Source organism: Moschus berezovskii, chromosome 6, assembly GCF_049115385.1.
Source record: "Moschus berezovskii isolate FMDL1 chromosome 6, NW_MosBer_1.0, whole genome shotgun sequence".
Classification (NCBI taxonomy): domain Eukaryota; kingdom Metazoa; phylum Chordata; class Mammalia; order Artiodactyla; family Moschidae; genus Moschus; species Moschus berezovskii.
This window is the reverse complement of record NC_142465.1, coordinates 106,526,554-106,598,642: the sequence shown is the minus strand read 5'-3', so window position 1 is coordinate 106,598,642 and position 72,089 is coordinate 106,526,554. Positions and strand designations below refer to the sequence as shown.

The window sequence follows — 72,089 nt, the reverse complement described above, 5'->3', positions numbered from 1 at the left end:
TTTCACCTAATGCGTAGACATTTTGCTTCTTCTTTCTCATCCAAAACATTGGTATGAAGAGCTTATTTTAGAGTTCCCTGGTTGCCTAGTGGTTAGGATTCTGGACTTTCACTGCTGTGGCCTGAGTTCTATCTCTGGTGGGAAACTGAGATCCTGCAAGTTGTAAGGTGTGGCCAAAAAATAAAAATAAAAAAAAGCTTACTTTATGTGATCAATGTCTACTAAAGTTTAATGTTAAAGGAGGGAGAGTAGGGGATATAGCCTGGTGCAAAATGTAAATAAATGATAAATTTGACCTAATCTTAACATCCCAGCATTGTTCTCCCCCATTTTCTCTGCTCGAGGGATTTCTCTTGGTTTTTGCTTCTGTTCTTCTTGGCACTAGTGGTTAAGAACCTGCCTGCCTGCCTGCCAGTCAGTGCATGAGACATTAGACATGGGTTCGATCTCTGAGTTGGGAAGATCCCCTGGAGGAGGGCATGGCAGTCCACTCCAGTATTCTTGCCTGGCGAATCCCATGGACAAAGGAGCCTGGGGGCCTACAGTCCTGGGTGGCAAAGAGCCAGACACTACTGAAGCAACTTAGCACCCTTACTTATAACACACTCTCTTTTGTTGACTTTTCCTAATTTCTTTTTCTTACATGATTTGAAATGCTTCCCTGAAGTGTTTTTAAAATTGACCCTCCTGCCTCAGGTAAACAGAGGTACTAGGAAAGTTGACCCCAAAAGTCCTCCTTCCAACAAAGACAAAGAAGAAGAATTACATCCACTTCAGACTGTATACTTTATTCCTGGACAGGAGATCAGAGAATCAGTTTATCCTTTCAGCTGTCGCTGCCTGGCCAGCTTTTGGTTCCCTGATTCTCATATTTAAGGTATCTTTGAGCACAGTTTGATTCAACTAAACAGTATTTGCACATTCTGCCTATTTGGAGGTTAGGCCAGCTTTGTGCTTTTGTCTGGCAGGACTGTCTACCTTTCTGTAAAGGAAGCTGGCAGAATTTAATTAATAGCATAGAAACAGATTAGTTGGGAGGTACACCAAGGAACCTTGTCCACAGAACAGACTTGCTATAAGGAATGTACTTTCAATTATAGGATTTGGATATTGACACCAATGTACAAATAAATGGATAATAAAATACACACACAGAGTGTTAACTTTTACTATTACCAGGTTGAATAGTGGTAAAGAATTCACCTGCCAGTGCAGGAGGTCCAAGAGACACACATTCAATCCCTGAGTGGGAAAGATCCCCTGGAAAAGGAAATGACTACCCACTCCAGTATCCTTGCCTGGGAAATCTCATGGACAGAAGAGCCTGGCAGGCTACAGTTCCTGGGTTTGCAGAGTCGTATGCTACTGAGTTCACACACATACTTTTACCCACAACCCACCTCCTTCTCCTCAATGCAAAAGCAACTGCTGTTCTTTCTTTTGATACAGCAAACTTTCCTTCCTGTTAAATACCACTGTAGTTATAACCACAAATGGGCCTAATGATGAACAGAAAAACATCCTGCACCTTTAGTAATATCTGATTAACAGCAGTGTGAGAGGCCCTGCTGGTCTCTACTTGGCAAACATGTGTGGTGCACTCTCTGCATGTCTATCATTGCTCTGAAAGAGCTACAGTATCTACAGAATCTCCTAAACTGGCAGCCTTACCATGGATCATTTATAGAGATAAACGGGGTAATTATGATTATATAAATTTGAACTCTACACCTTACTGATCATATTCCATTTAGTTTGGCTCAAAAAAAGACACATATGTGCATTGTGTTCTCAAATATTTCTTCTTCAATGGCATCATTTTTTTTATAGGCCACAATGCCCTATTCCTGCCAAAATGTTCAACTAACAGAGGCTGCTAACTTCCAAAATCAACTCTGCTTTCCAAAATCAATTCTGGGTAAATGACAGAGACAAAAGGGAAATAAGTATCCAAAGAACTGACCACATTAGGGACTTCCCTGGTGGTCCAGTGGTTGAGAATCTACCTTCCAATCAGGGGACAGATGTTCAATCCCCTGCAGGGAACTAAGATCCCTGGAGGTAATTAAGCCTGGTGTGCTGCAACTACTGAGCCCACACTACAACAAAAACTCAGCGCAGCCAAAAAAATAAAGAATTAGGCATCCCCTGTGAATCACTGGAAAAGACTCTGGTGCTGGGAGGGATTAGGGGCAGGAGGAGAAGGAGACGACAGAGAATGAGGTGGCTGGATGGCATCACCGACTCGATGGACATGAGTTTGAGTGAACTCCGGGAGTTGGCGATGGACAGGGAGGCCTGGCGTGCTGTGATTCATGGGGTCGTGGAGAGTCGGACACGACTGAGCGACTGAACTGAACTGAACTGTGTACACTGAACTCAGACTGAACTGGTGAGTGAAGAGAGGAGGACCAGGTAGAGGCTGGTGGGTGGCTGCAGCGTGGAAAGAAAGCTGTTTATGTGGAGACCAGAGGAAAGCTCTGATCTTGCATTTCCCCCAATTCATTTTGTCACTTGTTTTATAGCCACAGAAATCTGTAGCAGAAACTGAAGCTACTCACTGTGTCCATGATGAATATCGGGCAAGCACAAAAGTGCTACTCAGCTGGGAAGTTAAAATATACAATTAAGAAATAAGTAGGATGAACCTGGATGAAGAACAAATGGGTAAGTTGGAATATCAATTTGAGTGATTTCCCAAGAAGACGAGAGAAAAAAATAAAGAAGTAGAAAATAAAACTAAAATTGTAAGTGATCCCAGAGGACAGGAGTAAAGCATCACCATATAGTTAAGGGGGGCTTCACAGTGGGCACCAGTGGTAAAGAACCTGCCTGCCAATGCAGGAGACAAAAGACATGCAGGTTCAGTCCCTGAGTGGGGAAGGTCCCCTGGAGGAGGGCATGGCAACCTACTCCAGTATTCTTTCCTAGAGAATCCCGTGAACAGAGGAGGCCTGGTGGGCTATAGTCTATGGGGCTACAGAGTCAGATGTGACTGAAGAGACAGCATACATACTTAAGAGAATCCCAGAAAATAAAAAATAAAAAACAAACATAAAACTAGAGAGAAGAAAGGAATTTGAAAAACTAATAGATATAAGTTGCACAGAATTTTGAAAAAGAGGTGAAGTCTCATTTTGAAAGGATTTGTAGATTACCAGTGAAATAAGGAAAATATTCACACCCACACTACATAGAATTTTTTTTAAGTGGCAAAGTAAAATTTCCAGAATAAAACAGCACATCATCTGCCCAGAAGTAAGAATCAGATTGACTCTGAAGTTATCGGTAACAGCATCACGTACAAGACAATAAAGCAATATCTTAAAAAGGATAAGAACACTGGATCTGAAATTGTATGCACAGCTAAAAGTATCAGTCCTAAGTGAGAGAGAAATATGTAAGTCCACAATTGTGTCAAATACATACATGTATTTGCCATTAACACAAGAAGAAACAGTGAAGCTGAATTCAATAATAAATATAATGGAACCGAAATGTTTTTCAAAGATCAGTTTTCTCAACAAAACTTACAGGCTTAGATGGTTTTACTAGTACATTTCATCAAACTCTCAAGCAATAATTATTATTTAAATCTTAAAAACAGAAGTACCAGAAAAATAGAGGGAAAAACCCAGCTCCTTTAAAAAGCCTTGAACAATATTAATTTTATTTTTTATGGAGTTAACTTATGTAAAGCAAATTTCACAAATAATAAGTATACAACTAAAGAACTGATACATAACTTTATACCTGTACATTGATTTAATAGATAAAGAATATTTTATATACCAGGGAAGACACTCTCTTGTCTACTTTCCGTGCCCACCACTATACTGACCTCTTATCATCACTGATTTGTTTTTTCTGCAGTTGAGCCATTTGAACAGTGAAAATTTCTTTTGGCCTGCCTTTTTTTGCAAGATAATATGTCTGTGAAATTCAAATGTTACTACATTTAGCAGTATTTTTTAATTGCTAATATTCTAATGCAAGTCTCTATCAGAATTTATTAGTGTTTTCAATACTGAATTATTTCTAGTTTTTGGCTATTATAAATAAATCTGATATGAGAGTTGTATAATAAGGAAGCAAAAAATGAGTTAATCTCTCTACCAAAACACATATATAAGTATATTCATATCAGCCACTATTACTCAAAATTTATGAAAGCTTTGTTTAAGAATATACTCAGAAAAGAAACTGCTGGGTTATAGGGTACAATAGGTGTATAGTTTGCAAATCTCAGCAAGTGATTTTTTTAAGTGGCTTACAAATTTCTACACCTACTGGCATGCTATTGTTTGGCCATTTATGTTCATTCTATTGGAAATATATTCTCTTGTAAGTGTTTAGCTTATCTTCGACAAGGGTACTATGAACATTCAATTAGGAAGCAATTGTCTGTCTGTTCAATAAATGGTGTTGGTGGGACTTCTCCGGTGGTCCAGTGGTTGATGCAGGGGTGCAGGTTCAATCCCTGGTCATGGAGCTAAGATCTCACATGCCTCTAGGCCAAAAAAAACAAAACAAAAAACAGAAACAGCATTGCAATAAATTCAATAAATATTTTAAAAATGGTCCACATCAAAAAAATCTTTTAAAAAATGGTGTTGGTAAAACTTGATATTCACAAACAAATGAATAGAACAATGTCCCTTTCAGTTCAGTTCAGTTCAGTCGCTCAGTCGTGTCTGACTCCGCGACCCCATTAATCACAGTACGCCAGGCCTCCTTGTCCATCACCAACTCTCGGAGTTCACTCAAGCTCATGTCCACAGAGTCGGTGATGCCATCCAGCCATCTCATTCTCTGTCGTCCCCTTCTCCTCCTGCCCCCAACCTTTCCCAGCATCAGAGTCTTTTCCAGTGAGTCAACTTGTCGCATGAGGTGGCCAAAGTATTGGAGTTTCAGCTTTAGCATCAGTCCTTCCAATGAACACCCAGGATTGATCTCCTTTAGAATGGACTGGTTGGATCTCCTTGCAGTACAAGGGACTCTCAAGAGTTTTCTCCAACACCACAGTACACTATACACTTATACTAAAATTAACTAAAAATGGATTAAAGGCTCAAATATATGATCTGAAACTGTAAAAATCCTTGAGGAGAACATATATAAAATGATCATAGATTTTGACCTTGACCTGATGCAATAAATAAATGTATTTTTTAAAAATATATATATATGTATATATGTACCAAAGCATCATTTTGTATATCTTAAACTTACACAATGACATATGTTAATTATATCTCAACAAATCTGGGGGAGATTTTTCTGAAGCAAATAAAACATGAAGATATTTTAGTGAGCCAATTTTTGGTTCTATACCATTTTCCTATACAATTTCAGCATCTTTGTTCCTATACTGTTCTCCTTTAATTACTTATATTTATATTTTGAATCATTAAATAAAATGTCAGATTTAAAACCCCCTGTTTGTAAAAAGGATAAGGCAAATGCTATATCGTTTTTTTAAAAAGCCTCTTCATTTATGACAATTTCAATTGTCTTTTTCCTGATTTTTTCCTACACAAGGGGCTATAAACAGACTTTATATGAAAAATGATGAAAAACTGTAGAGTTGTGCATAAGGAGGAAAAAGCTTTATTAGGAGGAGAAAGCTGTACTTGAGTCTATAAGTGTTATTTTAGCCTAAATCATTAATCTTTCCATGTGAAGATGTCAAGACAACACAACACAACCATGTAGACTTTATCCTAGTGTGGTTCTTAGGAATGAAGACAGTGAAAAAACATGAACAAATATTGTTTCAGATTTTAAACATAAATTCTTATCTTGATAAGTTTTTTTAAAACTTAGGTTGGAGAATTTTAATATCTGACATTCAGCCAACAATTAAACCAATAAAGGCACAAAGGCATTTTGGTTTCCTGTTTACATGCCTCAGAATCAGGAAGTCGATTTGACTTTCAATAGATAATTTTCTTTCAACTGTATTTGCTTGTTATTTTTTCTCTCTAATGTTTCGTAAAGTACTCCCTGACTATCATAGTCCATAATGACCCTTGCCTTTTCTGTCTGGGTCTAATTTCCTCAGTTGGATGAGAAGCAGATTTTAGAACTCATTTTTCTTGTCCAATCCAACACTGGCCACATATTTTATTTTTGTATTCTTAGGTGGTTGATGTCTTTTCTGTTCTGGTTGAGAAATAAAGGGTTTGTGGACCTTGAGAGAAAACATACATTCATGGCAGATGGAGGTGAGGCGTGAAGACTCCTGGAGGTTGTATATGTTACAAATAGTCTTGGGAGCTGGCAAAGACTGGAAACACATTAACATCTTGCCAGTGGGTCTGCACTGGTCGGTCACCCTAGAGAAGTCTGAGTTCAGACCAGGAATTGAGATCATTGTGTGTATGGGGGAGCAGTGGGAGGGAGCAGTGGTGGGACAATGTTCCCTGTGGCAGGGAAAACCTGTCTTTTCTTTGGTCTTTTAACTTAGACATTATTCTGCTGAATAAGACTGGCTCTAGGGCTGCGAAGTCTAAAGAAATTAGTTTCTTCATTTTGTGATTGGATATGTCTCCAATGCTGTGAGAGGCACATTCTGAATATGAGTGATGAAAATCTACCTTCTCACTGGTCTAACCTGATCATCTAGTATTTTTGATTCACTGGAGTTGTGATGGCACTGAAGCTCCCTAAGGTTGCCTGTTTCTTTCTAGTAGCTATGGGATGAGGCTTGGCCAATCCCCATCAATGTCTTCACCTCCCATTGTGCCTGAAGCTGTGACGTCATCACCTTCATCACCTAGGAGGTGAGAGAGCTGAGGCACAGGATTCCGTGTCCTCAGACCTTGATGGAGGAAGTTGTACCAGAGGCCAGTTTATCCCCAAATGGTGTTCCTTGGCTCTATGCCCTGTTTTCTATGCTCTTTGTCTTTTTTCTCTTTGTCATGTTTTCTCCCTTTTTACTTGAGATAGACCAACATGTAAAGAAATGTAAGTGCCACAGTGGGCTTTAGGGCACAGGAAAATTATAGTGAGAGAATGTGTGTATGAAGAAAGGAGAGTTATATATTATAATGTGGGGAACATGAGGGAAAATATCTACTCTTCTCTAATCTCCAAGGCCTCAATGACCCTGGGCTAAAGATCTTAGAATTACAATCTTCTATGTGATAGAAGTACTTGCAGATCATGGGTCAGGACTGGTCTAAGCAGTCCATTCCTGATGTACCCGTGAAAGATGAGGAAGTACCTGGGGCTGTGCTTGAGCTTATATAACGCCCAGGTTTAAGGATACAAGGAACCCTGTGGAACTGGGAATATATGAAGGAATTTCCAGATGATGTTGTCTGACCCAGCATGCTTTGTCTTAGTCTTGCTCAAATGCAGGTTTACTCTGCACAATATTGTCCATAAGGATAAAGAAAATGATGACATGAAGATAGACCATCTAGGAAGACCAGGTGAGCATCCTTTGCCCTTCACCTTTGGGTTCATATGGCCATAGACTGGCAGTCTAGTTACTCCCATGGTTCATGTGCTAGACAGCTGAGAATACCAAACTCAAATCTGGCCTCAGTGAGACAGCGACCTCATGTTCTACTAGCCCAAGACCTCTGAGTCCTCTCTGGGGAGAACATTTCCCAACAGACGTCCAGTTCTGAACTCTTGCTAACTTATTAACTTTGTAACAAACAGACTTTTTTTTTAAAGTTTTTTTCTGACGTGGACCATTTTTAAAGTTCTTATTGAATTTGTTACAATATTACTTCTGTTTCACCTTTTGGTTCTTTGGCTCTGAGGTATGTGAAATCTTAACTTCCAGACCAGGGATCAAACCCACACCCCCTGCCTTAGAAGGTGAAGTCTTAAACCACTGGACCACCAGGGAAGTCCCAAAATAGGCTTGTTATTTAGGAGCTTCTGAAGGTGAAAAGATTTCTCTTTTCTCATCTACATTTGGGATGTTCCTCATCTTATCAAGGTTCCCTCTCAAGTGACTCAGTGACTAAGCTACCTTTGTTTGTTTGTTTTTTATGCTAGACAATGAAAAACAAAGTGCCTCATCTCCAGGCACTTGCTATAAAGTTGTCTTTGTGGTAAGGATAGGTGATAAGATAGATCATCATACGAACACACTGGGGAGACTGAAACTTCATTTTTCTAGGAGACATTCTGACCACCTGTTGACCATAATTCCTGCAGCTTGTGTATGTCAAATGACCTGCCTCTCCAGAAAAGAGCAGTTTCTGTTTTATGGCTCCCTTGATAGTATATTAAAAATCAGAGACATTACTTTGCCAACCAAGGTCCATCTAGTCAAGGCTATGGTTTTTCCTGTGGTAATGTATGGATGTGAGAGTTGGACTGTGAAGAAGGCTGATTGCCGAAGAATTGATACTTTTGAACTGTGGTGTTGGAGAAGACTCTGGAGAGTCCCTTGGACTGCAAGGAGATCCAACCAGTCCATTCTAAAGGAGATCAATCCTGGGTGTTCATTGGAAGGACTGATGCTAAAGCTGAAACTCCAATACTTTGGCCACCTCATGCGACGAGTTGACTCACTGGAAAAGACTCTGATGCTGGGAGGGGTTGGGGGCGGGAGGAGAAGGGGATGACAGAGAATGAGATGGCTGGATTGCATCGCCGACTCTATGGACATGAGTTTGAGTGAACTCTGGGAGATGGTGATGGACATGGAGGTCTGGCGTGCTGTGATTCACGGGGTCGCAGAGAGTCAGACACGGCTGAGCGACTGAACTGAACTGAACTGAACTGTGACATCATGGAGAGATGACATCCCAGATTCTTGGGTTCCCTGAATCCACCATGTCGCTCCCTCAATATTAATGTCACATGTCCTACAGATACTCTGACCAGGTTTCCCTCACACAATATTTAAATGCCTAGTCTGTAAAAGGCTATTGAGTTGCTTTGAGGTAAAATAAAGTAGATCATGGTTTTTAATTGTCAACAAACAGAATGTCTAGCCCAGTACTGCCATTATGTAACTTAAGAATATACAATTATTGTAGTTGGGCTTCCCAGGTGGTGCAGTGGTAAAGAAGCCACCTGCCAATGCAGGAGACACAGGAGAAATGGGTTTGACCCTTGGGTTGGGAAGCTCCCCTGAAGGAGGAAATGGCAACTCACTCCAGTACTCTTGCCTGGAAAATTCCATAGACAGATGAGCCTGGCAGGCTACAGTCCATGAGGTCCCAAAGAGTTAGACATGACTGAGCCATACTGAGCACACACACAGTAAGAAAAATTTAAGCGAACTGCCCCCAAACTTCACATGAAGTCACTGTAACACAATCATCTGTACAAATGTCTCCACTTCACTAATCCATGATCCACTTCACCACTGCCACTGTCCCTGAGACCCATATCTGCCCTTAGAGTCCAAAGTCAGCACACAAAATTCCCTAAGGGTGTCGAATGAGCAACTTTGTCTGACATGGTTCCTTTTCCATCGCTGAGTGAAGGAGTGTTTCCCTCATGGAGGGGTACAGGTTTGTCAGCTAAGGCTCTCTAAGGGACTGAGGAAAGTACAGCTATCTTTTCTGATGTTAGAAAATCTGAGTGGGCTTCTATCTCTCTCTTACATCAAGTCTGACCTTTTCAAGACATTTCTGTCATTTCTGTGTCCTCATAGAGGCTGGGTAGATCTTGTGTTGTGTGGTTACACCCCCCTTCCGCCTCCATTCTCAGTAACTGATGCATGCATGCTGTGCTTTTATGACCATATTTCTCAGACTTGAATATTAGTTTTGTGGACTGTCCATCGATTTTTGCATTAATTCTGCATGGAAAATTGGTAAGATGCCATAATATGAACATTTTTGTGACATTTCTTACCTTATGATAACCGTTGCCCCTAACATACTAGGTTGACCTCCCTTACAAATATACAGTTTCTTGGATTAGATGGGGCAGAAATTAATGCAGTTTTCTTTAGAGGTTCATAGAAACTTATGAGAACTGAAGGAGCAAATATCAGCTATAATATCTTTAATTAGCAGGTTAGAAAGTTGTTGCTTTTACTGTGTGAGGTGAAAAGTTGCAAGCCTTCTGGTGAAGACTGGCATTTTTATAGCTCACATGGCAACTCCTATTATATAACAATTATTATAAAGTTTTGGATTATCTGCACCGATATTTTAGGAATTGGGACGAGTCACAGGAAAATGGTCAGTCTGTCACTGAGGAATGACAGTGACAGTTTTAGAGCTGTGCTTTCCTCTCTCCCATTTCTGGTATATTCACCTCGGGAAATTATCCTCTCTTGTGACAATTTTTCCCCAGACTCTGGGCCAAGAGTCATAAAGTCGGGTCCTGATATTAATCTCTCAGTTAAATGCTTTCTTCTCTGCAGTCACCCTCTGTGTTTTCTCAGTCTTCTAACTTTACTGAGGGTTTCAAAGGCTAAATCAAAGATTTCTCTTGGTAAATGTCACATTGCACTTAAAAATACGTGGGCTACTTTCAAATATCTTTTGATAACTGATTTCTAACATAATTCCATAGTGATAAGAGAACAGATTCTGTATGATTTCAATACCTTTAGACCATAAAATTTTTATGTCGTGTTTTCTGTCCCTGGATATGTTTTCAGTGTCTCTTAGTTTATAGTTTATGGGAACTTGGATAGAATTTATATCCTTCTGTTGTGTGAAAACTGTATAAATCTTAATAATGTTGAATTGTTCATAGTGCTTTTCGGGCCTGCTATATCTTTCTACTTCTCTGTATATTCATTGTATTAGCTTTTGAGAGTTTGATATTGAAAACTCCAACTAAAAAATCTTAATTTATCTACTTAAAGTTATGTCCTGACAGAATGGTTCTGAGTGTTTGATGATGTACAGAAATTTTTACAGTCTGCATCTCTTCCATTGTTCCTGCTCTCTAAAATGGATGCTATCATTCTTCTGGGTCACAGGCATCATCAAGCAATTTTCTTCTTGTTTCAGGCTGTCCCCTGGAGTCACCAAGGACAGAAGTTCTTGGAGAGAAGGAAGATGAGATGAGAGGAGATCCCCCACTGTTTGTGAGGATAGCAAGAGAGCCCAGGGATTCCGAGACTGAGATCTGTTCCCCTGGACCATCTGTTTGATGAGAGTGGCTAAGGCTGTAAGGAGTCCTGTGACATCATATCCCAGATGGAAGAGGTCTTCAGAGACCCTCATTGCCTGTGTTTATACTGGGGAAAAAAAGATAATAAATATTGTGAGACTCTCAGAAAAGTTCTGTGCTACCAGGAATTTCTTGTTGAACTTAATTCCTTCTTGTTCTCAACCACTTTTACTCAACTTAAATCTCAAGCAAATTTCCTGTTTCCGGGTAAAAATCCTAGGTGGATTACTTACGTTATCTTATTCTCCTAAAGTAACATATACAGTAATTCTTACAGGGGCAGAGAATCTCGTGGTCCCTGTGAGACTCAGCAGTCACTTAATCCAGGAGCACAGCTGAGACTTTGCTCTCTCTGTCTAAGATGATCACACTGCAAACTTTTCTGAACTTTATGAAATGTTCTGTCCATGTTGCATTTTTTTCTTGTGTCACTGGTATGCTCCTCACCATCTAAGCATGGAACACAGTTTCACTGAGATGCAGAGAAGGAATTTCCATAGATTTTCTTTTTCTACCGGAAGCGTTATGACCCCTAAACATTTCTTCATTATTATAAGTGAAACTGATTTTTATCTCTCCTCTCCCACATCAGGTTTTCTTTTCATGTAAGTTCCTACACATAATTTTCTTCATCTTTACATATCACGTTTACCCCTGTGATCTTAACCAAATGCAATATGTTTGTTCTAATGAGTCATTAAGGCATCCACTAGGAATCTCTAGTTGGAAAAGCATATAAGGAACTGGAGGAGGCTGGGGACAAGAGGGCTGGAGAGAGACAGAGGCAGAGACAGAGACAGAGAGACATGGAAGGAGGGAAAGGATGAGGGAGAGGTGGATAAAAGGAGGAGGAGGAGGAAGAGATGGAGGAAGGAGACAGAGAAAGAGGGAGGAGTTGAAGGAGGGGAGAGTAGAGGAGTGGAAGGGAGAAGAGGAGAGAGATATCTGAACTGAAGACATGGAAAAGGTTGTTTTGAGATGAAAGAAACAATAAGTAAAAATGTTAAAGAAAAATCTGGTGCTGCCTTTCAGAACAGTTAGGTGAGAAATTTCTACATTGAATTGAAAAGTTAATATAGTCTGGAAATGTACCTTCATTGTCTAATAATTACAATAATTTGTGATAAGGAGTTGCTGAAGTCACTATTCACTTTGGTGTTTGTAAAACTGTATGTATGTCTATTAAGATGATATTCAAAATGTCCGTGGATGTTGGTCTTTTCTGTCTGCATCTGTATTTTGGGGGTGTGTGTGTCACTTCCTATGTCTGAATATTCTTTCTCTTCATAGGTGCTTCTGCAGTTTCTGGGAACACATTTCTTCTTTTTTATTTTCCATTTTATTTTTATTGTTTTATTTTTAATAAGTTATTTATTAAATCTGATTTTTCTTGTTAGCTTGTTTTTTAAAGTTTTAAATAGTTTTTTTTTTTCTTTATCTTCAGGCCTGTGCATGTCTTTTCTAGTTCTGTTTCCAAAGTTTCTGATAATTTTTTAGTATAATTTCTTTTGGGCTTTCCTCAGGGATCAGTGGTAAAGAACCCATCTGCCAATTCAGGAGACAAGGGTTCGGTCCCTGGGTTGAGAAGATCCCCTGGAGTAGGAAATGGCAACCCACTCTAGTATTCTTGCCTGGGAAATCCCATGGACAGAAGAGCCTGGTGGGCTACAGTTCATGCAGTCACAGAAGAGTCATACATGACATATCAACTAAACATTAAGTTAATTTCTTTCTCTCTCTCTTTCTTGTTGATCTATATGCCCAACAAATTCCTTCCAAATGTTTTATTTTATTCCTTGTTGTTTTATTATTCATGTTTCAATATTTTGGAATGACAGGATACAACTCCAAAACCTGGTTGCCTGCTGCTGAAATGTAATTCTTCAAAGAGTTAAGTGAATTCAAGGAGACCTAGGGTTCTAAAATCAGACAGCCCTGTAAGTATTTAGTGCAGGAAGTGGTTTACTACAGGAAATCATGTGCTTACAAAATCCTCATCAGGAAGCTTCAAAAAACCCCCAGGAAACCACTTATAAAGGATGCTGCAACACCAAGTCTAGCAATTTTCAGGCAAATGCAAACACCCTGCAAAACTAAATCTCCCCTAAATGGGAGACTCTATCATCGGTGGAATTTCGCTCAGCTTCCTCCTGTAAGGAATTATGGGAAATGTAGTTCTCAGTCTTCCAGCCCCGGCCATTTAGAGCATCTAAGGCAATGGCAAGCCGCTCCAGTACTCTTGCCTAGAAAATCCCATGGATGGAGGAGCCTTGGTAGGCTGCAGTCCGTGGGGTCGCTAAGGGTCGGACACGACTGAGCGACTTCACTTTCACTTTTCACTTTCACACATTGGAGAAGGAAATGGCAGCCCGCTCCGGTGTTCTTGCCTGGAGAATCCCAGGGACGGGGGAGCCTGGTGGGCTGCCGTCTATGGGGTCACACAGAGTCGGCGCGACTGAAGTGACTTAGCAGGAGCAGCAAATAGGTTAAAGCGTCTGCCTCCAATGCGGGAGACCCGGGTTCGATCCCTGGGTCGGGAAGATCCCCTGGAGAAGGAAACGGTAACCCACTCCAGTATTCTTGCCTGGAGAATCCCATGGACGGAGAAGCCTGGTAGGCTACAGTCCACGGGGTCGCAAAGAGTCGGACACAACTGAGCGACATCACCTACCTACCTAAAGAGCCAGAAACAGTAAGCAATTGATAAGAGGAAATGCAGCTCTGATGCCTATATAGTGAAAAGGGAAGCTCTCTGCTTACCTTTGGCAGAAAATCTAGTCATCACAGCACAGGATTCCTCTAGCTACTTCTATTTCTTTTCTCCAAAGGGATTCTTCAGAGTGCTGGGGCAAGAGGGCTAAACACATCACATACTATGCTGAGAGTTCATCCTTTTAGAAGATAATTCCAAGAATGTAAACCAGTCTCTTATTTTTCTAAAACATACTACAATTGCAATAGTTTTCCATTTGTTTTCTCCAAATCTTGGTTACTTAAAACTTCATATCTTCATGTGTGGGGCACCAACATTCTCGACTTAATTTTATTCCCAGGAAGTTACTGCTTTTCAAAGATGCTCCCTGGCAAGGAATATGCCTGGTATATTTATTTTAAAATACACAATTTTACACAGTCTCTGGGATCTGAATTTCAGGTCCACAATCCATGCCCTAGATAGTTAAAAACATCAAACATCATGCACAAAGGTAACCCCAGTGGGACCACTTTCTCATATTATGCATGGGACTTCCCCTTCCTCTCAGCTAAGCCTGAGCCTTCTCTTTGGGAAGAACATTTATCAAGTTTATGGTTCATTCTGAGCTCTCATGAGTTCCTGTAAGTGGAAATATTTCTCCTTTTTGTCTGTTTCTGTGATGTTCCTCTTTCTATTAAAAGTGCCTTTCAACTGACTCTGATAAAATCTTCACATTACATGCTAAACAGTAAAAGGAAAGGGAACCATGAATCTTTTCCAGTTAGTGGTTATGAATTTGATTTGAAATATGAATATGGATAAAAGGACCCAAGCATTTGTAGAGATGAGATACACATTTAGTAGAAACTGTGCTTCCAATTTTGGCTTTTGATTTTTTCCTGGGCTGGTGATATGCTGTCAGTTACTCGTGTGGTGCTGGGCAGTGGCAGGAGTGAGATACATCCTCCAGTCAGTCACACCACCACAAAGGTGCACAACCATTCTGTACCCAGCCAACCACTCCAATTTTTTGTTCTCAAGTGCAACATTCAATGAATAATGTGAGATATTCAACACTATAAAATAGACTTTGTGTTAGATAATTTGACCTAACTGTAGGCTAATGTAAGTGTTCTGAGAACATTTAAAGAAAGTTAGGCTAAACCACCATGTTCAGAGGTATGGGTTTATCAAGAGGTAAAGCCATTGAAGGGCTTCCCAGGTGGCTCAGTGGTACAGAATCCACCTGCTAATGCAGGAGATGCAGGAGACAAGGGCTCGATCCCTGAGTCTGGAAGATCCCCTGGAGAAGAAAATGGCAACCCACTCCAATATTCTTGCCTGGAAAATCCTATGTACAAAAGAGCCTGGTGGGCTGCAGTCTATGGGTTCACAGAGTCAGACATTACTGATCAACTGAGCTCAGGTGCACACACATACACACACACACACTCAAGGCCATTGAAAGCTGAGGAAGATCTGCCTTTGAAATTGACAAGAGATACAAAATAAATGGAAAATGAGTCAATGTCATGATTCTACAAGATAGTTGCTTTGAAGCTCTAAGTGCTAGAAAAGGGTGCATACAGTACTCAAAATCAAATTGCATCTAACACTTGGATATTCAACAAGTTAATAGACTCTAAACAGCCTTGAATCACTATCAGTTCAGTTCAGTCACTCAGTCATGTCCAGCTCTTTGTGACCCCATGGACTGCAGCATGCCAGGCTTTCCTGTCCATCACCAACTTCTAGAGCTTGCTCAAAGTCATGTCCATCGAGTCAGTGATGCCATCCAACCATCTCATCCTCTGTCGTCCCCTTCTCTTCCTGCCTTCAATCTTTCCCAGCATCAGGGTCTTTTCCAATAAGTCAGTTATTCACATCAAGTGGCCAAAGTATTGGAGTTTCGGTTTCAGCATCAGTCCTTCCAATGAATATTCAGGACTGATTTACTTTAGGATTGATTGGTTGGATCTCCTTGCAGTCCAAGGGACTCTCAAGCGTCTTCTCCAACACCATGGTTCAAAAGCATCAATTCACTCTAAGTCTTTCTTTACATGTTATCCTTTCCTTATGTTAATATGTTACATGGGTAAGTGATTTTTAGTAAAATATAAACTTTCATTATAAGGTGTATATATATATAAGACATAATTGATGCATTCATTTCAGCTTAGTTATGCTGCCCTAAAAAATGAGATTTTGTACTCCTACCAGATTTCCTGTGCGATTTTTGTCAGTGACCAGAATTACAGTGACAGAAAGCAATGAAAGAACTCATGAGAGTCATGTGTTGTAAACATAACCAAATGTTCTTAACAAACCCTTCAATAATCATTCTCTTTCCTTTCCTTGAAATGTTTCCCAGGTGGCTCAGTGGTAAAGAATCTGCCTGCAGTGCAGGGGACACAGGAAACATGGGTTCAATCCCTGGGCCAGAAAGATCCCCCGGAGAAGGAAATGGCAACCCACTCCAGTATTCCTGCCTGGAGAATCCCATGGACAGAAAGCCTGGCGGGCTTACAGTCATAGGGTCACAAAGAGTCGGACACAACTGAAGTGATTTAGCACACAGCACAGTAAGAAGAAACTAGAAACAGATATGGAGAAGGCAATGGCACCCCACTCCAGTACTCTTGCCTGGAAAATCCCATGGACGGTGGAGCCTGGTGGGCTACAGTCTATGGGGTCACTAAGAGTCGGACACAACTGAGCGACTTCACTTTCACTTTTCACTTTCATGCATTGGAGAAGGAAATGGCAACCCACTCCAGTGTTCTTGCCTGGAGAATCCCAGGGACCGGGGAGCCTGGTGGGCTGCCGTCTATGGGGTTGCACAGAGTTGGACACGACTGAAGCAACTTAGCAGCAGCAGCAGCAGAAAAAGATATATGTAAATAAGAACACTGTCAGATGAAAAAACATCATACTGTATTTATGAAACTGTAAATGTCAGAAAGCTCATCCAGAAATTCTTAGAATCAAAAATAAGGAATTCAGACAAATTCAAATCAGCAATATTCTTTTTTACTTAATACCCTTGAAAATCTTATCTACAACATTTTAGTCATCACATTCACCAAATTCATTTTTTAAAATTCAGCAGCGGTCTTTTGAATACCAGGAGACAAAGAACTGTATTGTGATCTTCACTGTTGATCCTTGCTCACTCAGTAGTCCAGGTCTTCGTCAAGCTGGCTGAACTAAAGACACAAATAGAATAATGTGACTTTTCTCTTCAGATGCACACGCACACATGTAGAAGAACCACATTATAATTTAACATACTGTATTATATTACATCTGTCTCTCTCTCACACACACACACTCATTTGCTCACTTACTCACATATATTAAAAACCATACTGCTTTCCTAAACAGAAAACTTAAATGCAATGATCTTCAAACTTCAGTGTGCTTAAGAATTATTTCTACTCCAGAGAAGTACAGAACAGAAAGACCATTTTGAAATGCACCCTAGTGTGATTCTGAAGCAGTGACTTAGTAGTGATTACTCTTTAAGGAAAAAGTAGTTTGTTATCTATTATTTATTATTATTTATTTATGAGATAAATATCAATTATCAGAATACTCATATGTTTGACATTACTAACCAGAAGTCATCCATAGTCCTCAGTTTACAATCTGTTAGAATTTTTGTTTCTTTACTTGTACACACACTATTGTTTTATAAATGCAAACATTATGCTTAGTTGTATTCAGTAACATGAACACAAAAGCGGAATGATGTTATTAAATTTTGAGCACGATTTTTTCTGTTTTAGCTGGCTGCACCATAATTTTTCCAGCCACAACTACCCCACTGATTGGCATTCACTTTGTTTCTAGCTTTGGGTTGGTACTAAAAAGGCTGCTAAAAGGAATTCTTGTATATTTGTTCTTATATATTAATAGCTTTATCTGTATGAAAGAAATTTTTAGTGGTAGAATTGTTGGGTCAAAAGATCTGGGAAGCATGTTTTTTTTTTTTCAAATTAATAAAAGTTTCTAAGTTTCTCTCTCATAAGGCTACTACACCTCTTGTTTCCAACAGCAACATTTGAAATTACATTTTTCTCTGTATTCCCACCAACAAGAAACGCTGGTGCTGCTTTAAGCACCAACGTTGGTCTGATTTATATAAAGAATAGCTCATTGTTAATCACACTTTGAATTGCCCAGACATATTGAGAGCATTTTAAAATTATTCAATAGTCATTTAAAATTCACTTTGTGAAAATTGCTTTTTTCATACCATTGCCCAATCATTTATTACATGCTTTGTCTTAACAATTGCTTTTTATATATGCTGCTGCTTAGTTGCTAAGTCGTGTCCAACTCTTCACAACCACATGGACTGTAGACTGCCATGCTCCTCTGTCCATGGGATTTCCCAGGCAAGAATACTGGAGTGGGTTGCCATTTCCTTCTCCAGGGGATCGTCCCGACCCAGGGGTTAACTCGAGTCTCCTGCTTAGCAGGTGAATTCTCTACTACTGAGCCACCTGAGAAGCCTTTTATATATATATTATGATACTATATATATATTGTATACATATATTAACACTTTATCCTGTATACAGTTTATGACAACTCTATGTTTATGTGTCTATAAGTATGATATTAACATTTTACATTTACATACTTTTAAGAAGTCTAACTTTTATTCTTTGTCTCACTCTGTATTTCTCATATGCCATATAAAATATCTCCACAAAAACCCATACTCTGCTATATATTATTCCAGAGGAAGAGTCCTCCCAAAATTGTTTAACAAAATAGAAAATGTATCCACTAATTCATTTCACCATCTGTTCTTTTTTATGTATAATAATAAATTTCTTGCCTTATTCACTTTTTTCTTTTGTTCCATTTTTCTTATGAAAACAAATTATAAAAGCAAATCTGATTATATCTTGCCTGAACTTAATCTTCCAAAGCCCACCACCTCCCCAACAGTCCATGAAATAAAATATGAACAGGAAATACAACAGATAAGACCATTTGTTATTGGGCTCTATGCAGCCTTTCCTGTCTAGACACTCATCACATCCCTCCCCCGGCAGGGCCTCTCTGTACACCCACACAGAAACTGTGAGATCTTTCATCAAATAGCCATGTCTTGGTCAATAGTATATTTTATCTCTGCATCTTCAGTGCTCAGGACACCATTTGTCACCAAACATACTTTCAATACATTTTTGAATGAAAAGCTTACCACTCCCCAAAGGCGTGATTCTCTTTTATACCACATTTTAAAATTTATTTTTATTGGAGTATAGTTGTTTTACAATGTTGTGTTTGTTTCTATTGTACAGTGAATCAGCTCTATGTATACACATATCCCCTTTTCTTTTTTTGGACTTCCTTCCCATTTAGGTCACCACAGAGCACTGAGCAGAGTTCCCTGTGCTATACAGTCAGTTCTCATTATCCACTTTATACATGGTATCAATAGAGTATATAGGTCGATCCCAATTTCCCAATTCATCCCACCCTCCTTTCCCTGCTCTCCCCACCCATGCCACACTTGGTACATGCCATGTCCTTTCCCTAGAATGGCCCATCTTTCAGTCACCAGATGTTAAACTTGATCATCACATCTTCACAGCCTCTCCAAACTCTTAGGCAAGCTTTCCATATGCCTATAGTGTCTTTTACTATCTTTATCCTAACATGCATTATACACCTGCAGACATGTCTTGTCTCTTTTCTGAAATGACTCCTATAATATCTTTAGAAGAGTTATTCATATTTACTTCCCCAGCTTCTCCTTAGCAACATAATAAACCACTGTTATTGCTTAAGATATCTGTAACTAAGGGACGGACAAGAGTCATTTATAAAAATTTGTTGCAGGGACTTCCATGGTGGCATAGTGGATAAGAATCCGCCTGCCCATGCAGGGGACACAGGTTCCATCCCTGATCTGGGACGATCCCACATGCTATGGAGCAGCTAAGCCCACGTGCCACAACCACTGAGCCCACATGCTGCAACTACCGAAGCCTATGCATCCTAGAGCCTGCGCTCTGCAACAAGAGAAGCCACCACAGTGAGAAACTGTGTACCGCAATGAAGAGTAGCCCCCACTTCCGGCAACTAGAGAAAGCCCGCGCAAAGCAACGAAGACTCGGCATAGCCAAAAATAAATGAATAAATAAAATCAATTTCTTAAAAAGCTGTTGCATATTCTGAATATGGATATACATACAGACATAAATATATATGGACATACATATGTATATACATTCTTTCTTTCTTCTTAATACTAGAGGCATTCTCAAAAGGAATGTAACTCCTTCGAACAACGATGAATAAATTCTTCTTACCTCACCAGGTTACAATTCCCTTTTTTCTTTTTCATTGTACATCGAAGTGATCTTCTTTTTCATCCAAAAATAGGAAGAGATTTAAACACAGAAATTAGTCCAGCATCATTAAAACCATCTTACCCATTGGAATTTTCTGAAAGGAAGAAAATAATTACTGGGAAATAAGTCAGACCTCCCCTCATGTGCCTCGGAAGCTCTTTGAACATTTAAAAACACTGTTCACAATTAGGAAGGCAAACAGTGTCAATTAAGAGGCACGGAAATTCTTCCCCATGTCTTATATATATTTCTTTGAGTTGGTTTTTGCAAATACCAATTCCTTTGCACTGAAGAAGTGAGGCAGATCCCTCTCAGATGGTAAGGAATATTGAGAAGGCATTGAGTCTTCATAAAGTGGATATTGGGGTTTTTTAAGATGTTTATTATTATTGTATTGTATTGCATTGCATTGTATTTTTTAGCCACACGGCATGCAGGATATTAGTTCTGGGATTGAACACATGCCCCCCTGCTGTGGAAGCACAGAGTCTTAACCACTGGACCACCAGGGAAATCCTTGGGATATTTTTTGCAACCCAGCAGAGTTATGCTTCCTAGAGGCAGAATTGGTGCTCTGGTGCTAAACAGAAGTCAGAGAATAAAAAAGAAGCTTTATGTAATGGGAAATAAGGCTAGTCGCATGAATAGGAATGGCTTCTGATGGGATAAAGACACAGGAAGCTTAAACTTTCAGAAAAATGTAAGTTAGAGAAAGGAACATAGCAGAAAGTGGAAATGGAAGAAATTATGAAAGAGATATGAAATGTTTAATCTTTTGAAGGTTAGTTTCTGTTTCAGTATAAAGATGTGCAAGTCATAATATGCAGTTCCTCTGTCAGAAATGATCATGGACCTCTTAGCCAGAGGTCTTCATGATTGCAATTTCTATGAATAATGAATATTTATTCATTATTAAATATTCAATAATGAATAATTCAATAATTCAATTTCTAAGAATAATGCTTAGTTCATTCCTGCCTTTCTTCCTTTTGTGCAGCACAGGCTTCCTATTATGTTTGAGATTTCTTTCCACTACTATGTGAAGTAGAATGCCTCTCAGCCTCAGCTGCAGTTACTGGTCTGAACCCCAGGGCTATGGACCCTCTAAGAACCCACAGACCTGAGGAATTATATAGGTCCAGATCATCTGCTTTCAGGCAAGAATTCATCTCCCGGTATTGAATTCTGTGGACAGAGTTCTCTCCTCTTGAGGAAACTGACAAAAGAGGTCATAGGTTAGGAGTCAGGGGGGCATAATAAAACTTTCCCTCCCTATGTGTGCTTTTTCCCAGCAGTTCAAACACACCCAATCATCACCTAAGCCCTTGTCCTGTTTCCATTCTATTCTACTACCAAGCTTCACCCTTGTGATGCCACAAACGCAAATGCAATAGCAATGAAACTAAACCAGGCATCCAACCCAGTTTCTTCCCCCAAGGCAGCCAGCATTCTTCCATAATTCACTGGAGATTTGTCTAAAATCTTTATAAAACTTATCCTTTCCTGTTCATTCTCACTATAGTCTTTTTCATCTTTCATCTCAACTATTTCAAAATCCTATCTTTGTCAATAACGTGGTTCTCTTTAAGCCCCTCAGATGTCCAAACAGAACTTTCTAAGAGCCTACCTGACTACTCTGTCCACTATACTATACTCTTTAATGACTGTTAATCTTCTTACCAGTCAATACAGAACTTCACTACTTGTTTCTTCCCCTTTCTTCCGCCTCATCAGGAACTTCTGTCCTTGAACTCACCTTTTACTTACTCCCACCAAAACACCAAATGTGCCATCTTTTAAGCTTCTCTACACTTGAAAATATTTTTTTCTCTCCCTGAAATGCACCTCACTAAGTTCTTTGCTCTATATCTTCAAAATTTGTCTCAAAATCTCCTAGACGCCTCCAATACTCCTTTTTCAGTTAATTAATTTATTTTCTGGGCCCCCTTTGTTCTTTATTCATGTTACTATATAATAATACGTTGCAATTTATTTGTTTACATATGTCTCTCTTTTGCTAGACAGGAAATTACATAAAGACAAAAACATTGGATTATCCATGTTGGAATCATCTTCAGAACCTAGCATGTTGCTTAACAGAACGGTAAATTTAGTCATAAGTATAGAGTAAGAGCAAATAAATGTTTGGGCAATAAAGGATTCATCCTGAACCACACAAGCATACTCATTCTAAAAGACTGATTCTATAACGTCCCAATTAAAAATGTAGATAGACTGTTTGCTGTTGTTTTTAGTTTCTAAGTCATACGTGACTCTTTTGCATCTCCAGAGACTATATAGCCTGCTAGGCTCCTCTGTTCATTGAATTTTCCAGGCAAGAATACTGGAGAGGATTGCGTTTCCTTCTCCAGCGGATCTTCCTGACCCAGGGATTGAACCCTCATCTCCTGTCCTGGCAGGTGGATTCTTTACCACTGAACCACCAGGGAAGCCCATAGTTACATTATAATAATCATCAATACAAGCAGTGCCCCTTTTCTTCTCTGAATTTTTGTTTCTTCTTTTGGGGAAACTGTTTAAATCTCCTAGGTTTCCTCTTTCTGGCCATTTGATACTTGAATCTAATTTTTTTGTTGTTGTATTATTTCAAGAAACTTCTTATGCCATAGAAACGTTAGAGACATGATAATTTGGCTCAGACCTGCAAGCTGCTGTCTCTGTCTTCGCCTCTGAATCCACAAGAGGGCTGCGATGAGAAAGGCCAACAGAATGACCCCAAGGACTCCAAGTGCAACAGTGGACGAGTGACCTGAGCACAGGGAAACATCACAAGAGGTAATAACATCTTAGCTAAAAGACCCGGGTTCCCAGTTACTATCCCTTTTCTAGGTCAACTACAGGATTGCTGAAATGAATTTCAGCTTCTTAGAGCTTCTGACCTAAAAAATCTTAATAAGAGGGATTCTAAATAATGCAGACAATCGGTCCCATGCTCAGAAACCCCTTGATATACCTGTGGCCTTTAGTGATCCTTTGCTCTCTGCAATTTCTGTAGGAGAAAAGAGGAGAGACTCAATTCTGGGAGTTACATACGAAACAGTTATGTCTGTTTCCTGTCTGAGGATTTAGCCTCTCAACCAAGTAAACGACTTCTTCCCACCCAAAACTAGAGACCTCTAGTTTTTCCTTCCTCTGCGCACGGATACATGTAAGCTAAATGCTTTTCCTCAGTGAAAGTCGCTCAGACGTGTCTGACTCTTTGCGACCCCAAGGACTGTAGACCACCAGGCTCTTCTGTCCACGGAATTCTCCAGGCAGGAATACTGGAGTGGGTTGCCCTTCCCAACTTTGGGATCGAATCCAGGTGTCCTGCATTGCAGGCGAATTCTTTACCGTCCGAAGACCAATGCATAACAACACGCAGGATTCTCTCCCCACCAGGTCGCTGGGTTGGTACTTCCGGTCCTTACACAATGCACTTCCCCGCCCACTCTCTCCTCTCTGCCGGAGATTCCAGACCCCTTGCGCTCACCTGAGCACTTCACAGAGGCATCCTCCTTGTGCCCGCAGTCACTGTGTCCCCAGTATCTGGCAGGACAATCCCACAGGGAGGACTCATTGCCCTTGCACTTCACTTCACTGAGCCATATGGGTCCGGTCCCCTGGCCGAACGCTGCCTCTTTTCCTGCCTCCAGAGCTAAACCACAGCCCAGCTGGCGACACACCACCTGGGCATCGTTAAGGTCCCAGGAGTCGTCACACACTGTGCCCCAGGAACCTCCGTGCCAGATCTCCACGCGTCCAGAACAATTAGTGGTTCCTTCCTGAAGCCTTATTTTATCTGAAAAAATCAGAGACACCTTGATCATTTCTGAGAAGATAAAAGCTCCCAGGAGGTCACAGGAGAAAAGAAAAATTTGAAACTCTTTTTAAAAAATCTATTTTAAAACTTTGCTTATTGAATGTGCATTTGGAATTTTACAACATTCATCTTTCATGGAAGTGCATGTCCTTCCAACAAACTGGGTGTATTAAATATTTCATCCTGGACAATAGAACGTTAGTGTGACTTAGTAAATGTCAATGAGATAAAGTTAGCATTGTAAATGTATTAGGTTGGTCAAAAATTTTGTTCCATAATTATAGACAAATGAACTTTCTGGCCAACTCAGTATAAATCCTCTCAAACTACCAGATAAATAAAAATCTTCTTCTGGTTAAGAAGGTGTAGAACAGGGAGATAATTCAGGATTGCTCTTTCTGACTGCTTCTCTCCTTACATTGAGTGTAACAAGATATTATTTGAAGGAAAAATGGAGCAACTCAATAGTCAAATACTGAATTATATGTTCTCTGATCCTAATTTGTTCACAGAGAAAGCACAACTGAATAAAACTTTTGAGAAGGCCATCAGAGTATGATCGTCTTTGAGAAAATGGTCACTGATCCTGAGTATCCAAAGGCCAAAACAAATAATAACCAGTTACATCATCCAGGTAGAATAAGGGTTAACCAAAGCTTACTCATTCTCACTGAATTAGATCAGGAGATGAGAGTGGAACAACAGAATGAGACTGTCATACAGGCCCACGGATACTCACCAGCACACGTGATCCAGGTCTCCTCTGAGGGGCTGGCCAGTCTCCTCTTCCACGGAGATGATGGACACTGCCATAAGGTTGCAGGTCCCTTGGGACACTGGACGTTGTCCACCCACATGTGCCTCTTCTCCACTTTGTCTGAAGGTGCTGGTCTGATACTCCCTTTGTCCGCACAGCCCAGCTGCCTGCATACCACCCCCACCGTGGTCGCAGACATGTCGCTCTTGCCCACGCTGCCCCAAGCTCCACTGTAAAAAACTTCCAGGCGCCCTGCACAGGTCTCGCTGCTGGTGTCACTGGTGAGTCTCAGAGACATGAACTCTGGGGTGAAATAAACAGTTAGCAGTTTCACATCTTTCCTGAAGATCCAGAGGACTCTCTTCATTTACTCTGATGTGAGCATGTTTTTTAAAAATAGGCCACTGCACTTCCCTGGTGGCTCAGATGGTAAAGAGTCTGCCTGTAGTGCAGGAGACTGGGGTACAATCCCTGGGTTCGGAAGGTCCCCTGGAGAAGGGAATGGCTACCTACTCCCATATTTTTGCCTGAGAATTCCACAGATAGAGGAGCCTGGCAGGGTACAGTCCATGGGGTTGCAAAGAGGTGGGCATGACTGAGCGAGTAACACTAACATGATCTAACAGGATATGCCATTATTAGAAATTCTTTAGTAACTTCTGAATGATTTGGAGATTTTCTTAAAATATTTGTTCTATAAATATTTTCTGGTTTTCTAGTCCTGGATTTTTGGAGAAGGCAATGGCAAGCCACTCCAGTACTCTTGCCTAGAAAATCCCATGGACAGAGGAGCCTGGTAGGCTGCAGTCCATGGGGTCACTAAGGGTCAGACACGACTGAGCGACTTCACTTTCACTTTTCACTTTCACACATTGGAGAAGGAAATGGCAACCCACTCCAGTGTTCTTGCCTGGAGAATCCCAGGGACAGGGGAGCCAGGTGGGCTTCCGTCTATGGGGTCACACAGAGTCGGATACGACTGAAGTGACTTAGCAGCAGCAGCAGTCCTGGATTTTGCAATTAGGGACCTCTTTAAAATGCCAACAGTGACTCTAAGGTGACATCTAAATCTCAATCAAAAGCTTCTCAGAGCCTTTTATGAATTATACAGTTTGGGTTTTTTCTCTCTAAATTACTGTAATTTTGACTTTGTAACCCTGTTCTGTTCATTTTTGGACAATTGTCCTTGACAGTTAAAATTTAGTGAGATACTCAGACACTAAAACCAATGTTTTGTATGCTGCTGCTGCTGCTAAGTCACTTCAATCGTGTCCGACTCTGTGTGACCCCATAGACGGAAGCCCACCAGGCTCCCCCGTCCCTGGGATTCTCCAGGCAAGAACACCGGAGTGGGTTGCCACCTCCTTCTCCAATGTGTGAAAGTGAAAAGTGAAAGTGAAGTCGCTCAGTCGTGTCCGACCCTTAGCGACCCCACGGACTGCAGCCTACCAGGCTCCTCCATCCATGGGATTTTCTAGGGCAAGAGTACTGGAGCGGCTTGCCATTGCCTTACATTACCTTAAAAGACAATAGTTCCCTTTCTGATACTTTGAAAAGTAAAAGTGAAAGTCGCTCAGTTGTGTCCGACTCTGTGTGACCCTAGAGACTATACAGACCAGAATACTGAGGTGGGTAGCCTATCCCTTCTCCAGGGGATCTTCTCCACCCAGGAATCAAACCGGGGTCTCCTGCACTGCAAATGGATTCTTTACCAGCTAAGCTAGTTTTGTTTTGTATGTCCTCTACCAGATTTATGTCATTAAATGTGAGAGCAAAATCACATCTGGCATTTAGAATTTTTCACTTTGCTAAGTCATAGCACCATTTTTTTCCCCAATACATTACAATTGAGTACATTTTTCTAGTTTACAATGCTTTCCAATATCTTATCGTGTATACAAAACAAGAGTAGTGTCTCACTGTGATTCTTTGTCTGTCATGAAAAATTACTTGAGCATGGTGCTTGTTTTATCTGTAGAATGTATTTTTTTTTTCTCCTTTAAGAAAAAAAAAAGTTTTATTTATTTTTGGCTATCCTGAGTCTTTACTGCTGCACATGGGCTTCGTGTAGTTGCAATGAGCTTGGGCTACTCCCTAGTTGTGGTATGTGGGCTTTTAATTTTGGTGGCTTCTCCTGTTAAGGGGTGTGGGCTCTAGAGGGTGGGCTCAGTAGTTATGCATGGGCTTAGTTGCCCTGCGGATGTGGAATCTTCCCAGACAAGAGATCAAACCCGTGTCTCCTGCATTGGCAGGCATATTTTCAACCACTGGACCACCAGGGAAGTCTTCTTCTTGTCCTTTTTAATCTACTTCATTAGTACAGTTATCATCATGTGGTACAACGAATGCTTAACCAACATCCAGCACCCTATATGTTTATAAAAGAATTTCTCATTATTAGTTGTACTGTCATTTTCATGACATGCAAACCCACTTCTGAATTTTCCTCTTTCTGATATCATACTGCATGCTACCTTGCACGTGTGTGTCTGTGTGCTTAGTTCCTCTGTCATGTCTGACTCTTTGCGACTCCTGGACAGTAGCCCACCAGGGTCCTCTGTCCATGAGATTCTTCAGGCAAGAATAATGGAGCAGGTAGACATTCCCTTCTCCAGGGGAACTTCCCCATCCAGAGATGGAACCCAGGTCTCCTGCATCTTTACTGACTGAGCCACCAGGAAAGCCCACCTTGCACATGAGGTTGCATTAATGCATCAGATCCACACTTCTGGCAGCCTGAATCTCACAATTGTTCCCTCTGAACCTGTAGTTCAAGGAGTTTGCTCAGATTAATATCGTCCCTACCCACCACCCCACCTCAGCCATTTCTTGCATAACTGTAACCAGTTGTAATTTTGCAGAACTCACCTGAGCAGATAACTCCTGCATCCTCCTTATGCCTGCAGTTCTGCCGCCCCCAGCCATGGGAACGGCACTGAGAAATGCGAGATTCTTTTCCATTACAGTTCACCTCATCCAGCCAGATGGGCCCGGATCCTTCCCCAAAATGAGCAGAACCTGTGGCATTAATGGCCACACCACAGTCCAGCTGCCTGCACACCACGTGGGCATCATCCAGGTCCCAGCTGTCATCACAGATGGTGCCCCAGGAGCCCTCATGATAGACCTCTATTCTCCCAGCACAACGCCCACCTCCATTTACCAGGCGGAGCTGTCCACTCTCTGAAAGAGCAAATAAAACACTGATAAATGCGTTTCTGAGGATTTGGAGATCACTCTTATAGTTCGGTCACTGATTCTCACCTATGCAAGGAATGCCATTTTCTTCCAAAACAACAGAGCTTTTCGGATCCGAAGATGATGAATTGCACGGATATAGTGTCTGACTCTGGTTTCCTGCAAGCATCAAACATTATCCATCACAAGAGATACAAAAGGATAGAATGAAGAGAGGAGGTCAGTTGGTGTGTTAGATGGATGAACTCAGGACAAACATAGCTTTAGAGAAAGGTGTATGGGTCAACCAGGCTAAGAATGAATCAGATCCTCTGAGAAGGCACATATGTGTTCAGGCTAAGTTACTTCGGTCATGACTGCCTCTCTGCGACCCCATGGACTGTGCCCACTAGGCTCCTCAGCCATGGGATTCTCCAAGCAGGAATACTGGAGTGGGTTGCCATGCTTTCCTCCAGGGGATCTTCCTGACCCAGGGAAAACCGGTGTCTCTTATGTCTCCTGCATTGGCAGCTGAGTTCTTCACCACTAGTGCCACCTGGGAAGCCTGAGAAGTTACATGGTAAGTCCTAAATGGGCTTCCCTGATGGCTCAGATTGTAATGAATCTGCCTGCAAGGCAGGAGACCTGGGTTCAATCCTTAGGTCAGGAAGATCCTCTGGAGAAGGGAACAGCTACCCACTCCAGTTTTCTTGTCTGGAGATTCTCATGGACAGAGGCACCTGGTGGGCTACAGTCCCTGGGGTTGCAAAGAGTCAGACACGACTGAGCGACTGACCCACACACATAAGCTCTAGGTAACTATGAGGTCCATAAAAATCAAGTTTATTTTCCCACTAAAAAGACAATTGAAGTTAATATTCTGGTACACTTTTCATAATCTCTCAAAGTAGATCATTTCCTTTTACTCCTGTTCTTTGCTATAGGTACACCCATTCCTTTTTTGCAAGTATAGTTGATTAACAATGGTGTTCATTCCTGTTATACAGCAAAGGGATTCGGTTACACAAATACGTATTATATGTATATATACATTATATTACGTATATTGTATATATGTATATGTTTATATATAATATATGTGTATAATATATATTAAATAATATAATATATCTTTTTTAATACTCTTTTCCACCATGGTTTATCATAGGATATTTTTTATTGGAGTATAATCATCTTTTAATGCTGTGTTAGTTTCTGCTGTACAGCAACATGAATCGGCTGTAAGTATACATATACCCCCTCCCTCCTGAGTCTCCCTCCCACAACCCCCATCCCACCCTCTAGGTCACCACGGAGCAACGAACTGAGCTCTCTGTGTTAAACAGTGTCTTCCCACCAGCTATCTCTTTTACACATGGTAGTGTGTATACATCAGTGCTGCTCTCTCAGTTCGTCCCACTCTCTTCCCGCTTATACCCACTCTCAAGGCATACCACCACATGAGAGGCTTCTCATTGGCTGCCCTTTATTCTCTTACCTGAGCAGATTACAGAGGCCACTTGCCCTGCAGGACACAACGATGCACCCAGAGCAGTTACAGGACAATCGCCCATGTGCTTTTCTGTCCCAGTGCAGTGGAACTTGTGTCTCCAGAGCTGCCCACTTCCTCTTCCAAAAGGTGCTCTTCCTGGGATAGAAGCAGCAACTCCACATTTAAGCTGCTGGCACAAGACGTGAGCATCTTCCATGTCCCACTGAGAGTTGCAGAGAGATCCCCAGGTCCCAAGAATCTTGACCTCCACTCTTCCTTCACACGGGGTATTGCCACCCACCAAGCGAACTTCTGTGTATCCTGGAAGGAGACAGGGCTTTAACAAGATGTCCGTGACTACCTAACCCTACCCTCTTCACAATATGGGGACAAAATGAACATATTGTCTGGGTCTCACTTGAGCAGACTACTCCAATGTCCTTGCTGTGGCTACACGTCCCATCCGGGCGGGGTGCAACGGGGCAGAGTGAAAGATGGGACTCGTTGCCCTCACACTGGAATTCTTCAGCCCAGATCTGTCCGTTTCCTTCTCCAAAGTGAGCTCCCCCCAAGATGGAAACAACGGTGCCGCACTCTAATTCCCTGCACAGCACATTGGCCGATTCCAGAGAGAAGTCAGAATCACAGATGGTGCCCCAAGTGTCGCCATGTTTCACTTCAACACGACCGGAGCAGGGAATGTCCCCTCCGACTAGTCTGGGTTCCCTGTGGGCTGAAAAATAATATTTTGGTGAGAAAGAACATGATTCCAAGATCTTCCCTCCTGATGGGAGTGAGGTAGGGAGTCAAAAGTGAGAAAGGGAAGCCATTCATTCCTTTTGGATTTTCTGCCTGGAGTTGGGCTTAACAATTTCCAGACCTCCCCATCCTTCACTGGACTACCCTAACAGATAATTCTGGAACTTTGCCTCCTAGAACCCATCATTTCTGGAGCACGATTACTCTATCCTTTCAGTATTTTGCCTGTATTATCCATCACGTTGGAGCCCACAGATAATGTCTGCTCATTCTCTCTACATTTTAACACTATATGCACCCACTGCAACCTGGAGTCTGCCCCAACCATTTCAAGTGGTTCTACGTAAAGACTTTTAATATATCTACTTCCTACTTCCAAAATGAAAAACAGACCTCTTCTTTGATATCTGTCACACTTGATACATGAGATACTCTTTTTCCCCTGTTTTCTCCTCCTTCCTGCCTGACGGTGCTTTATCAGAACCTGTCAAGTGTTCCCCAATCAAAGTTCTGTCCTCAGCTGTCTAATCTCCTCAATGGACATTTTCTCTCAGCTGCCAGTAAATATGGTTTCATCTATACATTTCTCTTTAAATTTATACTCATAAGCAGATCTATTTGAACATCTGGAACTTAAGGTGTTCCAAATTGAATGAATTATGCTCTGACAAGGCCACTGTAGTCTTTATTCAATTAATGGCATCCAGGACCAAATTAGAATCACCTGAAATTGAACCCCTGTGTTTATCTCCTCAGAAATAATGGCAATAATTTGATAGCAATTATTGCTATTATTGCTATCAAATTCAATAATTTGAAGATTAAGTGAACATCTATTATATATGTATATTTGTATGTGGCATTTTGGGCTTCCCTGGAGGCTCAGTGGTAAAGAAACTGCCTGGAGACCCAGCAGCAGACCCAGGTTCAATCCCTGGGTTGGGAAGATTCCCTGGAGAAGGAAATGGCAAGCCATTCCAGTATTCTGCCTGGGAAATCCCACGGACAGAGGAGTCTGGCAGGCTACAGTCCCTAGGGTCGTAAAGGGTTAGACACAACTTAGCAACTAAACAACAACAACAAATACGACATCTTAGTATTTATTTACCAATCATTAGTTCATCCTTATTATTGCCTTAGGGTATAATTATTACAGACAAGGAAACTAAAATGCACAGAAGTGAAGTAATTTGCTAAGGTCACACGGCAGGTTAATAAAGGGACAGGGTTTGAAGCCAGGCAGTATACTGGAGAGCCTAGACTCTTGACCCTCACAGCACACTGCACATGTGGAAGCAACCTGTTCCTGTTGACTGACTCTCCAGCATATTTTTTCTCCATACTTACTGCCACTACTTTGATGTAATTTGTCACCATACACCGTGTAGACTTTTGCAATAGCTTCCAAAGTGGACTCCTTGCTTCTAAGTCCACTTTCCAATTAATTTATGTCATGACCACAAATATTAAATTTCAAATATTTTCACATAATTTCTGTCTTCAAGAGAAGTTTCTTTACCGTCTGTACAATAATTCATCTTTTCAACAAATATTATTAAGCACTTACAATGTTTGAGGCATTTGGATGGGCTAAAAAATCTATCACAGAGTTCAGTCTATCAGTAAGGGTAGATAATTCTAACACTGCTAATAATAATCATAACCAGAGTAGCTAACATACATTGATCACTTGCTGTGCAATTCCCATGAAGGAGTAGATATTAATACCAGTATTTTTTTTTTTTTTGAGGAAATTGTAGCAGAAAACTTTGGCAGCTTCCCCAATAGCACTCATCTATTCAAATTAAGGAGACATTATAAGCATTATTTTAGCATATTCGAAAAACCCTATGATGTCACTTTAAAAGCCTTAACATCTATTACTCCGCCAATCATACTTGTTACCCCAGCCTGAAGATGCTTTTCCAAGCTTCTGTGTCCCTGCACTTTTTGCTCTACTTATATTTCCCAAACTTATGTTTGGGGGACAAAGTTACTTCTTTTCAAGGATGCTCAATTTTTCACTGATTTCTCTCTCCTTCAAGAACACATAATTTAGTAGAAGATATAGAGGAATTGGGGGCGGGAGGAGAAGGGGAGGACAGAGAATGAGATGGCTGAATGGCATCACCGACTCGATGGACATGAGTTTGAGTGAACTCCAGAAGTTGGTGATGGACAGGGAGGCCTGGCGTGCTGTGATTCATGGGGTCCCAAAGAGTCGGACATGACTGAGCAACTGAATTGAACTGAACTGAACTGATACATGTTCAGATAATGAGTCCAAAACTAGATACATGTTTTAGATACAAAACTAGGGAAGGAGTTATCCATTCTATTTGGGCCTTTGTAAGAAAACTATAAAGAGTACCATAAATCTGAACAGAGCTTCGAAAAAAAATGAGAAGTTTGCCAAGTAAATGATATGTGATATGGCATTTAAAGAATACAATCATGAGACAGGATGATCTAATTGAGGGATTATGAACAATTTAGTATGAATGAATTTTAAAAGGTAAAGAAAAGACACACCAGCTATAAAGCTGAAGAAATTGAGCTCAGGTTTTAAGGGCATGCTTCATAGGTTGAGAGCCACTCATCAAGATAAGTAAAAGCTTCTTTTAACATTTTTTGTTCAGTCACTAAGTTGTGTCCAACTCTCAGCAACTGGAGGTAATTCAAGTTACGCGGAAGATACAAAGTATTTCCTTTAATTCATCTTAAAGGAAAGAAAGAAGAGGCATATGGAATTGGGCTTTCTAAAAGTCATAAGTCTTTTAGAGATGTCTGCTGTCAAATATGACTAATCCTTTTTTTAAATATCACTAATTCTGAAGATCCCTGGACATTACTATTAGCATGACACAGATATACCATCAGCCCTTGCCAATTTCCTAAAATGTTCTAGATCTGATGATAATCTCTATTATAGCAGTATAGAATAACTCAACTATGCAAAAATTTCACCTCTTATCCATTCAATATGTTTGAAGCAAGTTCCATCCAAATTTGAGTTGAATAACACATTGCTTTTTAAACAGAGCTAAGACTTTACAGCAAATAATGCCTCTACAACACAGTGACTGGAGTTGAGTTTAATCTTGTTGAATCATTAGTTGAGAATGAAATTACTCTAAGATATTGTTAACTCTTATTCATATGATCCTATTCCACTTTTGGACAGACCTAAATCTTTGGATAAAAACAGTTTCTTAGATTTTTTATTTTAACCTCTTGCTCTCTCTAGATTGATCTCGAGCAAATAAAACACAACCAGTGAAAAACAACTTCCCCCTCAATAAAGCAAAACAAATAGATATCCTCCTTAGTCCTAAAATAGATATCCTCAAATAGATATCCTCCTTAGTTCTAAAATATTTGAGTCCAAGGCAAAAGAGAAATCTTTATTCCAGAAATGACTTGGAGACTCTATCCTCAGTTTAATTTCATAAGTCTGCTAGTAACACATTAGGCTATACCACAGAATGGCTTCCTTATACCATTTAGTCTGAGTACATGATTAGAATATGGATAATTTACTCCTTTAAGGGATTTTTTTCCCCTTAAATGACTGCATTTTTTAAATCTATTTTTTAATTGGAGTATAATTGCTTTCCAATGTTGTGCTAGTTTCTGCTGTACACAACATGAATCAGCTATAAGTATATATATATCCCCTCCCTCTTGAACCTTCCTCCCACCCCACCCCACTCCTCTAGGTCAGCACAGAGCACTGGGCTGAGTTCCCTGTACTATACGGCAGCTTCCCACTAGCTATCTATTTTACACATGGTAGTGTGTACATGTTAATGCTACTCTCTCAATTCATCCCACCCTCTCCTTCACAGCCTGTGTCCACAAGTCCAGTCTCCACATCTGTGCTATGACTGCATTTTAACATAAAAGCCATTAACTGAATTTTTGTGCCTGGATATAGCCCTTTTAATCAATAAATTAAACCTTCCCTGACATCAGTAACTGAATCTATATTTCTTTCTTTCTGAAGAAATGAAGAACAAATATAAGAAATAATTAGAGGTATTTCCTTTTGTTTGGTAATAGATACAATACACTTTAAAGAAGTACTAATGCGTTTTCACCATTTATTCCTTTCCAGACTCCGAAAAAGTATAGCTCATTCTAATCTCAAAATTATCTTTCAGATTTTAGTAAAATAAAACAAAATTCAAAAGAACCATTTATTACATTCAGAAGTCCTCTCCAGCACCTATACAGTCATCACAAACAAAATGTCTGGGATTCAAACCAATTTTGTGCCCAAAACTCTTAGACCTCTTTGCTGCTAGCTTGTCTAAACTACAAGTCAGGGGTAAATGGTTGCTTTATCTTTCTAGTCTTCCTGCTATCAACCACAATGCGATATGCTTTATAAAAGTCTAAGAATTTAAACAGACTTGGAATTTGTAGTTTGAACTTGACAGACACAGAGATGGTATTTCCATAATTTTTTCCTGAAAATCTTCTAAAAGAATCAAGTAAATCAAGAAATAAAATTACAAACTCTATTTCTAGAAAAACAAGGACAGAGCTAAAGTCTTGGCCCAAAAATTAGTAGAAGGGTTTCCAAATGCTACAGAAATATAACGAGAGTTTACAATAGAAAGCAAAGTGCACATATGGCAGATAGCAAACAAAAACATGATTTTGTAAAAGGAGGGAACCCATGTTAAGTTGCAAATGTATGCTATTTGGGATTTTTATTATATGCAGCTAAATAGAATTCTGGGCTTTCCTGGTGGCTCAGACAGTAAAGAATCTACCTGTAATGCAGGAGACCTAGGTTCAATCCCTGGATCAAGAAGATCCACTGGAGAAGGAAATAGCAACCCACTCCAATATTCTTGTCTGGGAAAACCCATGGACAGAGGAGCCTGGCAAGCTACAGTCCATTGAGTCACAAGAGTCAGACATGACCTAGCAACTAAAGCACCAATAGAATCCTATATAATTCAGAATGGGTTATCACATAAAAGGTACTCTAGTAATAAAACCTAAATTTTGGATGTGGTTGAACGGAATTCATGGGTATAATATACTAATGACATAGATACTGTAGGCTGGAAAGCTAATAAGTATTGTTACCCGTGGTAAAATATCTGGACAAATGTCACACTGAAAAGAAAATTATATGCTCACTAAAGATGAAAAATGGATAACATATTGGGAAAAGTGTAAAAAAGGGAAAGTATATAAAAAAAGAAAAAAATCAGAAGGTTGACATGGCATGAATCCTCCTTGCCACTTTTAACATTTAAGAGAGAGATGAGCTCAGATTAGAAGCCAGTAGACTACAAGAAGAAATGGAAGGAAAAAATACTAATTTTGTGAGGGAGACATTCTCTGCCTGCAGCTACTGCGTGCATGCTAAGTCACATCAGTTGTGTCTGACTCCATGACCCCATGGACCATAGTCCCCCAGGCTCCTCTGTCCATGGGATTCTCCAGGCAAGAATACTGGAGATGGTTGCCAAGCCCTCCTCCAGGGGATCTTCTGGACCCAGGGATAGAACCTGAGTTTCCTGCATCTCCTGCATTGCAAGCTGATTATTTACTGCTGAGCCACCAGGAAAGCTGCCTGCAGCTATTAGATATAGCTAATTGAGAGTCCTACAATTTGAAACTTACAGAATTGAAAAAAAAAAAAAAAACTTTAAGTATCCTGTCCCCTAAATTAAGGTGGTGATAAAACTTCAGATTTAGCAGAAAATAAAATTGATGCTCTGCACATAAAAACAATGAGCCTACCAGCAAAGACAGGATTTGGGTCTCGCCTTCCCTCTCAAACCCATGGTTTCAAATGACCTTAGGGCAGTAGCTAATAAATTGAGAGGAAGGGTCTGATCACAGGATAGATCAAAATATGTAATTTATTCTTTGGTGGTGGTTACTTCCACATGACATTGGGTTAAAGCAAATAGGCTAGAAATCTACTAAGTTTGAAGAGAATATTTTGCTGAATTTGAGGGTGACTGATATCAGTTAATGAATACTCAACCCTAAAGCAACCCAAGGGTCCCTAAATCAGCATCAGCATGAAGTGGGTTGTGAAAGGCGTGCAGCCTCTGGGTGGATATACTCTCGAAACTGAACACACAACTGACCATGAGAACACTGCACTAGGGAGTACTGTTCTGAGAAGAGCACCTGGACACATGAAGGACAGAGCACAGAGAGCAGCTTCTCAGAGGGCAGAACCTGGTCCATCAGACGGGCTCACCAACACACTCCCTCACCTGCAGGGCAACTCATTCCTGTCCAGTTGTTGTTTAGTGGTTAAATCATGTCCGATCCTTTGCAACCCCATGGACTACAGCCACCAGGCTCCTCTATCCATGAGATTTCCATGGAAGAATGGTAGAGTGGGTTGCCATTTCCTTCTCCAGGGGATTGTCCCAACCCAGGGATTGAACCTCTGTATCCTGCATTGGTAGGCACATTCTTCACCTACCACTAAGCCACCAGGGAAGCCCTCTTGTCCAGTAGGATATGATAACTACTTTGGAAGAACAGCTCTAGATGTTTCTTGGTGAACACCTTGTTGTTAAAAAAGGAATCACTTATCAACAAGTGATTAACATAAAATACTAGGGATTGTCCACAAGACTAGCCAATCACAGACCACTTTTGAGTGTTTTAACAAGGTTGCATGAAACACACAAAACTGTTCAGAGGGCACAGCCAAGATGACAGAGGAGGAACATCCTGAGTCATCTCTTCCCATGAGTACACCAAAGTAACAACTGCTTATGAGAAAAACCAAAATCTAGTATACAGAAGATCTTCTACAACTAAAGGTATAAAGAAAGAACCACAATAAGACAAGAAGGAGGGACAGAGCACAGTATAGTCAAGACCCATAGACCCAGGTACGCAACCACCAAATAAGAAGAGCAGTTGCAGAGGTTCTCCCCAAGGATTAAAGAATTCCCCAACCAGTGGTCCTGCACCAGGAAGATAAGCTCCCAGGACGCTTGACTTTGAAAGACAGCAGGGCTTACTTTTGGGAGAGCCAGAGGGCTGTGAAATAGAGACTCCACTCTTAAAGGACAAACACAAGATCCCACCCACTCTGTGACCCAGGGCAGAAGCAGTCAATTTGAAAGAAGCCTGGGCCAAACCCACCTACTGATCTTGGAAAGCCTTCTGGAGAGGCAGGATGTGATGGAACTCTCCCTGGGGACCCAGATACTGGCAGCAGCCATTTTAGGGAGCTTCTTATACCACGAGGACACTGGTGGTAGAAATGACTTAGAAAAAGTCATTTTGGAATCCTCCCTTTAGCTTATTAGCACCAAGACCCAGACCCAGTCACCAGCCTGACACAACCAGAAGTGGGACACCTGAGGCCAAGAAACTAAACAGGCAGGGACACGCACCTCCACCGCTGTCCCCTATCAGCTGCCTTGAGACTCCCTGAGCCCACAGACACCCTGGGACATGGCCCTGCCCACTAGAGGGCCAGGACTCAGCCCCACATACCAGGAAACCAGCACTAGCAGAGGGACCCCCCAGGACCTGCAGTCAGAGCCCCAGCTTCACCCCTCCCCGTACCCCAGTGAGCTAACACTAGCCTAGGGACACACTGGGCATTGACCCTACCCACCAGCTGACCAATTTAAGCTCCAGGACCCTGGGGTCTGCAGCCAGAGATCCCAGGACCCAGCTTTACCCAGCAGAGGGCTAGTGCTAGCCCTGGGACAAGTCTTATCCCCCAGAGATCCCAGCCCCAGGACCAATGCAACCCTACAACCAGCATTCCCTGGGCCCTGGCCCTGTCCACCAGCAGGCCAACACCAGCTCTGGGATTCCTGGGCCCTGCAGCAGGGTTCCCCAGGAGCTGACTCTGTCTGCCACTGGACTGCCACTAGACCCAGGACATGGCTTCACGCACCAGTAGGTGAACACCAACCCTAAGATCCCTTGGGCATTGGCCCTACCAATAAGTAGGTAGACACCACCTCTGAGACATGTTGGACCTCTCTGCCAGCTGCCCCAGGAACCAGCTCTGCTCACCAGCAGGCTTTCACTAGATCTTGGAATGCTGGATCCCCCACACTCACTGTTCAAACCATAAGTAGAACAGCACCAACTCTGAAACACCCCTGGTCTCTGCAACCAGCTACCCCATGACCCAGTCCCACAAAGCAGTGACTGGCAGCTTTTGCACAAGGCCGGGTTTAGCAAACAACCAGACTAGGGGCCAGCCATGCCTACCAGACCACTGACAGTAGTCAGCCAACCACAATAGAATGATTTATGCTGTCAACATATGGGGCAAACTAGAACACATAGCTCTGGTAACCAGAGGGGAGTACGCTGCCGGGAGCATAGAATATTTCCCATAGAAGGTAATTTCTCCAAAGTTGGGAAATGTCACCAACCGACCAGCTAAATAGAACTGAAAACAGCAAATCAGGCAAAATGAGGCAACAGAGGAACATGTTCCAAACAAGGAACAAGACAAAACCCCAGAATAAGAACTAGTGAAGTGCAGACAGGTAATCTCAGTTCAGTTCAGTTCAGCCACTTAGTCATGTCTGACTCTGCAAACCCTTGGACTACAGCACATCAAGCTTCCCTATCCATCCCCAACTCCCAGAGCTTGCTCAAACTCATGTCCATCCAGTCGGTGATGCCATCCAACCAGCTCATCCTCTGTCATCCTCTTCTCCTCCTGCCTTCAATCTTTCCAAGCATCAGGGTCTTTTCAAATGAGTTAGTTCTTTGCATCAGGTGGCCAAGGTATTGGAGTTTCAATTTCAGCATCAGTCCTTCCAATGAATATTCAGGACTGATTTGCTTTAGGATGAACTGGTTAGATCTCCTTGCAGTCCAAGGGACTCTCAAGAGTCTTATCCAACACCACAGTTGAAAAGCATCACTTTTTTGGCGCTCAGCTTTCTTTATAGTCCAGTTCTCACATCCATACACGACTATTGGAAAAACCATAGCCTTGACTAGACAGACCTTTGTTGGCAAAGTAATGTCTCTGCTTTTTAATATGCTGTCTAGGTTGGTCATAACTTTCCTTCCAAGGAGCAAGCATCTTTTAATTTCATGACTGCAGTCACCATCTGCAGTGATTTTGGAGCCCAAGAAAAAAAAGTCTCTCACTGTTTCCATTGTTTCCCCATCTATTTGTCATGAAGTGATGGGACTGGATGCCACGGTCTTAGTTTTTTGAATGTTGAGTTTTAAGCCAGCCTTTTCACTCTCCTCTTTCATCAAAAGGCTCTTTAGTTCCTCTTCACTTTCTGCCATAAGGGTGGTGTCATCTGTATATCTGAGGTTATTGATATTTCTCCCAGCAATCTTGATTCCAGCTTGTGCTTCATCCAGCCCAACATTTTGCATGATGCACTATGCATATAAGTTAAATAAGCAGGGTGACAATATACAGCCTTGATGTACTCCTTTCCCAATTCGGAACCAGTCTGTTGTTCCATGTCCAGCTCTAACTGTTGTTTCTTGACCTGCATACAGATTTCTCAGGAGGCAGAGAAGTGCCCTGGTACTATAAGATGCTCTGGTATTATAAGATGCTCTGGTATATAAGATGCTCTGGTATTCCCATCTCATGAAGAATTTTCCACTGTTTGTTGTGATCCACACAGTCAAAGGCTTTGGCATAATCAATAAAGCAAAAGTAGATATTTTTCTGGAATTCTCTTGCTTTTTCTATGATCCAGCAGATGTTGGCAATTTGATCTATGGTTCCTCTGCTGCTGCTGCTGCTAAGTCGCGTCAGTCGTGTCCGACTCTGTGAGACCCCATAGACGGGCAGCCCACCAGGCTCCCCCATCCCTGGGATTCTCCAGGCAAGAACACTGGAGTGGGTTTCCATTTCCTTCTCCAATGCAGGAAAGTGAAAGTGAAGTCGCTCAGTCATGTCCGACTCTGTGCGACCCCATAGACGGGCAGCCCACTAGGCTCCCCCGTCCCTGGGATTTTCCAGGCAAGAATACTGGAGTGGGTTGCCATCTCCTTCTCCACCTTTTCTAAATCCAGCTTGAACATCTGCAAGTTCGTGGCTCATGTACTGTTGAAGCCTGGCGTGGAAAATTTTGAGCATTACTTTGCTAGTGTGTGAGAGGAGTGCAATTGTGTGGTAGTTTGAACATTCTTTGGCACTGTCCTTCTTTGGAATTGGAATGAAAACTGAACTTTTCCAGTCCTGTGGCCACTGCTGAGTTTTCCAAATTTGCTGGCATATTGAGTGAAGCACTTTCATAGCATCATCTTTCAGGATTTGAAATAGTTCAACTGGAATTCCATCACCTCCACTAGCTTTGTTCATATTAATGCTTCCTAAGGCTCACTTAACTTCACATTCCAGGATGTCTGGCTCTAGATGAGCGATCACACCATCATGATTAACTGGATAATGAAGATCTTTTTCGTATAGTTTTTCTTTTTATTCTTGCCACCTCTTCTTAATATCTTCTGCTTCTGTTAAGTCCATACCATTTCTGTCTTTATTGTGCCCATCTTTGCATGAAATGTTCTGTTGGTATGTCTAGTTTTCTTGAAGAGACCTCTTTTCTTTCCCATTCTACTGTTTATATAGATTTTATAATATCTTTATATATATATATATATATATATATATATAAAGAGAGAGAGAGAGAGATTGTATATAGGCAATTTACCTGATATCATATGCAATGGTGAAAAAGCTGAACACATTTTCTCTAAGATCAGAAACAAGGCAAGGATGCCCACTCTTGCCATTTTTATTTGACATAATATCTAAAGTTCTATCCACAGCAACTTAGACAAGGGGAAGAAATAGAAGGAATCCAAACTAGAAAGGAAGAAGTAATGCTGTCACTGTTTGCAGACAAGATGACATTGTGCATAGAAAATCCTAAAGTCACTACCAAAAAATTACAAGAGTTTATCAGTGAATTTGGTGAAGTTGCAGGATACAGAATGAATATACAGAAATCTGTTGCCTTTCTATATACTAACAATGAGCTATCAGAAAGAGAAATTAATGAAATAGTTCCATTTACCATCACATCAAAACGGCTTCCCAGGTGACGTTAGTCAAAAAGAATCCACCTGCCAATGCAGGAGACACAAGAGGCACAGTTTTGATCTTGGATCAGGAAGATCCCCTGAAGCAAGGAATGACAACCCACTCCAATATTCTTGCCTAGAAATTTCCTTGGACATAGGAGCTTGGCAGGGTACAGTCCATGGGCCCTCAAAGAATCAGGCATAACTGAACAACTGAGCATATACATACATACAAAAAGAACAGCATACCTAGGAATAAACCTACCTAAGGAGGCAAGAGCCCTGTGCTCTGAAAACTATAAGACACTGATGAAAGAAATTGAAGATGACTCAAACAGATGAAAAGATATACTTTGTTCTTGGACTGGAAGAATCAATTCAGTTAAATATGGTTAAAATGACCATACTCCCAAGGCAATCTACAAATTCAATGCAATCCCTATCAAATTACTGATGGCATTTTTTACAGAATTAAGCACTAAATTTTAAATTTGTATGGAAGCACAAAAGATCCCGAATAGCCAAAACAATCTTGAGAAAGAAGAATAGAGCTGGAAGAATCAGGCTGTCTAACTTCAGACCATACTACAAAGCTACAGTCATCAAAACAGCATGGTAGTGAGACAAAAGCAGACACAGAGATTAATGGAACAGGATAGAAAGCCCAGAAATAAACCCACACACTTATTGCCAATTTGGCTTCCCTTGTGGCTCAGATGGTAAAGCATCTGCCTACAATGAAGGAGACCCGGGTTCAATCCCTGGGTTGGGAAGATCTCCTGGAGAAGGAAATGGCAACTCACTCCAGTACTCTTGCGTGGAAAATCCCATGGACAGAGGAGCCTGGTAGGCTACAGTCCATGGGGTCACAAAGAGTCGGACACAACTGAGTGACTTCACTTTCACTTTCAGTCTATCACAAAGAAGACAACAATATACAATGGAGAAAAGATAGTCTCTTAAATAAGTAGTGCTGGGAAAACTGGACAGCTCCATGTAAAACAATGAAATTGGAATGCAACTTCTTTATAGGTTGATTGAAAGTCTTACCTGAGCAAGTAACTTTGGCTTCATAATAGTGTTCACAACTAAGCCCACCCCATTGCCAGTTCTTGCAGTCCCAGATAGAAGTTTCAGTTCCATTGCAGTTGTTTAAAAACAGCCATGTGTTTGTTGCCTGAACTTTGGAATAAACTTGATAGGATGTTTTGAGTGCAGATCCACATCCCAGCTGCTTGCAAACCACATCAGCTTCTTTCAGTCCCCAGACTCTGTCACACACTTTCCCTATCAGTTTCTGAATTTCCACCTCCACTGTCCCAGCACAGCGGCTACCTCCACCTTTGAGTCTCAGTTCCAGATCTGATCCATCTGCAAAAGAAACATAAACTTAGGCCATAGATACATATGGAGGTTACCTACCATAGGGTATTTCTTTCAATCTTGTTCCTTCTCAGATGCTAAGACACCAGAAATTCTGGTTTACCTACTTTCTGGCTTTTAGGAGAGCAGCATAGACCATGAATTTGGTTAGAAATGGGGCTATAATTTCTAAACTTGTAGATTCAGAATTTGAAGTGTGGTTCTTAATAGCAGTTTAAACAATTTTTATAGAAAATAGAGACAGACAACCCTCCAAACTAGTCAAATAAAGAATGTGTTAAAGATCCCTCATACCTGAAAAGAATTCCCAATAAGGAAATCATTAGCTAGTTCTCTCTCACTTCTTACACCTATTCCTACTGCTAAAGAACACAGACCCTTCCTTCTCTGTTTTTCTTGTTTTAACTTACCAGAACAGGTCACACCAGCATCTTCATTATGATGGCAGTAATGCTTTCCCCATTCTTGATGTTTGCACTGCCAGATGGCAGATTCATGTCCTTGGCAGGAAACACTGTCAAGCCAAATGTGTCCAGTTCCCTCACTGGCATTGACTCTACCGATGGCAGTGATGGCAGTCGGACATCCCAATTGCTGACACGCTACAGCAGCATCGTCATTGTCCCAGCCATCATCACACACTGTCCCCCATTCTCCTTGGAATCTCACTTCTAATCTTCCTGAACACTTGGTGACTCCATCTACCAGTCTCAGGCTCAGGTCAGCTCCCTCTGTAAGAGGGAAACAAAATCAGTCAGTGATAAAGAAACAAGCATGAGGATGCTCTAAACAGCTCTACCTGAGATGAGATAAGGAAAGGGGGGGAACATAAGCAGAGACAGAGAAAATAATGAAATATTCCCACAGAAAATCATTAAAGATGGAAGTAGGAGCAGATCAGGCAAGAAGACAGTGTTAGTGGAAACCTGGGGTACAGCACAGGAGCTCAAATCGGTGCTCTGTGATGACCTGGAGGGCTGGGATGAGGATGAGAGTGGGAGGGAGGCTCAAGAGGGAGGGGATATATGTATACATACAGCTGATTCACTTTGTTGTGCAGCAGAAACGAGCACATGATTGTAAAACAATTATCAGTTCAGTTCAGTTCAGTCGCTCAGTCATGTCCGACTCTTTGTGACCCCATGAAACACAGCACGCCAGGCCTCCCCATCCATCACCAACTCCCGGAGTTCACTCAAACTCATGTCCATTGAGTCGGTGATGCCATCCAGCCATCTCATTCTCTGTCATCCCCTTCTCCTCCTGCCCCCAATCCTTCCCACATACTCCAATTTAAAAACAAGAAGATAGGATTTTTTACTGAATTAGGAGTTTGGGACTAGCAGATGCAAACCATTTTATATCAAATGGATAAATAGCAAGGTCTTATTGTATAGCACAGAGAACTATATTCAGTATCCTATAATAAATCATAGCAGAAAAGATCAATCACTCAATTAAGAAAAAAGAAGACAGGACTTTTCACTGTGGAGAGCATGCATTACAGGAAGAGTTTCTAACAGGAGGCCAAGGAACTGAAATTTATCTAGAGATCTGCTTGTTTAAACACCACAGATGTTTTTGTTGGAATTGTTTATTTTTCCCTGTTAAATATATACTTGCAGATGCCTAGGTGCTTATATATATATATACATATATATATTTGCTGCAATACTTAACACTTACTCTGACTGCATTATCTACCCAGACTATTTGGCTTGTATTACCATGCCTGACCCCTTTCTGACCATGTCGGTAGTTTAAAAGCAACTCAAAGAGAGAAGGGACTTCATCCTTACTCCTTTCACTTTCCCCCAATCAACACTCCTCAAAGACTAGCACTTGATTCTGAGTAATATCCTATAATAAATAAATTGGGTTTTTCCTCTGGCACTTTCAGTTGTTTTTTTTTTTTTTTTTCTGGTCACAGTGTTATTTATTGTGATTCCACAGCACGTATCAAACACACTGAGAAGAAACATGCTGATTGGAGACCTGAGTAAAGGAAACCGGAAAGTACATACTGTATTTTTTCTACCCCAAATCCTTTTCACTTTCTTTAGCTAACAAAACCCATCTTTTCTGTAGGAATCCATTCTTTGTGGTTCAGACTGTACATGATGACATTGTTCAACAAGAAAAAAGCCAACTTGGGAATTCCCTGGTAGTCCAGTAGTTAGGACTGTGAGCTTCCACTGCACGGGGCCTAGGTTTTATCCTTGGTCAGAGAACTAAGATCCCCACAAGACACACAGTGTGGTTTAAAACAAACAAACAAACAAACAAAAAAAAAAGCAATTCAAGAAATAAAAGAAGAGCCAGAACCTTGATGATATTGTTTAAGTGCTGAATCCAGTCATGGATGGAACCAACTGTACCTCCTGGATTTCCCAGTTTTCTGAGTCAGTATTCCCTTATTTTAAAGCTAGTTTGAATTGAATTCCCTTCATTTGAAAAAAAAAAAAAAAAAAAGCCTGGTGAATACAAGAACATTTTTTCCCTGGTTATAGTTTCCTAAATATCCCCTGGGGTTCAAGACTTACTAGGTCTTCAAACGAGGCACTCAACTGAAGAAAGGAGAGGGACATTTTTGTACACACAAAAACATGTCCCAGACCTTAATCAAGGATGGAACGTGAAGGTCCCTGGACAGACACAATGCCTGCTCACAGTGTAGTATTAGCGTAAATGAGGTTTTAATAGACAACCAGTTTTTTTTTAATCATTTGATTCTGTGAATTTGAACTAATAGTTTGGGGAAGGGTGGGTCAATGTGGCTAAAGAGGAGGCTTTTATAGGTAGAGGATAATAGGAGGGGTGACTTTCTTCTAAAACATCCAGAAAGTAACATTTTCTAGTTAACCTGGTTTCTTTTCGTTTCTTTTTTTGGAGGGGTGAGGGAGTAGACTATTCTCTGAATACTTACTTCTATCCTCATAACTTGGATCTCAATTTCATGGCTCATCCTTCCTCCCTAAACTATTTATCCTAATTTCAATGAATAGTAAAAAAAAAAAAAAAACTTTTCTCACGGGCTTCCCCAAGGCTCAGTGGTAAAGAATTTGCAGGAGACCCAGGTTCCATCTCTGGGTCTGAAGATCCCCTGGAGATGGAAATGGCAACCCACTCCAGTATTCTTGCTTGAAGAATTCCATAGATAGAAGAGCCTGGCAGACTATATTCCATGAAGGTACAAAAGAGTCAGACACAACTAAGTGACTGAACAATAACAACAACAACAACAAAAAGCCCACAAGTATCAGAACTGCATCCTGAAATTGGTAACAATGAGGCAATAAAAGAAGACTTTCCTCATTGTAGTTTTCATTTGCATTTCTCTAATAATTAGTGATATTGAGCATCTTATCTGTACTTCTTGGTCATCTGTATGTTGTACAGGAGAAAATAACACAACATTGTAAAGCAACTATAATTTTAAAAAAAATGTTTTAATAGTAAGAGAAAAAAAGAGAAGCACATTTCATTATGTTTTTAAGAGTTCAGGCCTTTGAGACTTTTACCCCCATTTTTGTCCTCTCAGAGAGAACGGAACAAACGCAGAGCAGTCCTTACCTAAGCAAATCACTCCAGCATCCTCAGAGTGATCACAGTTGTGCTTTCCCCATCCTTGGTGTCTGCAATTCCAGAGAGCTGACTCATTTCCATGGCATACCAGATCATCAAACCAGATTGGCCCAGACCCTTCTCCAAAATTAGCTGAGCCAGAGAAACTGACAGCACTTCCACATCCAAGCTGTTTACAAACCACAGAAGCGTGATCCAAGTTGAAGTTATCATCACACACTGTTCCCCACTGGCCCTGGAATTTGATCTCTATTCTTCCTGAGCACCGGTTTCCTCCGTTCATCAACCTCATCTCCAAATCAGATCCATCTAGAGCAGAGAAAAGGCCAGAATTCAGAAGTGATATTAGACAATAGTATTCCTCCGGTCTCTTTAGACTTGCTTTTGTTCTTAAAAATGATGCCTCCTTGTGAATACTGCTCCAGTTCACATATTGAAAGGTTTTAATCTTTGAAAACTAGCTAATGATTAGGACTTTCATCTGTATCAACTGACCCCAAAAAAAAAATCTTTTATGGATTAAAATTTACTTTTTGTTTTGTTTCCCTCTATCCCTCTAAGACATTGTAAACATGTCTATGTAGAAATAAAGAAAATAGTAGAAGGAGAATGTAAAGAAAAAAAAACAGTTTAGTATCAAAGTCTACCCTCTTTACTATTATACATGTGATCATAATAGAATTTCCAAGAAGTAGATGCTCTGAGAATTGAGCATTGATCAGGGTGGAGAATCTCAGAAATATGGACTCTGAATTCTTAGAAATATGAACTTGGAAACCTCATGAAACTCGTGAGTCTCTGATTACTCATCCCTTTCTATTATTATGCACCAGTTGAAGCTTTAGGTGTATAAGGTTCAAAAACTAAATTTGATAGACATCATCCTTATATAAAGGATCCTTATGCAAAGGTATGAAAAACAGAACACAGGAGGTAAAAGTACTACACTGAGGTCTTAGCTTAAATAGTCAACACCATCAACAGCAATAATTATAATAAGAGCCTGGCAAGATTTATTATGATTTTTAACCTCACTGTAGGTGCTTGATGTAGCTCTCACAATTATTTCTTTTCTTTCCCTGAAAAATGATTAACAATGAAAGACAACAAGAAAAGAAAGAAGAGAAAGGAAGAGGAGGAGAACAGAGAAAGAGAAGGAAGAAGAAAGAGAAATGAGTGGTCTAGGTAACAAGAAGCAGTGAGCCATGAGGAAACTAATGCTAATGCGCCTATGACCTACCTGTCAGTGTACCAGTAGCTTTACATGTGTTATATTATTGACTACTCAGAAGCTGAAGTTTAGAATGATTTACAACTTACACAAAATAATAGCATTAAGCAGTAGTTGAGGACTTTTCTAGATACTAGTTACTCCCATGACACCACAGCGCCTGGGTAAAGATTGTTGTTGTTGTTTAGTTACTAGGTTGTGTCCAACTCTTTGTGACTCCATGGACTGTAGCCCGCTAGAATTCTCTGACCATGGGATTTCCCAGGTAAAAATACTATAATGGGTCTCCATTTCCTTCTCCAGGGGAACTTCCTGAGGGATCAAATCCATGTCTCTTGCATTTGCAGGCAGCTTCTTTACCATTAAGTCACCAGGGAAGCCTGGATTGAGATTAATCCTTTCTGAAATCAGTCCTGTGGAGAAGATGGTCTCTAACAGAGGGGCTGGGTGGTGAGAGGATTCTCATGTCATGTTCAATGACATGAGCAAAGAGAAATTGGAAGCCCAGGAATCTGAACTGGGTCAGAAACATGACCTTGGGTTTTGTCTGCAGAAAGGTCTGAGTTATCATAATAGCAAGTGAGATGAAACTTATGGAATATTTTATAAATTAAAACTACCATGTAAATGAAATGAATAGCATTTCACAGTGGAAAAAGCAATTCAACTTTGCAAAATGTCCTTCCTCCAACAAAACAGATTAGTGCTAAGAGTATTTACTTCTTGACTTGGTAAATTCATTGTCAGTTAATGGGCAAAAGGTCATGATTTATGAGCCAATACACAAAAGCAGCATTTTATGGGGAAAGAGGACAAGGAATCAGGTTAGATATGATTTAGGAAATGGCAATCCACTCCAGTATTCTTTCCTAGAAAATTCCATAGACAGAGGAGCCTGGCAGGCTACAGTCCATGGGGTCACAAAGAGTCAGACATGATTAAGCAACTGAGCACAGAATGTTACAGTAGGATTGCTTAATATAAAATTGAAGCTAATCACTTCTTCATTGACTGTAGTATTCAGAATCTCTTTTGACTTTTTTTTTTTAATATGGGTCTTGTCATACATTTTCTGGTCTTTAACAACGAAATGGGTCCTTTTTATACCTGGATTATTTTATACCTAGATTATTTACAGAAAACTGGCCTTTTCATTTTTAACCCATCTATAAGATTTTTTCCCACCAAGCATTTCATGCCAAGGTTTTACTTACACAAGTCTTACCTGAGCAGGTGACTCCTGCATCCTGTTTGTGAGTACAGTTATGCTTTCCCCACCCCTCATGTTTGCAGTCCCAGAGAGATGATTCATTGCCTCGACAAGACACATGATCCATCCAAATGCGCCCAGTGCCTGCACTGATATTTGTCCATCCTGTGGCTTTGATGACAGTCGGACATCCCAGCTGCTTACAAACGACGGAGACGGCCGCCAAGTCCCAGCCGTTGTTACACACAGTTCCCCACTCTTCCTGGACTTTCACCTCCACTCTCCCAGAACACTTGGTTTCACCAGCTGCCAGCCTCAGCTCCTTGTCTGTTCCCCCTGGAACAGGTAAAGGTAGCAATTGTTCAAGATCCAAAATCTAGTGAAACAATTATTCCTTAGATTACTTATTTTTCAAAGCCAGTTTTGAGAAACATTTCTGAACCTATGTATGGTACAGTAGGAGACTCATTTCATAAGAATTCAAAACCAAACAGCAGTGTCACAGGCTTCAAATGAAGCCATGACACAGAAGCGGTAAAGCTGGGTAATTCAATACCATATGGTGTCTTTAATTTTATGGCTGAGATTCTCTATAACATCAATGTATATAATCCGATGGATAGTTTACTATAAAAAATATTACAGAATTGTATAGGAATAAGCTATGTAAGTTTCTCCAAATCCTAAAATCAGTGGAAAGAAGGCTAATAGTGAAAATGAAAGACTGAGTATTGGGAATTCAGTAACTATTTCACACACATATGGAAAATACCATGAATTTTTTAAATTTTAATTGGAAGCTAATTACTTTACACTATTGTGGTCGTTTTTGCCATGCATTTACCTCCTTCCCCACCCCATCCCTCTGGGTTGTCCCTGAGCACTGGTTTTGAGTGCCCTGCTTCATGCATCTAACTTGCACTGGTCATCTGTTTTACATATGGAAATATCTGAAATTCTTAAAATGCTAGTTGAAATCTACTGAACTTAGCTACCCAAATGGAAACTGAAATGGAGATATTTTCCTATTATCTTCTACCATAAAAAATCCCCTCTCCCCTACTCCTTCCAAGGGTCTTAGCTACTGCCTCATGATTATTTTAGCTAACATAGGAACCTGTGGTTCTTTATATATATCTGGCTTCCCTGAATACATTTTAAGATAAATTTTGGCATTTGAATTTTCAAAGTGTTCCTAAAATTCCCTCATCCCAACAATTCTGACATTTCTCCTCCTCTGTATTTTTCCCTAATTTTCAGTTAGACATTACTTCAGACCGTTAAGGAATATGCATTTTTCCAGTAAGCATTTATTTAAAAAAAAAAAAAAGCTCTACTAACATTTTGGGCAAGCAGGGTCACATTGTTAAGTAATCATTTTGTGCTTTTAATATCCTGATCCTTCAAAACACCATGAAGCTTGCTTTTAGATGCTATTTAGCCTTCAGGAGAATGATTTGCTTGTCAGTGATTCTTGTCACAGTGGGCAAAAATTGTGAGTAAATTTGACAAAGTACTCACCAAGGGCACTGGTGACCAAACAGGCATAGAGAACTGAGACCACAGCAAGAGTGAAGGGACCGAAGTGGACAGAACACCTTTTAAAGCCTGTGGAAAGAAATAAAAGAAGGTAAAAGTATAGTCTTTCCAACCAAAGAGGCTTTAGAGCAGGCAGGTGGTTTCAGAGGTTTGAAATTAACAAAGAAAGTCAAACCAAGGCAGAAAACCCTCCTCCTAAACAGCAAGGCAGGCAGGCAGGAAAAATTCATATCCAGGATCATACAGCAACAGTAAAATAGCTTTAAAAATGTCCATGGTTACAGGCAACCTAGAAGTGAGGGATTAGAAGAGAGCTGGAGATGCAAAAAGAATTGCAAGAGTGAGTCATAGCACCTGGAAAACAGAAAAGACGTTGATGAAACTTAGAAATGGGCACTTCTCTCATTGGGCACAGAACAATATTCAGCCTCTGATATTCTCATCTCCAAGCCTACCTGATCCACATTATTCAACGGAAAGTTCCATGAGAAAATAAATTACATCTATAATGTTCACCAGCTTCCCCAGTACCTGGCACAGTACCTGCTAAATTCTAATTGAACACTACACTGGAGGAAACAGTGGCAAAGATTATATTTGAAAGTCCCCACTATTGGACCTTGTGGGCTTCCCAGGTGATATAAAGGATATGCCTGCCAATGCAGAAGACGCGGGTTTGATCCCTGGGTCGGGAAGATCCCCGGAGAAGGAAATGGCAACCCACTCCAGTATTCCTGCCTGGAAAATCCCATGAACAGAGAAGCCTGGAGGGTTACAGTCTATGGGGTCGCAAAGAGTCGGACACCACTGAGCGACCAAGCATGCACACACACACGCCATTGGATCTTATTTTCAAAAATAGCCTAAAATGCTCTATCACTCTCACTTCTCCTTCTTACTCTCATCCTACAGTAATTTTAAAGTAAAAATGCTATGATACAGAACTGTGCGCTTATTAGCTATGCTTTCATGTGATATGCTTTTAAGTTTAAAAGCTTGAAAAAAAAAAGTAAGAATGATAAATGAATTTAATGCATTCACATAAATCATGAAGTAGATTTTAACACTCAGGGGTGTCATTCTAAATGCCCTCTAGGGAATCAACTTTTCATCAATATGCATTCCTACTTGTTCTATACTTTCTGACAACTATTCATTTTATACTCAATACAATTCAGTTAATTTTAGTTCCTTATGTAGTTGTTCCTCAGTGGTTTTACAGAGTTGATGCCAAATCGAATCCTTATTTCATACCTTCAATTTCAAACCTATGGAAGATACAGGTACTTCTTAATAGGCTTCTTGCTCTTTCCCATAACTTACCCTCCTGATGCCCATCATTATTAAATCAGATCCACTGACTGTCAGAATATTACTATACTCCATTAAAGAGTAGACGGAACAAATGATAAGCTTTACCAGCAGATCCAGAGTTGTCATGTAGTACCATTCTGAGTTTGTCCATTCCAAAGTTTTATGATGCTTAAATCTTCTTGTATTATTCCTTTGGGATGGTCCCTTGAAAAAGAGGATCGCTCAGAATTCTAAAAATCATTTCACTTCCACACACACACACACAAAAAGAAGGCCTTCATAACGGAGGTGGAGTCAACCAGAAAAGGGAAGTAATTAAAAGAGAGAGGTTCCTTTTTGTCCTCATGTTTTCTTCCATTTGGGACATAAAACAAAGAAAAGTGAGAAACATTCACTACAGATTTACAAAAATTAAAGGGGAAATATTAACTCAAATACGGTTGTCTTTGAACACAAAATTTCTGCACTCTGTTTTGGATGAATACATTAAAAACAAAAATAATAATTGTTTTGAGGTGAAATTATGTCAAAAAAAAACTAAGGTAAGGGAATTCCCTGGTGGTCTATGGTTAATAGTCCGCCTGCCAATGCAGAGGTCATAGATTCAATCCCTGGTCAGGGAAGATACCACATGCCTCAGAGCAAAGAAGCCCATGCACCCCAACTACTGAGCCAGAGCTCTAGAGCCCACGAGCCATAACTACTGAAGCCTGTGCTCCACAACAAGAGAAGCCACCATAATGAGAAGCCAGTGAATCACAAGAGTAGCCTCCTCTTGCCGCAAACAGAGAAACCCCACACACAGCAAAGAAGATCCAGCGCAGCCAAAAATAAATAAATGAGAATAAAACACTTAGAAATGAATTAAAAACAAAAAAGTAAAATGGGCAAAACACAATTAAATCACTAAAGCTTAATTGTATAGCCACTTTTATTATTATTTTCATAATCAAAAGTGTCTCATGAATAATTCTGTGCAGATTATCCATGCTGCTGCTGCTGCTGCTAAGTCACTTCAGTTGTGTCCGACTTTGTGTGACCCCATAGACAAAAGCCCACCAGGCACCCCCGTCCCTGGGATTCTCCAGGCAAGAACACTGGAGTGGGTTGCCATTTCCTTTTCCAATGTGTGAAAGTGAAAAGTGAAAGTGAAGTAGTGTCCAACCCTTAGCGACCCCACGGACTGCAGCCTACCAGGCTCCTCCACCCATGGGATTTTCTAGGCAAGAGTACTGGAGTGGCTTGCCATTGTCTTCTCCATAGACAGCACTTGAATTTCTTTTCTTTTAAAAAAAAAAAATTATTGGAGTTCAGATTTATGTTAATTTCTTCTGTACAGCAAAGTGAATCAGTTATACACACACATATATATATGCCCACTCCTTTTTAGATTCTTTTCTCATATAAGTTATTGGAGAATATTGAGATGAGTTCCCTGTGCTATACAGCAGGTCCTCATTATTATCTGTTCTATATATAGTAGTGTGTATATGTCAACACAAATTTACCAATTTATCTCTCCCTGCACCTCCTTTTTCTACCCTACTATCCTGGGTGTTCATTGGAAGGACTGATGCTAAAGCTGAAACTCCAATACTTTGGCCACCTCATGTGACGAGTTGACTCACTGGAAAAGATTCTGATGCTGGGAAGGATTCGGGGCGGGAGGAGAAGGGGACGATAGAGAATGAGATGGCTGGATGGCATCACTGACTCGATGGACATGAGTTTGAGTGAACTCCGGGAGTTGGTGATGGACAGGGAGGCCTGGCGTGCTGTGATTCATGGGATCGCAAAGAGTCGGACACGACTGAGCGACTGAACTGAACTGAACCATAAGTTAGTTTTCTACATCTGGGACTCTATTTCTGTTTTGTGAAGAAGTTCATTTGTACCATTTTTTTAGAGTTCACATATAAGTGATATCATGTATTTGTCTTTTTGTGTCTGACTTAACTTCACTCAGTATGACAATATATATATATATATGCATTAAACTTCCTAAAAATCTTTCTACAGTGAATATTCCAAGCCCCATTGGCTTCACTGGTAAATTCTAACACACATTTTAAGGAAAAAAAATAATACCAATTCTAAACAAACATTTCCAGAAAACAAAGATTAGTGACTACTTTCCAACATGTTCTATGAAGCCAATAGAACTTCATATCAAAACCAGAAAAAGACATTATAAGGAAGGAAAATTACATAGGAATATTTCTCACAAACATGTGCAAAACTCTGGACAAAATATTAGCAAATAATATCTAGCAATATATAAAATAATAATATATCATGACCAAGCAGGGTTCATCCCAAAAATATAAGGTTAGTTCAACATTCAAAAATTACAATTATATATAACTCATTATATAAGACTCTTAACAGAAAAATCATTCAATCAACTTGATAGATGTAAAAAAGCCTCACAAAATGTAACACCAGTTCCCAATAAAAACTTAGTGAACTATGTGTGTAAAGGGCACCCATGAAAAGCCTACAACTAAAATCATATTCAATGCTCAAAGACTGAGCGCTTTCTCCTTAAGATCAAACCACCAAAATGTTAATTTTATTCATTTCCATTTGACATGGTACTGGAGATACTATCCAGGACAATCAGACAAGATAAAGAAATAAAAAACATTCATCTTGAAAAGGAAGTAATACTGTCTTTTTCTGGCAGATGACATGATTATCTGTGTAGGACATATAATAAAATCTACAAAAAACTACTAGAACTAATAATTGAGTTAAGTAAGTTTGCAGGATACATGATCAATATACAAAAATCACATTTAAAAAAATCAGAAGTTAAAATGTAAAAGTAAATTCCATTTGTAGTAGTATCAAAATTATACAAAATAGTGAGTAAACTTGACCAAAAACGTGAAAGTCTTATATACTCCAAACTACACAATATTCTTGAAAGAAATTAAAGAAGATTTAAATAATTGGGTTAATTTAAATAATTCTTGGGTTAGAAGACTTTATTGTTAAGATTTCAATGCTTCACAATTTGAATTCTAAATTCAGTATCAGTTCAGTTCAGTTCAGTCACTCAGTCGTGTCCGACTCTCTGCGACCCCATGAATCACAGCATTCCAGACCTCCCTGTCCATCACCAACTCCCAGAGTTCACTCAAACTCATGTCCATAGAGTTGGTGATGCCATCCAGCCATCTCATTCTCTGTCGTCCCCTTTTCCTCCCGCCCCCAACCTTTCCCAGCATCAGAGTCTTTTCCAGTGAGTCAACTCATCGCGTGAGGTGGCCAAAGTATTGCAGTTTCAGCTTTAGCATCAGTCCCTCCAATGAACACCCAGGATTGATCTCCTTTAGAATGGACTGGTTGGAGCTCCTTGCAGTCCAAGGGACTCTCAAGAGTCTTCTCCAACACCACAGTTCAAAAGCATCAATTCTTCAGCGCTCAGCTTTCTTCACAGTCCAACTCTCACATCCATACATGACCACAGGAAAAACCATTGCCTTGACTAGACGGACCTTGGTTGGCAAAGGAATGTCTCTGCTTTTTAATATACTATCTAGGTTTCCTTCCAAGGAGTAAGCGTCTTTTAATTTCATGGCTGCATTCAGCATCCGCAGTGATTTTGGAGCCCAAAAAAAAAAAGTCTGACAGTGTTTCCACTGTTTTTCCATCTATTTCCCATGAAGTGATGGGACCAGATGCCATGATCTTTGTTTTCTGAATGTTGAGCTTCAAGCCAACCTTTTCACTCTCCTCTTTCACTTTCATCAAGAGGCTTTTGAGTTCCTCTTCACTTTCTGCCATAAGTGTAGTGTCATCTGCATATCTGAGGTTACTGATATTTCTCCAGGCAATCTTGATTCCAGCTTGTGCTTCTTCCAGCCCAGCGTTCCTCATGATGTACTCCGCATATAAGTTAAATAAGCAAGGTGACAATATACAGCCTTGACGTACTCCTTTTTCTATTTGGAACCAGTCTGTTGTTCCATGTACAGTTCTGACTGTTGCTTCCTGACCTGCAGACAGGTTTCTCAAGAGGCAGGTCAGGTGGTCTGGGATTCCCATCTCTTTCAGTATTTTCCACAGTTTATTGTGATCCACACAGTCAAAGGCTTTGGCATAGTCAATGAAGCAGAAATAGATGGTTTTCTGGAACTCTCTTGCTTTCTCCATGATCCATCAGATGTTGGCAATTTGATCTCTGGTGCCTCTGCCTTTTCTAAAACCTGCTTGAACATCTGGGAGTTCTCGGTTCACATATTGCTGAAGCCTGGCTTGGAGAATTTTGAGCATGACTTTACTAGCGTGTGAGATGAGTGCAATTGTGTGGTAGTTTGAGCATTCTTTGGCATTGTCTTTCTTTGGGATTGGAATGAAGACTGACCTCTTCCAGTCCTGTGGCCACTGCTGAGTTTTCCAAATATGCTGGCATATTGAGTGCAGCACTTTCACAGCATCATCTTTCAGGATTTGAAGTAGCTCAACTGGAATTCCATCACCTCCACTAGCTTTGTTCGTAGCGATGCTTTCTAAGGCCCACTTGACTTCACATTCCAAGATGTCTGGCTCTAGGTCAGTGATCACGTTATCGTGACTATCTTGGTCATGAAGATCTTTTTTGTACAGTTCTTCTGTGTATTCTTGCCACCTCTTCTTAATATCTTCTGCTTCTGTTAGGTCCATACCATTTCTGTCCTTTATCGAGCCCATCTTTGCATGAAATATTCCCTTGGAATCTCTAATTTTCTTGAAGAGATCTCTTGTTTTTCCTATTCTGTTGTTTTCCTCTATTTCTTTGCATTGATCGCTGAGGAAGGCTTTCTTATCTCTCCTTGCTATTCTTTGGAACTCTGCCTTCAGATGCTTATATCTTTCGTTTTCTCCTTTGCTTGTCGCTTCTCTTCTTTTCACAGCTATTTGTAAGGCCTCCTCAGACAGCCATTTTGCTTTTTTGCATTTCTTTTCCATGGGGATGGTCTTGGTCCCTGTCTCCTGTACAATGTCACGAACCTCCGTCCAGAGTTCATCAGGCACTCTATCAGATCTAGCCCCTTAAATCTATTCCTCACTTCCACTGTATAATCATAAGGAATTTGATTTAGGTCATATCTGAATGGTCTAGTGGTTTTCCGTACTTTCTTCAATTTAAGTCTGAATTTGGCAATAAGGAGTTCATGATCTGAGCCACAGTCAGCTCCTGGTCTTGTTTTTGCTAACTGTATACAGCTTCTCCATCTTTGGCTGCAAAGAATATAATCAATCTGATTTCGGTGTTGACCATCTGGTGATGTCCATGTGTAGAGTCTTCTCTTGTGTTATTGGAAGAGGGTGTTTGCCATGACCAGTGCGTTCTCTTGGCAAAACTCTATTAGCCTTTGCTCTGCTTCATTCCGTGCTCCAAGGCCAAATTTGCCTGTTACTCCAGATGTTTCTTGACTTCCTCCTTTTGCATTCCAGTCCCCTATGATGAAAAGGACATCTTTTTTGGGTGTTCGTTCTAAAAGGTCTTGTAGGTCTTCATAGAACCGTTCAACTTTGGCTTCTTCAGTGTTACTGGTTGGGGCATAGGCCTGGATTACTGTAATACTGAATGGTTTGCCTTGGAAATGAACAGAGATCATTCTGTCATTTTTAAGATTGCATCCAAGAACTGCATTTCGGACTCTTGTTGACCATGATGGCTACTCCATTTCTTCTAAGGGATTCCTGCCCACAGTAGTAAATATAATGGTCATTTGAGTTAAATTCTCCCATTCCAGTCCATTTTAGTTCACTGATTCCTAGAATGTCTATGTTCACTCTTGCCATCTCCTGTTTGACCACTTCCAATTTGCCTTGATTCATGGACCTAACATTCCAGGTTCCTATGAAATATTGCTCTTTACAGCACCAGACCTTGCTTCTATCACCAGTCACATCCACAACTGGGTATTGGTTTTGCTTTTGCTCCATCCCTTTATTCCTTCTAGGGTTATTTCTCCACTGATCTCCAGTAGCAAACTGGGCACCTGCCGACCTGGGGAATTCCTCATTCAGTATCCTATCATTTTGCCATTTGATACTGTTCATGGGGTTCTCAAGGCAAGTATACTGAAGTGGTTTGCCATTCCCTCTCCAGTGGACCACATTCGGCTCTGGTCCATGTGATCAGATAGACTAGTTTCCGTGATTATGATCTCAGTGTGTCTGCCCTCTGATGCCCCCTCGCAATACCTACTGTCTTATTTGGGTTTCTCTTACCTTGGTCGTGGGATATCTCTTCACAGCTGCTCCAGCAAAGCGCAGCCGCTGCACCTTACCTTGGACGAGGGGTATCTCCTCAAGGCCGCCCCTCCTGACCTTGAAAGTGGAGTAGCTCCTCTCGGCCCTCCTGCGCCCGTGCAGCCACCGCCTATTGGACGTGGGGTAGCTCGTCTCGGCCGCTGGCCCTGGCCCTGGGGTTCCCTGGTAGCTCAGAGGTTAAAGCATCTGCCTGCAATGCGGAGAGCTGGGTTCGATCCCTGGGTTGGGAAGATCCCCTGGAGAAAGAAATGGTAACCCACTCCAGTATTCTTGCCTGGAGAATCCCATGGACAGAGGAGCCTGGTGGGCTATACTCCACAGGGGTAGCAAAGAGTCGGACACAAATTCAGAATAACCAAAGTCAATATCCTAGTGGGCATTTTTTCATAAAAACTGGCAAATTGATTTTAAATTTTATTTAGAAATGCAAAGGGTCCCAAATAGACATAACAAATTTGGAAGTGATTAACATGTTGGAAGATTAACACTAGCCTATTTCTAGATTTTTTAAAAAACTGCCATAATGAAGACAGTGTTGTATTAACATAATCAACACATATATGAATGATTGATTTTTGACAAAGTGTAATATTTTCAACAAATGGTGCTGAACAATTGGCTATTCATATTGCAGCAAGATGAATTTCAATCCTTACACCATATACAAAAAGGGATCACAGACATAAATATAAAACCTAAAATTTTTTAAATATTAAACACCTCAAAGGTTTTAGTTAAGACTGGTAACACATGTTCATTTAGTGACTTGTACATGAATGTTTATGTGAGTTTTACTTGTAATGGACAAAAACTAGAAACAAACAAAAAAAATGTCCTTCAACTGGTGAATGGGGAAATAAACAGTGGAATTAATACTCAACATCACAAAGGAATGAACTGCTGACACATGTGACAAGAGGAATCAGTTTTCTACTTTGTGAACTCATTTAGAATTCTGGGAAATGCAAACTAATCTTTTGTGACTGGAAGGAGTGGTTGCTTGAGTCATTTTTATACTGGGGGTAAAAATGTTGAAACTTTTCAAGGATAATTGATATGTTCATTGTCTTGATTGCTTTGATGGTTTCACAGGTACACACCTGCTTATCAAAACTAAAAAAATGAACACTTTAAGTATGTGAGCTTCAGTTCAGTTCAGTTCAGTCACTCAGTCGTGTCCGACTCTTTGCGACCCCATGAACCGCAGCACACCAGGCCTCCCTGTCCATCACCAACTCCCGGAGTTCACTCAAACTCATGTCCATTGAGTTGGTGATGCCATCCAGCCATCTCATTCTTTGTTGTCCCCTTCTCCTCCTGCCCCGAATCCCTCCCAGCATCAGAGTCTTTTCCAGTGAGTCAACTCTTCCCATGAGGTGGCCAAAGTATTGGAGTTTCAGCCTCAGCATCAGTCCTTCCAATGAACACCAGGACCGATCTCCTTTAGAATGGACTGGTTGGATCTCCTTTCAGTCCAAGGGACTCTCAAGAGTCTTCTCCAACACCACAGTTCAAAAGCATCAATTGTATCTATCAATTATACCTCAATAAAGCTGTTTAGAAAATCTTGATGAACACTTTCTGCTGTGAGATAAAGAAAAGGAAAAACTCTGACATTAGCTCATCTTTCAGGTTTACAACAATACATGGTTCAAGGTGAATCCTTGATAGGAACCAGGTTTGAGGGAAACTGAAGATATGAAAAACTTTGAATGGACCTGAAAGTTAGAAGATAATTTCATAGGAAAACTTGGATATTTTATATGAGCTTCTGAATGGCAAACAGAAGAAGGAAGATGAGTAGAGACAGAAGTAGTACCAGATTTTGGAAATCATTTTGGATTTTGGAAAAGATTTGGGGCTTGTTAGCAAAGTCCTTGTGTATTTGAGAAATACATATTCTCATTGTATTCTTTCTCTAAATGAAGTCATTAGCTTTGTTAGAACCACCTAGTGTTTCTATAACTAAATAAACTTCTGTATTGCTCTTTTTAAAAATCTCTACATATAAATTGCAGATAGTATTGTTATATAAGTCATGGAACAAACCCATGCTTTACTCAGCCTTTACCACCCAACTGTTGAGAATATCTGTGTTCTCTTCCTAATTTGCCTAAGTTACAGTTTCTTTGCAATGCTGAGCAAGGTCAACTTTTTCTTGTTTTATGTTCTACCGATCACTGAATAAACAGGACTTCCCTGGTGGCTCAGATGGTAAAGTGTCCGCCTACAATGAGGGAGATCCAGGTTCAATCCCTGGGTCGGGAAGATCCCGTGGAGAAGGAAATGGCAACCCACTCCAGTATTCTTGCCTGGAAAATCCCATGGACAGAGGATCCTGGTAGGCTACACTCTCCATGGGGTCGCAAACACTTTCACTTTCAATCACTGAATAAACAGCCCATTGATTATCTAGTCTTTGTTTGCAGTTCATGGTGAATGATTATCCAGACCTTATTATCCTTTGTGATAGAGTGCCAGGACTCTCTTGGTTTCGAACTCTTCAACTGCTATTTTTCAGTTTTTCTGAAAAGTTCTTTGTCCCACATAGCTGATTTTTTCCTCAAAATTCCAGGCTGTAATGTCTTCTGACTTCTTTGTGCTCTGTATTCTAATTAACTCAATATTGTCCTTTATCTCAGATTGCTTTTCCTAATATTCTAGCATGTTGAGCACAAATTTAAGCCTTGTGCTAACGAACTCATCATTTACATTAACATATAAAATGTGGCTGTTGGCATAATGTGATGCTTGCTGTGTACAAATATTAATAGTTCATTGCAGGCTGCATATTGACCAACAGTCAGCTTTGATTCCATCGTACTCTGATATTTTTCCCTTACTCTAGTAATTGGACTTCTGCTTTTGTTCATGCCTTGTGAAAGATTTTGTTTTACACCAATTCCAATAATTTGTAGCAGATGATCCACTTATGCTTCAATTTCCATCTTGGCTTCTTCTCCAAATCACCAAGTGCTTCAGGACTGGGGATCCTGTCTTTCAACAGATATTTCTGAGATGGAAGCAAGATGTTGTCTTTGTACCGTTTGATTACCAGCCAGAAACTGGATATCTTTCTCTTTATTCCAACCAACAATTGCTATGGCTAACCTACATAAGTGCAGAAGGAAATGGCTACCTACTCCAGTAGTCCTGCCTGGAGAATCCCATGGATGGAGGAGCCTGGCAGGCTATAGTCCATGGGGCTGCAAGAGTCGAACACGACTTAGTGATTAAACCACCACCATAACCTACATAAAATCACAATTTTATGGTTTACAACTGGCCTAGATTACTCCTGTATTGAATATAAATTGTTTTCCTCTACAAAGTAACATTATGGATTCCTGAACATTTTATGGTCCCCCCGAAAATTATCATTTGTTTAGTCTTTCATTAGTTCTTTTTAAGCTAGTCAACACAACTACACACTTTGTACACAGATATTGAATACAATATGGATAATTCAACACTAATCTTTCTTCTTGTTCTCAATCATTTCTTGCTCTTTCTCCAAATTTCCTGTAATATAAGCTCTTTGCTTTAACTCTAGACTCTAAACTATTCCTGGTAGCTGAGATTTCACTAAGATTTAGTGCTTGACATCCTCAACATTTAATATTTGAGTTTCCCAATATTTTTCAACAAAGACTTGTAATTCCAGCTTTTTCCTGAGAGTTATTTGTGAGAATGCAGTTTTTATTTACAATTTTATTTTCCTTTCACTCAACTAAACTTAATACAATGTGGTTTCCACTTCATATTTTATATTTCTGCACTTACTAAGTAAATATATTTAAATGTCTGCTTGTATTAAATATTCTGTTAGTTTCTTGGGATACATTAGGAGTTAATTCATTCCAGGCATCTAATTTCATTGAGCATATAGTCTAGGAGGGATAACAGACATAAACATAAGCAAATTAAGTGTTCTATGTGATATGGAGGGCAAGAACAGAGCAAGTAGACTTAATCTCTTACAACCAAGTCTACAGGGTTTGTATTACATCCAGGCAAAAGTGTCCTATGAACTGAGCTCTGAAGGATAAGTTAGCTAGCTATGGTAAGACAGTCTAAGATTCCCCAGGCAGAAGGGAAAGTGTGTTTCTAGTTCATCAGGTAAGAAATAGAGTGTGACATGAAAGAGTCACAAATCCAGTATGATTGCAACACAGAAACTGAGGATGAAACTGGTATTTGACGAGCTTAGAGGCAGGACAGGAAGCGATCTCACAGAACACTCAAAGCCATGAAAAATTTTTTTCTTAAGGGCATATAGAAGATCCTGAGTGGTAGCCAACGAGACAGTAAAATGGTAAAGTTTCTCTTTCAACAGTTACTCTATTGTTATTCATTCAGTCAGCCATGTCCAAATCTTTGCCACCCACTGGACTGCAGCACACCAGCCTCCTCTGTTCTGCACTATCCCCCAGTGGATGCATGTTAAGTCACTTCAGTTGTGTCTGACTCTTGGCAACCTCATGGACCATAGCACAACAGGCTCCTCTGTCCAAGGGATTCTCCAGGCAAGAATACTGGAGTGGGTTGCCATGTCCTCTTCCAGGGGATCTTCCTGACCCAGGGATCAAACCTGTGTCTCTTATGTCTCCTGCATTGGCAAGCAGGTTCTTTACCACTCGCACCACCTGGGAAGCCCCTTCGCTATCTCCTAGAATTTGCTCAAACTCACGTCCATTGAGTCAGTGATGCTATGTAACCATTTCATCCTCTGCCACCAGCTTCTCTTTTGCTACAAAAGCTTTCCCAGCATCAGGGTCTTTTCCAATGAGTCAGCTCTTCGCATCAGGTGGACAAAGTATTGGAGCTTCAACTTCAGCATCAGTCCTTCCAATGAGTATTCAGGGTTGACTTCCTTTAGGATTGACTGGCTTGATCTCCTTGAAGTCCAAGGGTCTCTCAAGAATCATCACCAGCACCACAATTCGAAAGCATCAATTCCTCACCTCTCAGCCTTCTTTATGGTCCAACTCTCATATCCAACACTCTAAAGTAGTACATGACTCCTGGAAAAACCATAGCTTATTCTGGCTACATTATTAAAAAAAGAGCTTGCAAAAGGCCAAAAGTAGATGTAATCATGCAAGATAGGAGACTTTATTGGAGCTCAGTAATATATGACATATGGTATGGATGTTGGGATGAAGTGGTGGATTCAACAGTGTTTATTTATTTCTAGAAGTAAACACTTGACTGAATAAGGTGTGCACACACACTGATAATGTGCCATGGCAAAAGGATAACACTGATTCTTTTATGTCTTTTGAGATCCAAGAATAGAGGAAGAAAAAAAAAACAAGTGGATATGGGCAAAATACATTCTGGTAGCCTAGAATACAAACTTCAAGACTGATGGTGAGAGGATGAAAGAATTCAAGATTAGGCTAGAACAACTGATAAAGTATCATTAGATATGATAAAGACACTGAATGGAGAAAAGGCAGATTTTGAATGAAAGGTAGTAAGTTCAAAATAGGCCACGTGACATTTAAAATCTCTTTGAAACATCCGAGAGGATGCAATGAGCAAAAAATACATAGGCAGTGAGGAATCACGGAAGAGAAATCTTGACTTGAGATGTAAGTTTGGGAGAATGCTGGTGGAAACTGAAGACCCACAAATCAAAGAGATCACTTACCATGGGTAATGACGCACATCTGAGAAACCCTATGGAGTGGTTAAAAAGAGAGAGGAGAAATGCTCAGACATACATGAGAAAGTCCTAGAAAATGAAACATTATACTCAAGAAAATAAAGTATTAGGAACAAACAAACAAAAAGATAATAATTCATGTGTCAAATAATGTTGGCATATCAAATAAAATGAGGACTGGCAAGAGTTTTTTGACTTGTGATGTAGATCCAGGTTAATAATGAGTTTGGTGAAACCTCCCTCTCTGAGTCTTATTTCAGGGGCCAGATTACCTGTGAAAAGGGTGCTGAATGCCCCAGAAGAAACATAAATAACTCTGCCTCAATATTTATCCTATAGACAATCTATTTCTAAGTAACTATGGTCTGTGACCATAGGTGAGACAAGACCAGGTCCTCCTTCCCTGACCTGATCATCCCAACAATAGCTCATATGGGCAAACACTCTCCATCCCTCACTTCTTAATTGTAGATCCCTAACCAAGACACTGGAGAAGGCAATGGCAAGCCACTCCAGTACTATTGCCTAGAAAATCCCATGGATGGAGGAGCCTGGTAGGCTGCAGTCCATGGGGTCGCTAAGGGTCGGACACAACTGAGCGACTTCACTTTCACTTTTCACTTTCACACATTGGAGAAGGAAATGGCAACCCACTCCAGTGTTCTTGCCTGGAGAATCCCAGGGACGGAGGAGCCTCGTGGGCTTCCATCTATGGGGTCGCACAGAGTCGGACACGACTGAAGTGACTTAGCAGCAGCAGCAGCAGCAACCAAGACACTGCGTGTGTTTACCATATATGCTTATATTTGTTGAATAATAAATGACTTTAATATCTAGTTGCTTAAAGCAATAATAATAATAATGAGTTTGGAGAGAAAAGTTTCAGTGAAGTGATTTTTTTCTTCTGTGAAATATGAAAAAGTGTTCATAGCACAGATTGTGGTAGAATGAGCTGAATGACAGAACTGAGGACCCAAGTGACAACTGAGAGAGTTTAAAGCAGTTAATATCAGCCATTTTTTCATCAGAGATCACAGCCCAGGGAGATAAACTAGACCAGAACAAAATCCAAGGACAATGTCTCTATGGGTCACTCACTCAGAAGTTCCCTATCTGTTGTGTAACAATTCGTCATTCTTACTAATTTCAGAAGCAACTACACTGCAATCTTACCAAGAAAGAGGCCACTTCTCATTATTTACATTAAACTAGATTTTTTTAAACTAGATTATTGTGTAAATGATTTCTTCTCTCCCCTTGAAAACATTCTAATGAAACATGATAGATGATAATTCACTTAATCTTCAACCAGCCACTGAACTTTATAGGAACAACACAGTAAAAATTTGACTGAAAGGTAAGTTAAGAGTGAGTGGTTTCAGAAAGAGGTATCATATGTGTCTTAAAGGAACATTAAAAAGTTCAACTTGTGTCATTCTAGAAATTAAACAAGGAAGACAATATTTTACTTAACTTTAAGACAAGTGAAGAGAAAAATGGCAACATAGAGCAGATAGAAGCTCCTATAGTGTTAATGTCAGTAATCTATTGACATAATATATATATATTATATATAATTAATATAATTATTACATATATATATATATACAAGAAATAGGAAAGGATGTATGGATTTAACCAATGTCCTTTTCTGAGAGTAAATGGAATCACCATGAACATGAGTTTGAATTCTGGACCTTCCTGGTTAAACTGCTAAAAGGAGGGAAGAGAAATGTGAACCTTGCTATTCTGCTGCAGTACTTGAAAGCTCATTCAAGTTTCTTGCATCCTAAAAAACACCTTTTAAAATCTTCATGCATATTTGAGGCTTATACATGGCATCACAGCACTCTAAATCTTAGTTCTCAGTATGTGAGAAATACAGTTTAGAATGTTTTGACTATTTATATTTTTTAAACCATTTATTTAGGAAAATGGTTCCACAGATTTTTATTTGCTTTTTCTTTTATTTCAGCCCCTTTCACAAGTGTTCAAATCAAACATTAACTTTTACCTTCTAGTCACTTTTGCCAAAGCATTTCCTGCAAATTATGACTATGGAAAAATAAATTTCAACAGTTTTCCTAGAACTAGTTTCAGGCGTTGAAAATTTCACCTTTGAGTGAGAAGACATTTACAAAATTTAACCATCTGGATCAAATGATTATTGAAATTCGTGTCAAACTTTACTTCTTCATACATAAGAGTAAAATATATATGCAGAGAAAGCAACTTGACCTAGGGAAAAACTATTAATATATCTGAATTAAAGAAACTGCTTGCCACTGCAGGAGCCTGTAAGAGATGTGGGCTCACTTTCTGGGTCAGGAAGATCTTCTGGACAACCCACTCCAGTATTCTTGCCTGGAGAATCCCATGGACAGAGGAGCCTGGCAGGCTACGGTCCATAGGGTCACAAAAAGAGTCAGACGACCAAAGAGACTTAGCACACACGCATGCATTATTATGTTAGAAGTTGTTCCCAGAGACCCTATCAGAGGATAGAATTTCACTGCATTTCTAAAGACGTCTTTTGAGCTAAATACCTTGGCTTTCACAGCTGGATTATTTCATGGCCAAGTTGTTCATAATAATAAATTCAATTTTCAATCCATTTTATATGATTTATAATTAAAAGAATTTAAAAGTAGGATATAAAAGTAGATCATCTTAAAACTAGGCCCAAAAAATAGCATCACCATGGGGTCGCAGAGAGTCGGACGCGAATGAGCGACTGAACTGAACTGAACTGAACTGAATGACTGACCAACAAAGGTCCGTCTAGTCAAGGCTATGGATTTTCCTGTGGTCATGTATGGATGTGAGAGTTGGACTGTGAAGAAAGCTGAGCGCTGAAGAATTGATGCTTTTGAACTGTGGTGCTGGAGAAGACTCTTGAGAGTCCCTTGGACTGCAAGGAGATCCAACCAGTCCATTCTAAAGGAGATCAATCCTGGGTGTTCATTGGAAGGACTGATGCTAAAGCTGAAACTCCAATACTTTGGCCACCTCATGCAACAGGTTGACTCACTGGAAAAGAGTCTGAAGTTAGGAAGGATTGGGGGTGGGAGGAGACGGGGACGACAGAGAATGAGATGGCTGGATGGCATCACCGACTCGATGGACATGAGTTTGAATGAACTCCGGGAGTTGGTGATGGACAGGGAGGCCTGGCGTGCTGTGATTCATGGGGTCGCAAAGAGTCGGACACGACTGAGCGACTGAACTGAACTGAACTGAACTGAATGACTGACCAAACAAGAGAGGATTCGGACATATGACCTAGCAAGCATTCCTCAAGTAGTAAAAACAAAAACATAGGCTATGGGGCTTGAGTAGAGCCCACTGTAGCCATTAGGCAAGAATGCAGGAGGGAGGGTACTTACTTTGGTTTATCAAGATTTTCTGGTGCACAAAATAGCAGGACTGCCAGTGTGAGATGGTTACAGGCTAAGACATCCAGGAGAGAAAATATATATTTCCTTTCCATAGAATCGTAGATCTGGGAACTGGGTATTAACATTGGAAAGAGTTAAACTTTTTTTTTGGTGAGATGAATTGGGAGATTAGGACTGACATATGTACGCTAACATGTGTAACATAGATAGCTAGTAGGAATCTGCTACAAAGCCCAGGGAGCTCAGCTGGGTGCTCTATGATGACCTAGAGGGTGGGACTGGAGGTGGGGGTGGCGGTGGGAGGAAGGCTCAAGAGGGAGAGGATATATGGAATGCATATGGCTGACTCACTTCATTGTACAGCAGAGACCAACACAAGGCTGTAAAGCAATTATACTCCAATAAAAATAAATAAATAAAATTAAGGAAAAGCAACTCTAAAAATCAGATATTGAACATGAGGAAGGAAAATGTGTTCCCAGGGACACCCTGTAATAGTAAATATTGAATTCTGACATGGAAAGAACAAAGAGAAGGAAACCAAGACTTCTGAGAAAGGCAAGCCAATCTCGTCTCCTAACAATTGAGGATGACTCGTTCCTTCAGTTCAGTTCAGTTCAGTCTCTCAGTCATAGCCACCTCTTTGCTACCCCATGGACTGCAACACACCAGGCTTCCCTGTCCTTCACCAACTCCCGGAGCCTGTTCAAATTCATGTTCATTGAGTCAGTGATGCCTTTCAACAAGCTCATCCTCTGTCGTCCCCTTCTCCTCCTGCCTAAAATCTTTCCCACCATCAGGGTCTTTTCAAATGAGTCAGTTCTTCACATCAGGTGGCCAAAGTATTGGAGCTTCAGCTTCAGCATCAGTCTTTCCAATGAATATTCAGGGTTGATTTCCTTTAGAATTGACTGGTTTGATCTCCTTGCAGTCCAAGGGACTCTCAAGAGTCTTCTCCAATACCACAGTTCAAAAGGATCAGTTCTTTGGTGCTCAACTTTCTTTATGGTCCAACTCTCACATCCATACATGACTACTGGAAAAACTATAGCTTTGACTAGACAGACCTTTGATGGCAAAGTAATGTCTCTGATTTTTAATATGCTATTTAGGTTGGTCATAGCTTTTCTTCCAAGGAGTAAATGTCTTTTAATTTCATGGCTGCAGTCACCATCTGCAGTGATTTTTGAGCTCAAGAAAAGAACGTCTCTCACTGCTTCCATTGTGTCCCCATCTATTTGGCATGAAGTGACGGGAACAGATGCCATGATCTTAGTTTTCTGAATGTTGAGCTTGAAGCCAATATTTTCACTCTCCTCTTTCACTTTCATCAAGAGGCTCTTTAGTTCCTTTTCTCTTTCTGCCATAAGGATGGTGTCACCTGTATATCTGAGGTTATTGATATTCCTCCCGGCAATCTTGATTCCAGCTTGTGCTTCATCCAGCCTGGCATTTCACATGATGTACTCTGCATATAAGTTAAATAAGCAGGGTGACAATATATAGCCTTGATATACTCCTTTCCCTATTCAGAACCAGTCTGTTGTCCCATGTCAGTTCCAACTGTTGCTTCTTAACCTGCATACAGATTTCTCAGGAGGCAGGTAAAGTAGCCTGTTAAAGTATTCCCATCTATTTAAGACTTTTCCAGTTTATTGTGATCCACACAGTCAAAAGTTTTGGTGTAGTCAATAAAGCCACACAGTCAAAATTTCATTCTTTACTCAGGTAATGTGCTGTATTTTTCATTTTTTATTGCCTGCTACCTTGTGAAATAATGAATAATTTTTTATTTTGAGGATGAGAATGCCGAGGCTTAAATAAGTTAAATGGTTTACCCAACATGGTTTATTATGAAGAAGAACAAAGATCAACACTGTGATGTTCTGACTGCATGCCCATTTTCCTTTCCATTTAAATATATCTAGAGTTAGAAAGAGATTCCAGAAATTAAGGGAAAGCAAATTACACAATGCCTTTCTATCATGAAGAACATAATCCCAGGCACCAGAAACATATATTTCAGATGAAGAAATTGGAAAGAAAGGAAATTTGAACTTCAAGCAAAGCTTAAATCCTTAGAAAAGTGCTGATACAAATGGGTAAATCCAATTTGGTGGACTCCTGAGATATTTGCATATTTTCATATTGTTAATGCTCCCTGTGTAAGGATTTTGTCATTTACAGTAAAAAAAGAGTCATTTCTCTTATTCTATCTAGAAAAAAGAAGAGTAGTAAAATTAGGTGGCTACCAAACAGATTCTTCCTATTGGCTTCCAAAAGTGGTGTGTGAACTACTTGTTCATTCTTGTGAAATTACTTTATATATTGTCAGCAGAGAGATGAATGCTTTCATAAAAGGATTCTTCTCAGAAAAATGCTATGTTCTTCCCTTTTTGATCACAGCTGTTTGTGAAAACCAGGAACATCACACCCAGTTACTTGCAGAAAACCTCAGTCTTTCATATTCGTAAGAAGGGTACAAAATGTACACAGTACAGAGTTTCCTCTTTTGTTTAGGATTAAACCCCTAAGTCCATGATATTTGAGAATTCACTCATAGGCATAGAACCAGAAGAAACAAATGGACAAGTATGCAAATATAAATATGCATAGTTATTTAGAATAGTGAAAGTCTTTAAATAAATGTATGTCTAACCAGAGACAAATGTCAACAAAATTTAGAACATCCATTCAATGGAATAGTATTCAACTGTTCAAAAATTATAATGTCATTTTCTGTGTACTCACTGGAAACATCCAGGCTATAAGTGAGAAGTAGGAATATTACATACAATACAATATGATAACATTTTACAAATATCTGCAAATGTTTGTGTTTGTATGTGTATATCTATGTATATACTTAAAATTCAGAATCAATAAAATTGAATTGTCTTTAATTTATGACTGATTGGCACAAAATATTTTCTTTTTATATTAAAAGAAAAGGAGTAGGGACTTCCCTGGTGGTCCAGTGACTGAAACTCAGTGGTCCCAACACAAGGGACCCAGGTTCGATCCCCGGTCAGGGAACTAGATCCTACATGCCGCAACTACAAGATTCACAAGCTGCAACTAAGATCTGGCACGGCCAAATAAATTTAAATTCTTTAAGTAAAGGAGCATTTTTATAATGCTACATGAATCCCAACCATTATAGTTTATTTTTTTGATTACTTAGGAAATATTTACTGAACACACAGTAGAAGCTACAATCTGGGACAGATGGTATGCATTCATAGATGAACACCATAAACAAGAAGATCAGCTACAACAGTCTGGCATGGATTTTGATGGCAGTGTACATGAGCACTTTGAGACCATGGATAGGTGTTGTTCAGTCACTCAGTCATGTCTGACTTTTTGAGACCCCATGAACTGCAGCACGCCAGGCTTCCCTGCCCTTCACCTTCTCCCAGCGCTTGCTCAAACTCATGTCCATTGAGTCAGTGATGCAATCTAACCAGTCCATCCTCTGTTGTCCTCTTCTCTTCCTGCCTTTTATCTTTCCCAACATCAGAGTCTTTTCCAGTGAGTTGGCTCTTTGCATCAGGTGGCCAAAGTGTTGGAGCTTCAGCTTCAGCATCAGTCCTTCCAACGAATATTCAGAATCGATTTCCTTTAGGATTGACTGGTTTTGATCTCCTTGCTGTCCAAGGGACTCTTAAGAGTCTTCACCAACAGCAACTTCAAAAGCATCAATCCTTTGGCACTCAGCCTTCTTCATGGTCCAACTCTCATGAATAAGTATGTCCTAACTGGACATAAAGGGGGTCAAGAAAGCTCTTTCTTGGGCTAAATCTGAAACTGCATCAATAATCGTCATTTAGAAAAGGGAGGAAATACTTGTATAATAGATATAATTAGTGCAAAGGCTTTGAGTCATATGAAAATATGACACTAAGGAACCTGGAAGTTGGATGAATAAAATGCAAGTTATCTAAAGGTGTGGAAGGAGTTACATCTGGAAGCTAAGGAGAAAAGGACAAGCAAGCAGTTTTGACTTTGCATGGAAGAAAGTGGGGATTTAATGAAAGAGTTTAGTCAGGGAAATACGGCTTTATATGAAAGATAGAACGATCACACAGAGACAGAATGAAGAACAACACTGCAAGCAGGCTGTGTATTCCAAGTGGGCACAAAATACCCCAAAGTCAACTTTCCTTTCCGTACGCAACGTGCTAAGTTGCTTCAGTTGTGTCTGACTCTTTGCGACCCCATGGACTGTAGCGCGAAAGCTCCTCTGTCCGTAGGATTTTCCAGGTATCTGTACCACCAGCACCACCTGGGAAGCCCCGTTTCATACTCTCTATACTCAAACGTCTATGATTTGAGCCTCATACCCTGTGATCCATCTAGGAATTCAGTCTAGGTAACTGGAATTTCTCAAACTCTTTGATGGATGTTTACATGTTTTGATTACTTCTGAATCTACCTCTCCTCCTTCTATACCTCTGTTTTCTTGTACATGTTTCTTCCCAATATTACTGTTAATTGTTCTTAACAAAGATTTCAAGAAATTATTAGGAAAACAAAACTGAAAACTTAAAATTGAGTATCAGATGCTTTCCTTTGTGTCTATTAAGCTTGTCCTATCCCAGGGCTTCTCCTAACATTCTGCCAGGCTTCTCTGTCTATGGGATTCTCCAGGAAAGAATACCAGAATGGACTGTCATGCCCTTCTCTAGAGGATCTTCCCAACCCTGGGATCGAACCCTGGTCTCCCGCATTGTAGGCAGATTCTTTACCATTTGAGTTACATGGGAGTCCTAACATCCTGTCATGTTTCTGCAACTTGTTTCTACTCAAATCAGAGGTGTGTCTCTAATACCACTTCTTTACCAGGTCCTAGGGCTTCTAAGAAGGCAATGGCAAGCCACTCCAGTACTCTTGCCTAGAAAATCCCATGGATGGAGGAGCCTGGTAGGCTGCAGTCCATGGGATCACTATGAGTCGGACATGACTGAGCGACTTCACTTTCACTTTTCACTTTCACTTTTCACTTTCACACATTGGAGAAGGAAATGGCAACCCACTCCAGTGTTCTTGCCTGGAGAATCCCAGGGACGGGGGAGCCTGGTAGGCTGCCGTCTTTGGGGTCGCATAGAGTCGGACATGACTGAAGTGACTTAGCAGCAGTAGCAGCAGGGCTTCTAAGAGTAAGAAAAATAAAAATAGTGATAATCTACTTTTATTTAACCGAAATAATCTTGACACACATTGAGGATAATTATTTTGCTTTATTTG

General features: G+C 40.4%; 1 protein-coding gene across 2 annotated transcripts; it reads right to left on the bottom strand.

Moving 5' to 3' along the window:
• Positions 1-16,818: 16,818 nt before the first annotated feature.
• Positions 16,819-51,762, bottom strand: LOC129536140 (scavenger receptor cysteine-rich type 1 protein M130). 2 transcript variants are annotated; one of them, XM_055394865.2, is made up of 17 exons: positions 51,606-51,762; positions 50,169-50,255; positions 48,663-48,983; positions 46,195-46,515; positions 43,032-43,352; positions 42,289-42,609; positions 29,855-30,169; positions 29,443-29,757; positions 28,032-28,124; positions 27,636-27,950; positions 24,750-25,070; positions 23,681-23,989; positions 23,162-23,197; positions 22,850-22,957; positions 21,308-21,403; positions 20,146-20,199; positions 16,819-17,016 (listed from the first exon to the last, which is right to left on the bottom strand). In XM_055394865.2, the coding sequence occupies exons 1-16, from the start codon at positions 51,649-51,651 to the stop codon at positions 20,177-20,179; spliced, it is 3,348 nt and encodes a 1,115-aa protein (XP_055250840.2). In that variant the 5' UTR covers positions 51,652-51,762; the 3' UTR covers positions 16,819-17,016; positions 20,146-20,176. The 2 variants fall into 2 exon arrangements, with proteins under 2 accessions (XP_055250840.2, XP_088693499.1); XM_088837373.1 differs by having other exon boundaries at positions 20,146-20,196.
• Positions 51,763-72,089: the final 20,327 nt, after the last annotated feature.

Excerpts from the sequence above, each read along its gene's own strand:
- LOC129536140 (XM_055394865.2), bottom strand. The coding sequence starts at position 51,651 with ATGGACAAACTCAGAATGGTACTACATGACAACTCTGGATCTGCTG. Across the intron at positions 25,071-27,635 it reads TGCAGGAGTTATCTGCTCAG|AGTTCATGTCTCTGAGACTC; the intron begins GTGAGTTCTGCA and ends ATTTCACCCCAG. Across the intron at positions 23,198-23,680 it reads TGCCTCTGTGAAGTGCTCAG|AAATTGCAGAGAGCAAAGGA; the intron begins GTGAGCGCAAGG and ends TTTCTCCTACAG.